The sequence below is a fragment of the Macrosteles quadrilineatus genome, unplaced genomic scaffold (assembly GCF_028750875.1).
Source record: "Macrosteles quadrilineatus isolate MER2022 unplaced genomic scaffold, UCM_ALF_1.0 Scaffold_6__1_contigs__length_79288215, whole genome shotgun sequence".
NCBI classification, from domain to species: domain Eukaryota; kingdom Metazoa; phylum Arthropoda; class Insecta; order Hemiptera; family Cicadellidae; genus Macrosteles; species Macrosteles quadrilineatus.
The window spans coordinates 65,378,395-65,450,483 of NW_026542599.1; the positions used below are offsets into that span (position 1 = coordinate 65,378,395).

Genomic DNA, 72,089 nt, shown 5'->3' on the forward strand with positions numbered 1-72,089 from the left:
CAGAGAGGTTTTATATGCCTACGTGAACTCATCAGATTTGGCCTAGTAATTGATTGGAGAAAATTTAAGGTGTATTTTCCTAACAACTATGGATTGTTTTTATTCATTATAAATATACTGTGATGGATTTGCCATGGTAGCATTCGAATAAACTACAACCACAGAGGTTAATTATTAATCAAGATGGTAGATATCTGTACCTAGAGACAAGCTTCATGAATATTACATGAGCTGTCTGACAAACAACAAGTAGCTGTTATAGGTAACTGTTACAGTACTAGTTCCTGATTTGTAACCTGTTATTGTTCGAAAATTACTAGTCTGGAAAAAGAGGTAATGTACATTTTTTTGATCATATATATGATTAGGAATTTTTCAAATAGTAAACAACATAATGTTGATTTTTTCTGGTTTGGTTTGAAAACTCTTAGTATCGTTTAGCATCCTAAATATACCTATATTTTTTGGAAAGGCATTTGTCAAATGAAATTCGATGTATATTATTTCAAGTAGTAGATAAATGTGCAAAAAATGTATATAATACTTTATGACTTTTTGTTACATGTATATTATAGACATATATTTAGAAGTGAGGTTTATGTATATTACATAAGACGGATATTAAGAATCTGTTCCCTTCAACCATAACTACTACTATCGTGCCTGTTAATTTACACTCGGTATTTATTTGTAAAATTCACAAGCTTCTAACAGTCTTTTTTAGTAAGGTTATTTTTGTAAGCTGTATAGCTATTAATTTGCTTTGGGGAGTGGATCCCAAATTTTAACGTTTATGGTACTCGTATTACACTTATAAATACTTGTTGACAATTTGTTCAAAAAATTATATTTTTTCAGCCATTTTTTGCAACTATAATCATAAGCAATACTTACTTGAATAGTTTAAGATTCAAGTTTTTGTGAGATAAGTGACAAATTTATTCAAAGAATATATAATATTATATTAAAAAATATATCACAAAAACAACAGTTTAGATCAATATGAAACGACACAACAAACGGATATGTTTATGATATTATTTTAAATAAGAACTTTTGTAAATATAAATATATTGAACTTTTACCTGAACAGAGAGAACTTTGGGAAACCAAGAGCACGTAAAAGTTACCTTACTAGAATATCAATACAACCACTGCCCTAAAGCTTGGTTCTGCTTTTGAAAAGAATCAAACGTCACATAAATTATTATTTGTTAATAAATAGTCTGCAATAAGTTTTTTTCTTTGTTATAAAATTGTAAAATAAATATTTTTAGTTTATGTTTGCCTAAAAAATAATTGAACTACAAAAATAATTGGACGATCATAAAAGTGCAATGGTTTAGTTTAATATTTTATAACACTAGTTTCTTTTCAGTATCATTTAGGATAACATTAATTTTGTTGCATTTAAGCTTACTATTTATATATACACTTCTTTTAAAATATTATACTATGAGATTTGTTTCATAGTACTATTGACTTACACAGAATAGACTTCCCATATAATGTAAAATTTTGAACCTAAGAAAGCAGATGAAGTTCACGACCATCTTACTTAGTGTTACTAGTTTATTGGGTTTAATATTTATAAAAATCAAAGCAGTATCATAGCAAACAGCTGATTAATTTATCACTTGAAACGGAATATATTGTCATTAGTTGGCAGATCTCAAAAGATTGTACTACGTTTTTTGGATTAAATTTTTACATCATTTAAGATATCTATTCTGTGTATAGTCAAGTTTCGTACTTTTTTACTTAGTGTTTTGTTAGAATGAAACCTATATAAACACAATATTTAACACACCAACGTAGTAATGGAATTTGTTGTCAATTCCCTTGTAAACTCCTTAGTTTTTCTACAATTAATTATATATTATTGCAACAATTATTTTAAAATTAAAATCAATAACAAAACTGTGGAGTCTTAAAAATACACGTTAATTATATATCACATATTATTCTAGACGAATGAGTTTGTTGTTATATATTTTAAGCAATAATATACTTGGATATACATGATTCAAATTAATATTCTCTAGTAAATTAAACAATACCATTAGCTGTGGATTTGAGTTGCAATATTTTTATCAGGGTAAATACATAAAAACATATGTCAACATGTGAAAAAAAAAACAATAAAAAAGAGGAAGTTTGTCGTGGCAGAGAAGGAACGGAATCAAAGATTCAGTCAGACCCGTGCGTTACATTATTCAGTTCATTGTTTAGCTGGATCCTCTTTGAGATCTAGGTAGGCCTAACATTCCATGTTGCATTATATGTTTTAAATGCGTTTCATAGAAAATAACCTGTTTGTGAAATTCTAACAAATGAGATTAATAAAATACAAACCTCATTGGTTACGGATTATTTACAAGATATGTTATGAGTTAATAATACAACTAATAATGTAGATGAAACCCGGACTTTTTTGTTGTAGCTTTTGGTTATTGTTAGGTTAGAAAACCTACCTCTGTTTCTAGTAACAACTATAACATACTACTACCATTGACTAGACAATGCCACTACTAACTGTTGTTGTTTTAACTGTTGATATGGAGACTTTACTGATTTACATATTATGCTGATGTACATGTATCAGTGTGTACAACTAATTAACGTTGTAATTACCTCAACATGGGAATGATTTATAGTCTGGTGGTTAGTTAACAAGACACCTAATTATGTAAGGGATTAGAAATGCATTAGATTGTATCACGAAATACTTGTTACATAGCTATTAAATAATTAAAATTAAATATACATGCAAAATACAATTTTCTAATGTGTTGAATAATGTTTGATGTAGTTTTCTAAAGGCCCAATTTATTTTAACTAATGCTATTTGTGTATGAAATAAAATTATCTGTTAAAATATTTATGGCATGATGTATTTAATGTTTTTTGTATAATAAAGTTTAATTGCATTCAGGTTTAAAACAGTATCCTATTCTTATAACAGAATAACTTAATATAATAACAACCTTATATGTTAGAAAAGCTACTTAATGCATACATAACTGAAGGAATATTAAAAATAACATACAATTATTTAACAATAGATTTGTAACTGCGTTTTATAAACAAGCAATTAATTTACAAACTTAGTGAACAGATCCATGAATCCATTAAAATTTGGAAAACTAAAACTTTGAACTCATTTTCCTTAAATTCTGTTGAAATGCATTTAAAAAAACTAAATTATCTAAACTACTATTTTGCAGCTCAAGATGCTTAAAAGCTAAATAGTATTACAATTAAAAATTAAATATATAGCCTAAAATGAGACAAGTTCTTAAAATTTTTTTGTTATTAGTATTACACCTAATTGATACAAAGATAGTTTATTTATTTTTTTATCCCAACGGTTTCTCCATTTAATACAGTTTGGTACTAAACTAAATTAAGAAAAAATTATAAATATATATATTTTAAATTATATAAAAAAAATAGTTTTGCTTTAAGAAAACATCATGCAAAGAAAAAACATTACATTGGCAAACATAATATATAGGAATATTTTGCATGTTACATAACACGTACGACTGAACATGATATTTATATACAGCATTCTGTTAGGTATGCAGGGAACTTTGCATTTACAGCCAAAGCAACGCTCTTGAAGTATCGGAAATTGCGTCAACGACACACATAACTATTACATTCACTCTGTTCCGATTTACTTCTTTGATTTTATTTTTCAGTGAAATTCTAGATCTCAGAACAAGTAACATTTTCTATCTTTTTACTATATAAATAAAATTAAAAATACTAAGATGAACGTGTTAAAATAACCTCATAAACGTGTTAAAATAACCTCACAAACACGTTAAAATAACGTGTTATTTATATTGCATTTCTTAATTATATAAATGGTCAAATTATTTTTGTGATAAAAGTACATTGTTTTGACAATGTAGTTTGTAGAGTAAGAAAGGACATGTTAAGCGATAAAAAGTATAAAAAAGGTGTATTTCTTTCTCTGGACCCAAGCTTTATATAAAGTAGATTAAATCAACCAATTAACAATTAATTCAACGCTTGTTCAAGGTTATTTATTTTTCTTTTATTAATTTATAATATCATTTCGTGCAAGATTTTGATATCTTTATATTGATTAAAACCCAATATCAAAATTATTTTCCAGATAATTTTTTTATGGTAAAGTACGTTCATGTGAATCAATAACTAAGACCCATTCAAATTAGTTAAACTACTATAAGTATACTAATTATAAAATAAAAACAAATTTATCTCGAAATAAAAATTAGATTGCTGATATTATATTGCGCGTAGCTTGAATATTAATTATTGGGAATTTCACGTATCTTGACCTCAGCATGAAAGGTCATGGCTGTTCAAACCAGGGGGTCAAAACAATGCTTTTTGCCAATCTGACCTAACCTAGACTAACCCTTAACACAAAGCTCCCTATAGTATCATTCCAACAACAGACCAAGCTATTAGATATCTTACTCTGTAATCTACACTGAGATCCTAGGTTCAGCGAGGTCCTTCAACCCGTAGCCAACGCTCCTTTAATTTAACGTTATTTGTGTACGAATGTGTTTTCGTTATTTATGTTTTGGTATCTAAGGTTGACGTATTAGATTGTAAAGCAAAAGTTAATATGCGTATGACTTTTTTAAGTGTTGTCCTCCGGATTACTTAGCAATATTATTCTAAGAGGTTAAATACCTTTTTGTTGCCAACGTAACCTCTTGTTCGTCTGGATGACTACCGGTTTGAAACTAGCCAAAGTTGAATTCTTAGTTAATTTAGAAAGTAAATATTTTTAAAAATATTTGTTAAGTATTTAAACACATAATGGTTTGTTTATGATTGGTTGAAATGAAAAAAAAATAATGTTAGTATCTTGTAATACTGATTATAAAATATTTTTTAAAAGCCATTAATAATTATTAATTATGTTTTAACCAACGTAGTAAAATAGCAAGGGATGTGTAATACCATAGGATTAAACTTGAGTATGAATGATTATCGTAACATGATATAATCCATTAAATTCTCTCAGCAATACTATTAGGGAGCACTCACCCAGGCTTCCTCCCACTTAACAGGATCGGTAGACATGTTAGGCAAATAGTTCGTAGAGATTACAGCAATATTATGCTGATTTCTGGAATAAATGGGTTCAGAATTATGATTATTTAGCAATATAGTATAATATTTGATTACAATGAATGACTTATAATAAATATACATATTGAATTAGCTAATAGAGTTTGGTTAGAAAGACATACCCAAAAATAAATTAAATTTATGTGTGTATTACGTGTATACAGGGTGGCTAAAAAGTAAGTAGCTACCCCCCTTAACTTAATAACTATTTGAGATGTATGAAACAGTTTGTGGGGACCTTCTTAGTTTTGTTAGGCAACCCTAATAATGTATATGATGATGTTACCCTAAGGGTATTTTCTAGTTAATGTTTAGTAAAGATTTAGTCCTCTCCTACCTAAACTACCCTAAAGGGCAAGATTTCAAAACTACCATCATTGTTGTAGCCTCTCAAATCTTGGGAAGGTTGACTCAAACTGATTTGAAATATCTCAAACGGTACTTTTTAGCCATAAGGGGATGCACATAAATACAGAGGAACTGCTGTGGTTTACAATGTATCGTGCAGGTAATGTAGGAGGATACCAGGTAGAAGTGTGGATTACAGGTTGTAGCTGCTGTCAAGCAGTGTTACACTATACATGCGATGTTGGTGTAGAGTTGTAGTAAATACAGAGGAACTGCTGTGGATTACAATGTATCGTGCAGGTAATGTAGGAGGATACCAGGTAGAAGTGTGGATTACAGGTTGTAGCTGCTGTCAAGCAGTGTTACACTATACATGCGATGTTGGTGTAGAGTTGTAGTAAATACAGAGGAACTGCTGTGGATTACAATGTATCGTGCAGGTAATGTAGGAGGATACCAGGTAGAAGTGTGGATTACAGGTTGTAGCTGCTGTCAAGCAGTGTTACACTATACATGCGATGTTGGTGTAGAGTTGTAGTAAATACAGAGGAACTGCTGTGGATTACAATGTATCGTGCAGGTAATGTAGGAGGATACCAGGTAGAAGTGTGGATTACAGGTTGTAGCTGCTGTCAAGCAGTGTTACACTATACATGCGATGTTGGTGTAGAGTTGTAGTAAATACAGAGGAACTGCTGTGGATTACAATGTATCGTGCAGGTAATGTAAGAGGATATCAGGTAGAAGTGTGGATTACAGGTTGTAGCTGCTGTCAAGCAGTGTTACATTAGACATGCGATGTTGGTGTAGAGTTGCAGTAAATACAGAGGAACTGCTGTGGTTTACAATGTATCGTGCAGGTAATGTAAGAGGATACCAGGTAGAAGTGTGGATTACAGGTTGTAGCTGCTGTCAAGCAGTGTTACACTAGACATGATATGTTGGAGTAGAGTTGTAGTAAATACAGAGGATCTGCTGTGGTTTACAATGTATCGTGCAGGTAATGTAAGAGGATACCAGGTAGAAGTGTGGATTACAGGTTGTAGCTGCTGTCAAGCAGTGTTACACTAGACATGATATGTTGGAGTAGAGTAGTAGTAAATACAGAGGATCTGCTGTTGTTTACAATGTATCGTGCAGGTAATGTAAGAGGATACCAGGTAGAAGTGTGGATTACAGGTTGTAGCCGCTGTCAAGCAGTGTTACACTAGACATGCGATGTTGGTGTAGAGTTGTAGTAAATACAGAGGATCTGCTGTTGTTTACAATGTATCGTGCAGGTAATGTAAGAGGATACCAGGTAGAAGTGTGGATTACAGGTTGTAGCTGCTGTCAAGCAGTGTTACATTAGACATGCGATGTTGGTGTAGAGTTGCAGTAAATACAGAGGAACTGCTGTGGTTTACAATGTATCGTGCAGGTAATGTAAGAGGATACCAGGTAGAAGTGTGGATTACAGGTTGTAGCTGCTGTCAAGCAGTGTTACACCAGACATGCGATGTTTGTGTAGAGTTGAAGTAAATACAGAGGAACTGCTGTGGTTTACAATGTATCGTACAGGTAATGTAAGAGGATACCAGGTGGAAGTGTGGATTACAGAATTTAGCTGCTGAACACATGCATTTCACCAGCAAAAACATAAGAAAGTATCTAAATAAAACATAACACGATATATTTTTAATCAAATCTACCAATAATTAAGTTGATTTTAAAAGGCTTTTTAATTGCGATTATATTATATTTCTTCAAAGTGTATTGAAGGTAGGTTTAAACAAATAAAATTTAACTGATACAGAAAAAAGATCAACGATTTTACCTTTGCTTACTTTTGGTGGCTCATTCATAAACTATCATTAGTACTAACATTAGTATTGGTTGATCACATTGTGATAATATAAATTAAAACTTTAATGTAATTCGTTTTTTTACAAGCTAATATTAAACAAAGCCCACGTATGATAAGTATAGGTTAAATAAGTGCTAATTTATTAACATAAGGTGATTTAGGAAACCATTAATAACTCCAAAGACATTGGAGCAATTAATTCACAGGCTAACAAATACGCCGATGTATGTAGTAGAGTGGGCGATGTGGGTTTTGCCAAAGTGCTTTAACAGTCCAGCAGAGAAACTAAAATTACAACACTTTTGCACTTAATAATTATTCGCCGATTAATCAAATTACATACAGAGTTTAATAAACTTTACTATTGGTGTGTATACCTAAAGTCCCTTTAAAAAGTTACCCTGTACTTAGTGTTTTATTACATGTAGAGCACATTTACTTTGTTGACTTCGCAATTTTGTGTGTGCCTCAACATCACATAACAGCCATTTTACTGATTAAAATATCTAAGTAACACAGCGAGTTGAGTTAATTGAAATAAGAGTATGTCAACGGTTTGCTTAGTTATAATTGAAATTAAAAAAACGTGTACTTCAAAAAGGATTACATGTCTTGATGGAGTATTATACCCATAGTACAATTGGTAATTTTCTACTCTATTTTTAATTACAAGCCGTAATTGTAAAACAGGAAAATGAATGTTTACTTGTCAAAATAAACTATTGAATTGGTTTTCACAATTTATACATCTATATTTAGTGAGACAACATTCGTATTTTAGTATATCTCCTAAGGTTGATAAGATAACTGAATATTATTAGGTTAGGTTGGATCTGTACCAGAGATTAAGGGCCTTTAATACATGAGCTCTAGAATCTTAGGTATCTATTAACTACAGAAATTACGATCCCTTCGTAACTCCACAATGACTGTTGTATTTATGTAAACATTAAATATTTAACATTTTCACCTTGACGTGGGGAATAAGTCTTTGTAAACATAACATAATAGATACGTTTTTTCAATGTATTTAGTAGTTTCACTGGCCATTTTGATATATTGGAAGCCATTTGGCTTATGTTACTTAATATAAGGTTTATTAATATTAGGTTAGAAAGAAATGGCAAAAAAACCCCTCTTTACTCTATTAAAGAATTTTTGAAGAAGTCAAAAAGCTATAAATCCTGTTGTCAATCTGTACATATTTAAACATATTACTATTATATTACATATTACATATTATTATTTATACATATTTAAACATTTCATTAAAGTTTTAGTTCTTATTTTCTTTGTGACGATGGACTGCACAGTTCTAATTATTAGTTTAGTTTCGACTCAATCTATCCAGCAACTACTGGTCAACGATGAAGAAAAGAAGTATGTATGAAGTAAGTAACTTATCATTTTGCAAGCTACTAAATACATTTTTGTATGTTTCATTTATGATAAATGAACGAATTAAATAATGTTAGCCTTGTATCCTAGTGGTACTTATTAGTAATAAAGTGTGTACTTTCATTGTCATCATTGTAAGAAACGATTCAGGGTTAATTGTTCAAAAATATTATGTTTAACTAGCAACTTTCAGAAAGGATTTCCATGTTTGGTGAGTTGTGTAATTCATTTTAACCAACATCTTTAAATAATCAACACTACCCCTGGGTTTTAACGCTCTTATACATCTCCACATCGTACATTGAAATAATCTTACATTGATCACACATTGATTGATCTTACATTATCTTACATTGAAATAATCTGCAATTCTTAAAACTTACTATCACAATTAGAAATACTCACGATCATAACAATTTAGTTAGCTGAATATTCCCCAGTTGTGTGATATTATTGTATATTTGCACCCAACAACACAAAGCCATACATTAGCTTGAGAGATTAATTGCTGCATTGTTCCTTTCAATGGTTTATGCGGCGCTAAATCAAGCAGTGCAAAGCTATTAGCAAAGCTATTAGCAAACTCTGCCTGTGAACAATTTATAATATGTTCTATATTGACGCAGTTAAGTAATAAAAAAACTTTTTTCCTAAAAGGTTAATTTTTTCATTGCTTGATTTTGAATGTAAAAGTAAAAAAATAAAAATAAAACGCCACTGTATTAAATTAGACTAATTTTGAATAAAAAATTATATCTGTTAATGAAAAAATAGCCACATTACGATAAGTGATCGTAAAAAACTAAACAGATTAAAATACGATAAAAATGTCAACCTAATTGTTTGATCAGAGATTCAGATGTCGTGGCATTACAAACCTTGTAAATTACTCCTAGAAGCAGTCTCATAAATTCCGCAGGGCGCTGACAGGTCTGCTAATTTATACGGGTCCTTCCTCACGCCAACTACTTGGATACGGACAACCAACTTTACATTAAATATACAAAAATAGTCCCAGAACTCTCTACCAATATTTTAGGGCATTGTTCCTGGATAAGAAACATATTTAAATATCACATTTAAATTGTCAGGAGGTTAATAGTTAGGCCTACTCACACAGCCACAATTTGTTCACTTATAAATTTTTTATAGAAAGTATTTGGATATACGAGATTGAAACTTTATGATAAAAAGATAAAGCTACAAAAAAATTATGACAATTTTCAAAATTCACAAAAATATGGCGGCCATTTATAATTTTGTTTCTTAAATAACTCAAAAACCATTGATTTTACAAATAGTTTACAAGAATTAATATTAACTAAAATATGGCAGGTTTAGTGATACGCGACCGCTGGAGGTTAGTTGCAGTGCTGTCACGTATCACTAAAGCTACCATATCTCTGTTGATATTCGTCCAATCTTAAAATCTAGTTGTCAATCGATTTGTAATAAAATTGCCTAAAAAAGTTATATTTGTAAAGAGCATGTAAAATTAACGGGTTTGAGTTATTTAAGAAACAAAAGGGTGGCTGGGTGAGTAAATATTATATTTAGATATGTTTCTTACCCAGGCCTAAAACCCCCCCCTAAAACACCCTAAAATATTGGTAGAGAGTTCCGGGACACCCTGTATAGCTGCATTTTACCTTTAAACAACTACTTCATGGTGTTTACACGTATGAAAAAGATAACCAAAAAGGTCCACTTTATAAGATGTTCTATTTAGTGTTTAACAGGCTGAATTTGGAATACAATCTTCATCCGTATATTAAGGGGATTATCCTTTACAATGAATAAAATAATGCGCTTTAAAGTATTTTATCTATTTTCTATTGTTGATCTGTTACTCATAACTTGCCAAACTTAAAATTCTTGCTCATTTATTGTACCGTAATTAGCTTTATTTCAACAATAATATTTACTCATAGACCATTGATAGCTTAGAACCAGTGTGTAAGAATGTATTAATCTGATAAGTAAAATCTTTCTCGTTGTATTGCCTAAATGTTTAAGTTTTTTTGCAACCATGATAAAGTTTGGCATTTGAAAAATATTTTTTTTTATTTTTTATGTTATGATTATTTGAAAACACACTATTACGCATAGGGACCTGTTAAAGTGCACAAGGACCTTTAACTATATTACGAGTTTTTATGAGGATATAATCAATTGACATTAAAATGATTTCAGTTTACCGAGCAATGGTGGATAACCCATTTATCTTGTGCTTAGGTAATTCTATGGACAAGATTAAGTGCAGTAATAGAGTTGCAGGAGCTTCCCAGGCTTAATAGCTAGGCTGTATTTACTGCAGTAGTTTGAGGTGGCTTGTACACTAGATATTCCACAATTAGTTACTTTCAAAAATCAAAATAAATTTAGTTTATTATGGAACGGCTACAGATTAAAAAATATATTTACATAAAATTTCAAAATTTGTATTTCAAAATTAAATTTTTGTTTGACTGGTCACTAGGAAAATAATATAACACTGTTGTAAAACAATATACTATGAATTGCTTGTTAAATGTTTACAAAACGGATTCAATTGGTCAAGTATGATATACAGCATGTGTAACTAGATCTAGGATCAATTATATAATTGAGTTTTACCAAATAAAATTATATAACACGTGTAACCTTGTTTCTTTTTTTATAATAATTGATTTTCTTCTTAATAAATGATCAAAAGATAAATTCGTTTACTTACTAATATACACACTATGTGAATGATTTATTAGTGCTGCTGATCATCCAGTTATTATAGTACACACTGAGACATTACACATTTGAAAGTAGCAATAAAAGTGGACACTTTTGTCGTACCAGAGAAGGAATGGAATCAAAGATCCAGTCAGACCCGTGAGTTACATTATTCAGTTCATTCTTCGGTGGAACCTTTTTGAGAGCCTCGAGTTAGGCCTAACATTCCAAGTTGGAATACATCATACTTAACGTTGAAAATTTGATGTAAGCAATGCAAAATTTTATGGAAGTAGCATACCAGATTTTCGGCTGACTTAACCATGTTTAAAGTACTGTATTTATATTCTAATTATTTAATAACGTTATTATAAACATGGAAATTCATATTTATCTATCCTCAATATAGTTATACTGTATAAACGTAAGTATATCATGAAATGTCTGTACGAGTGTTATGTACTCAAATATGAATAGCATTCACGTTGAGTGTGGAATACGTTTCTATTAGTAGTTCAGTTTATAGGATCAACCATGTGAAGTTATGCAAAGTGGATTTTGTAGTTTATAATTTAATCTCTGATTTGGTTTCCCAATGCAACACTATCTATCTGTTCTGTGGTAAACGATACTCGAGAGGTCTGAATCAAACATATTCATGAAATTTACTTCAATCCCTTTATGCATTAAAACTAAAATCTATTACAAGTCAATTTAATTATGTCATATTAAAAATGCATGGATCTGCTATAGTTTGTATGCTTTCTTGTTGTTGCTGAATTTAACTATGTAACCTTGAAAACGCAAATTACTGAAATTGAATCTGTTTGCTCAATGGTTATTAAAAGTTTGTTGAGGGCAACGATTTTTTGTAGTTCCTAAACAATTCATGAGCAACAAATAACATTATTTTTTTGCATATGCATCATTTAAATAGATTGTTTATATTCATGCTAGTTTGTTTCCGTAAAAGAATTGTTTATAAAAAAATATTTGGTTGAAATTAGTAGGCCATAAGAGGACATATGTTACCTAAAATGTTAACAATGATACTGAACACTGAATAAAACTATTGAAAAAAAAAATTCTTTCCATAGGTAAATCATAAAAAATTGTCAAATCTTTTAGTAAGACCTTTTCAGATGGGTTTTCTCCATTACTATCACACAAATCTTGAAAATTTTCAATTAGTCGTAATCTAAAAATACAAATGCTCGTCTAACCAGGTTATTCAACAGACAAAATAACAGCGATCCACCTTAAAGGTTGACATGTCTCGTGACTGTCGCCTTGAACTTCTTACCTCAATACTAAACATGGCAATCCAATAACATCAATCATAATGAACGGCCACAAAACACTAAATACTAAACACATTTATGTGCTACTTACCACAACATAAAAACTACTAAAGGCATTCTGTTTTGTGGCAACGTAAAAAAGTATGTTTATTTATTTTATTATTTTCTTTCTAAATTTATTATAAAAAAATAATAATAACCGGGAAGGATTTAAGTGTCGTGTATAATACAAGCGATAGCTTTAAGTGATTCGCTGATACATCAAAACAATTTATTAGCAATGTAAATTAGCGTGTTGAACAAAATTGTATAGTAAGGGAATATGAATATTATTCACACTCAAAAAAGTAAAATACTTTTATAACATAGTAAAACAAAATACTAAAAATCTATAAAAACATATTAATGCATGTAACTATAAATAAAAATGTGTAGTGTTTTGTTCAAAGAGAACATTATTTCTAAAACATTACTTGAGTAATTAATTTTCCATTAAAAGATAAATAAAATATCTGGAATTTTTATAGCACTTTTGAAGACACAATACTTGCTACTAAATATATTCCGGTATACTAATAGCAATTGCATAGCCTACCGACTTAGTAATGTAACATGTTTGTGCACTGACCCAGTAGAACTAATTGCTTAGCCTAGTTGTGTGTATATTTACTTAAACTGTTACTGTGAAAATTCTTTGTCATGGGAAATAGAAATTAAATTATCTAGTTGTAGAAGGAATAGTAGCATATTAACTTTAAATTAATAAATGTATTAACAATTTACGTGTTTAATTAGTTGTGTTAAACATTTTTTTTCCTCGCAACTTTAAGATTAACCAACACTATTTCCTGGGGTTTAACGTTTTTATATTTAGATTCGAACCATCATCAATTCGTAAAACATATTCTTTAAGATTCATAAGAAATACTCGTGATATTAATTTCATTTTTGAGCTAAATATACAATTGTGTGATATTCTTGTTTTGCTACCCAACAACACAAAGCCATACATTAGCTTGAGAGATTAATTGCTGCATTGTTCCTTTCAATGGTTTATGCAGCGCAAAATCAAGCAGGAAAGCTATTAGCAAACTCTGCCTGTGAACAATTTATGTTCTTTATTGACGCAGTTATCTAATGAACAAACTTTTTTCTCTAAAAAGGTTAATTTTTCATTGCTTGATTTTGAATGTAAAAGTAAGAAATAATCTAATATATCTGTTGATGCAAAAATAGCCACATTACGATGAGTGATCAAAAAAATCTAAACAGATTGAAATACGATAAAAATGTCAACCTCTTTTGAACAGAGATTTAGATGTCGTGGCATTACAACACTTGTAAATTACTCCTAGAAGCAGTCTCATAAATACTGCAGAGCGCTGACAGGTCTGCTAATTTATACGGGTCCTTCCTCACGCCAACTACTTGGATACGGACAACTAGTTTTGCATTATAATCTACAAAAATATTACTAACATGAGCTCCATTATTGCATTTAAAAATGTATACGAAATAATAATAATGCTGTTTGTTGAGGAAACCATCACTACATTTTTCACCAGTGGAGCGAGCTGGTCTAGTGGTTATAGCGCGGGACTCCGGTTCCTGAGGTCCCGGGTTCAAATCCCACCAAATCACCAATGGATTTTATCTAAGTGATAATGCCGTAACCCCTAGGTCTAGCCTGAAGTAATGTGAAACCAATTTCGGGCTCGTGACTAGCGTCCTAGGAAAAAATTAGTTTTCACCAAGTTAGTTTTCTAAAACGTTTATGAGACAGAATTTATATAACTATTGGTTAAGGATTTCAGAGAATAAGTCATCAATCATGTAACTACAAATACCTACTGCATAGTATTTAAACTGTTTTTGTATTTTTAATATTATTTAGCGCATTAATAATGTCCCAAGAAAGCTAGGAAATCCACTACTCCAACCCAAATCGTGAGTAATAACTGAAATTATATGTAACATGCGTGAATAAAATAAACATATGTTATTTTAATAGAAGTCATGTAAATTCTAAAATAAAGTGAAGTGAATGGGAATTAAATGGAGTAAAACAGGCTTGAACATGGCCCTCAATGAGAAGAAAATAATAATTAAAGAACGCATGTTTCCACCACTTATTGATCTAACAAATGAATATACAACAAACAACTAATAACAAAAAAAATAATCAACATCAATATAACAAATCAATTTAATGATCTAACAAAAAATTTTAAACATTTATCTAGACAAATCGTAGTCCTAGTACCTTATTTATACATGCATGCTTGCCTATTAACATATACGATTTTATTTTCATAAAAAGAAAGCTGTAAAAACCTTTCGGCCCAACAGATGAATCAATTTAAATGAATGAATAATAAATATAATATAATATAAAATTCTATATATTTTGTACATAGTATTTCTGTTATATATAATGGTAACGATTATGAGTTTTAGTGATTTAATAATAAAACTCACTACTTCGAGTTACCAATAAGTCGTGTTACTTTTTTACCAATAAGTTACCAAGCTAAATAACATTAGGTCAAACCCGTATGCTCATCTATTGCACCAAAATATGTGTTAGTCACTCATATTGGGGAAAAAATCATTATAATAAAAATACCTGAAAACACAAACTTGCAATTTTATAAATTTTTTCTCTCTAAATTTATGTGCATTTGCAAGCGTTACTAGAATCGGTTTATTATAATAAATTGAGGTATTTTGTATTTCAAGAGACTACAATCATTTGAACATTGCATTAAAATGGTACACATACACATAGTACAAGAGGGCAATAGAACAACCCGTTTATCTTGTGCTTAGGTAATTCTATGGACAAGATTAAGTGCAGTAATACAGTTGCAGGGGCTTCCCTGGCTTAATAGGTAGGCCGTATTTACTGCAGTAGTTTGAGGTGGCTTGTACACTAGATATTCCACAAACAATTAATATCGTTAATGAAACTCAATACATTATATGAGGCTATGTACTGGCATTTATTTTACATGGTGTTTCACTCGTATATTAAGAAAATAAAATTTAACGCTAGGTTTTCATTTTGCATTTTTACATTCGATTTTTAATTCAATTTTAAAGAGAAAATACAAAAAATAAGAAAAAATAAATACACTAGGCAATTTAGATATAATGTTGATATTAAATTAAAAAAATATATCTAAATAAAAATATTTAATTTAAATATCTAAATAAGTTTCAACCAAAGAGTTAAAATTTAAAGGTAAGCTTAATAGCTATACAGTATGTAGAAATACTTATCTACCATTTGCACGCGAATTTTCCGTTATCTTAGTATCAACAATTAAATGCAATCGCACAATAAATTAATTCACATAACCTTTAGACTGAATACAATCTTATTTATCGGTGTAAAGCTAGTTTTCAATGTAAAACTAAAACTGTACTGTTGTAACTATCATAGGTACAATGTATATCAGTTGTGGATATTTATAGCCATGATCTGTGGAAGTCATACTCCCTGATGTGGATTACCGTCCACACAAGTGATTACTACGAATATACGCAGTAGCATCCTGATAGTTAGACCAATTTGTTAATTACAAGGCAAAAATGTGGTTCAGATTCCACTATAAACTGCAGGTCTCTAGTTGTCTTTGGATGTTTGGGCTACTTAGTGACAACACTACAAGATCACGCCACAATATCAAAATCAGAAAAAAATGAAGATTGATGGTATGTCAGTTATTTTAAACTGTTGATTGCTGTTCTGCATTATTAATTACACTTTCAGGAAATGTTTTAACAGTCGCTTCGGTCTATAAAGTTTCATATCAAGTCATTGGTTGCACACAACTTATCTATTTCCAACTAATAAAAACAAGATATCATTACGAACCCGTTAGCAATTAAATTATCTCCACCTAAACATGCCGATTAAATCACAAGCCTAAATTCCAGCTAGTGTCTTCAACAGCTCCATCAATTTTTAAAATCATCCCAATTCCATTCAATCCGTGAAAATGTCACATCCCATTACGACTGTCAGTGAATAATGTTCGATTAATTCCATTCGGTATTCGCGTCCGGTTGTTTACATTGTATAATTGCATGATAATGGTTGATAAGTTACGACCTGGTAATGTAGGAGTGGGGGTAGGGGTTGGTGTGGTGGGGGAAACGCGGCAACACCGCCAATCCCTCAGTCGTTGCCGGGCGGTTCCAGTGCCATGATGTAGAGTGCGCTAGTGTCGCGTGTGTGTGACCTTTGGATATATGTGGCCAGGAAACTAGGTTTGTTATTATTATGTAGCTGGCAATCATGTTATTTGAATGTAGGGTTGTTTTAGTTAAGTTGTGTTTGTACAAGGTTTTTTTATTGGTGGACATCAAGAGAAAAATATAAAAATATGTATTTAATTCCAACGGTTATTAGGGAAATATAAATATTTATTAGTAATTTGATGGTTTATTTAAGAAAATGTGCGTTGAAATCCGCACATGCATTGTTTTTGTGGATTAAAAAAACACTCCATAACAATCATAATTAATTATCAAGTATTTACTAAACTGTACTAAATGCAATGTAAATTTACTTAATACGATTTCGATTTAGTAGTTCTTACAAATAATAATTTTATTTTAAATAATTAATAATATTTATTATTTTTGCTGTCAAAAAACTTGTTTGTGACCAACAAATGCTATATGCATATCTAAAGTAACGATCAAACATTATAGTTCAGTGTTTTACATCACTGTTAGAAAATAAGTATATTAGAAGATAATATAAAACTAATATATGACACTTTTAACCACTAAAGCATTCGATACTAGGCTTTCCACGCGATAAAATATAGCGTTTCCAATAGTTGACCCAATGCAAATTTTCGTTTTTTCATAAGATTTTGGTTATGCTTGCATCTTAAAAAAATATACTGTATCGGTTTCAAATTCCTTTTTTTAATATATATTCTTGTGTAGGCCTACTGGAAATAAACTTGTTCAATAACCTAACAATGTTAAACAAATGTATATTTTTTAGAAAAAGTAACACAATATTACCAAATCTTACTTCTGCTTTGACAATATATCCAAGCAGTATTAATATTTTATTCCCTTCAGTATATTTTATAAATTTGTAACATTCAACTTAAATTGTGTTAATTTTATAGGTTATTCACGGTCAAATAAGCATTTACATAGCTTTAAGGAATGTGCGAATGCGCTATATCAGCTATACGATTTCGCTTGGATTTGTTCTTAAATTACATTTACCTATATTAAATACTTATTCCAATATTTATTGTTATAAATTATGCTAGAAATTTACCTTTTCTGCAATCCTAAAGTGTATTTTATAAAGGTATTTAAGTAAAATAAAAGATTAGTTACGCACAAAAATTTTAGGGACATAATTATATTTTTGATGTTAATTATAAAATAAAATATGACTTATATTCTTCAAAAAAGTAATCAAAATTTAAATTATTAGTTCACGACTGCATTATAACTTACAACGCTTGACGGAATGCAGTGTTTCAACGTTTAGATTTGACATGACGGTTAACATTACGATTCTGGAATTGATTTCTTTACGATGTTTGAATTCCTTAGAGTTTAACATCGTCGTTATCATTTCTACATTCATCGTATAGGAGAAATAATAACATTTTATCATGTACGTTTACAGCCTGTGTTTCATAAAAATCTTTTTAAAACTGCATATTTATGAAAACAATTACTGTATTACCTTCATTGGTTTGATTGGTAATGATTTAGGCCAATGTTTGCCAATCCTAAAAATCCTTTGATAAAATATAAGTTTGACAGATAGTACAAAAAAAACAATTTTAACGTTTTCATTTTTGGAAATATGTTTTTTAAAAAGATAAAACGAGATCATAAATGGTTTGAAAACATATAAAAATATATAATATATATTGATCTATTAACACAAAATTCATAAACTTAATATTTTTAATTCTTTTTTTATTGTATTTAAATTGGTTTATCTAAAAAAATGTCTTCTTATTATTGTTATCAATAAAATAGCGTCCAAGTTACGATCACATACTTGTCTTTTCTTTAACTACCATATTAATTTTTTATTATTTGCTATGATATTAAACGAAATATCTAAGGAAATTACTATAAAATGCAAAATCTCTTAGGTGATAATAAACAGAATTATATCTTGTTTTAAAACCAAACTATTCATTGATAGAACATTATTTCGTAATTTATATTGAATTCTTTTTATTTAAATTTTTAATGAAGAAAATGTTATACTTTGTACGAGTAAAAGCGTATGTTCAAGTGACAAACATTTGAGTGAAACCCTTTTTACAAAGGCACCACCCACACGTAAATGGTTCAAACGTATTCTGCTCTTTTACTGATACTTCTAACCAGCAGACGGAATTTAATCATATTCATTTTACCATATCTGCATTCCCATCATTCCTAGCTCTTATTGATACAATCAATACTTTTAAGGCGTGGTTAAAAAGCTAATATAATTTCAGGTGTTTATAATTTCAATTTTGTCTTGACGCTAAGCTCTAGCCCGTAATATTTTTTCACACAACTTTGGGGTGGACTTTGTGATATTATCACTTAGTTAAAGTCCATTGGTAATTTGGCAGGATTTGAACCCACGACCTCAAGGAACTATGTCCCATGCTCTACCACTAGACCAGCTCACACCAAGCCTTTTATGAATGATAAGTGCATTATCAACAGAACAGAAAGGGAATATTTTATATTTTACTAGAACAGCATTCTATAATAGTATATTTCATCACTAGGAGTGAAAGTGGCTCTTTTTACATTCACGCAATTGCGTACAAAAAACCCCTTCGCTCCGTGTAATGAAAGATTATTTTCATCACAGAGCTCTGTGGAAGCAACCTACTAATCGTTAAAAATAGACCATATAACTTCAAATATCGAGGTATTTGTAGTGAGATTATGAGTGTTTCAAATTGTAAAAAAATATAATGTGCCGTAAACAAATTTTAACGGACCGAAACATTTACCATATGTTTTTTATGTTTCCTATTTGAAGTTTCCTGTAAACGATGATTTTGCGAACGATTTATATAACAAAAACGGCTGTTTCCGGGCATTGGTTTTTTGAATATGTTTTTTAAATATGTTGAAAATAACATCAACTGCCAACGCAGTGTCACTCTTGTAATTAAACTCTTGCAACCTTATTTTTGTATCGCATTTAGTCACACTGGAAGGTAGCTGCTTAAAATGCAACTCAGAGGAAGAAGCGTTCGTAGAACTCATGCTTTGGTATGTTTGCATTTATAATGCACATCAGTGTGTACGGTAGTATAGGCCTAATATTTACCTTTGGTGTTAGCAGATGTTTGAAGCTGAAATCACTAACGGGTGGGAGTTTGGTTCAATTGGAACTTAATTAATGAACTATTAATTGAAATCAATGATGAGTTTATGATCTTAGTCTCGCTGTTTGAACCTAAAATGACAAACATTATTTACTAATTAGGCTAATATTTTAAAGTATTTTTCGTTACACTACTATGAAATGACCTTTTTTCACTACATGTTTATCACCTATGAAAATTCAAAATAACATTGTTTACTACGGAAAAAGAATATTTACTATGGGAAAGTAATGTTTACTATCTTTTTTGGATTTTGTCGACGCACTTTTTTTGTCAATAGCTTTAATTATATACAACCAAAACTGTATTTACTAAAGTAAATGTGAACTTACAATTGTTGGGGCGACTTAAAACATTCTATGTGTTTTGGCATGTTCCTAACTCTAATAAAGGAATCCAATGTCTGTGTTGGTTAAGAAAACAATTAGTCTTTGAAGTCTAGCGAAAAGTAAGGTTCAAAACACGAGTGAAATTGGGTCTATACCTATGTTTCACCATTTAGAGTATTCGATAGATCTCGAAACTACTCACTTCATACATGGTTTCAAATATATAATGGCTCACTTCCTACTCTTCTATGCAATATACTGTTACACTGAGCAGGATATTATTTCGTGTAGCAAAATGTATTTAAGAAGCATTACATTCCTTTGAAACAATTTGAAGATTTCTGTACAAAGCTAAATATTTTTTTTCGTAGCTTAATAGTTTGTTCAGCGCTATTTATTTATATTTAAACGAATTAATTTGGTGACATGGGTCTTAAAGTAAAAACTACTCCCACTTTCAATGCATATGGATTAAATGATGTTTCAGGGTTTATTTTATATGTAATTCACATTTATGCCAACTTAACTGAACAAAAGCTTTAAGAGTCTCAAAAGAGTAAGCTCTAGATTCGAATTGAATGTCCAAATTAAAAGACAAGAAGTTAAATATGTTTATAAAGACTTGTAGAAGGGATTTTACAGAAAATGTTTTATAGTTTGTTGGCTGTTAGGACAACGAAAATTCTGTTCTCGCAGAAAATGTGGATGAGAAAATTAGTTTTCTTGACTTAGTGCCCAAACCTATCTTATAAAACGCATGAACATCAAACAGTTACTGGACATAATTTTCTGGTAAATAACAATTCATGAAAGCTCGCTTGAAACAGCATAAATTTCTTTGCATCATTCCAAATCTCAATATACTGTACAATATTTTCTCCTAGTTAGTGTTGAGAAGTATGTTTCTTTTGTGATCGTGAAAAAAACTACCAGATTGCCCTTGGTTAATTCACTGGCAAAAGATATTATTTTTACTTTTCCTTAAACCCTATGGTAGGTGAAAATAGTTCCTCCCCCAGTATAATCGTTCCACATGACTGATTCTGTACTTTCCCTAAGAGAACATTCCAATGTTTTCAAGAAAATAATAAATCAGTCCAGTTTGTAAAGAAAGAGTTAAAAGATGCAGAAGCTGGTAAAACTGTTATATCAATAATATTAATAATTATTATTATCTTATCTCAGTAATTTTAGTTTAGGACAATGGGTGTAATCACGTAGACATGTAAAGAACTTCTATTTTCTTTTGCAGTGTAGAAAAATGTTTGGCTTTTCTACAGGTTTATTATATCAACTTGAATGACAGTAAGTCCAATTTAAAGTTAAAATCGTATTCGATTATGCATTTCTTAATGGAATGGACAACTAAACATTTGGGAGTCTTAGATGGTTTTCCTTTAAATGACAATGGTTTGCTACATTTTAATGAGGAAAAGCCATACTTTTTACACACTACTACCATGTTTATATAAAAAGGAACGTGGTGATGGATTAAATAAAATAAACAACAAAATAAATACGGCTATTGTGCTAGGTACTAACATTTCATCCTAAGGTAGTTAGGCAAGGATTGTTTCAAAAGGGATAACACCATTTTTGAAAGTTGAACTATACCACTCACTGAATGGGGCAGGTTAAATTATCACTTAATGTAATTTAAATTAAAGAGGGAAAGACTGACGATCAGTTTTGTGAAAGTGGGACAACAACAAACAATAGACAACATTGTCGATAATTGTGTTACCAATTCCCCAGAGCATTTGCTGGTCTCCACAACACAAATGAGGCAGAACTACATCCTCTTTTTTCTAGCTCTGTACTGTTGAACAACTTAATAGTCAAACCCACAGATACGCTGCATTCCTAATTTACTCTGATCTCCATAGGTTTTCTAATAAAAAATATGAAAGGATGAATGTACCCTTTCATAGTAAAAACTTTTGTCTTAACTGTTTTGTTTCAAACAGTGCTGGCAAGGCTTTCCAAATATACAAAAAAAAAAAAAAAAAAAAAAACACAGAAGAATATATTACTTTGTGTGCATGCAATAATCGATAGGTTCGTTGCAGTTAATTTTTCATGGTTTAGATCGTTTCCTATATAATTTTCGGTTATAAGAGACTAAAGCTATGCAGTTGTCCTATACCAAAACCATACTTATGTAAAATATTGACGAAACATTCTAAAATAGATTTATAAAGTTGAATTGTAAACCAATTTAACAAAAATTGAGAACCATGCCACATTTCTAAACTAACAAAGGATCATTCTAAAACAAATCTACTATTTTCAATTGTAAAAACTTAATTATATATAGATTTTACTATTGATTTATTCAAATCCAACTGTAAACAAATAGGTCAGGAAAAGATCAAATTGATGGTTACTTTGTCTTTATTCGTATATTCCACCACGTTTTAAAGTAATGCCCATTAAACGCCAAGGTTAAGCTCTAAAAGAAAATGAATGTGGAAAAGTCCACTTAAGCACATTTTATCCAAATAAATGTGATTGTCTAAGTAAGACGTTAAAACAAAGGGAAGAGGCGGATATAAAGAAGGCAATAAATCCAGGAGAGCCTTTGAGAAAGACTGATCTCAGAGGAGGCTTGGTCGCCAACATTGCCTGTGTGGCTCCCGGTGGTGCTTAACGTTATCTTCAAATCTACCGTCCACTTAACGTTATCCTCAAACTTACCTTCCACTTAAGGTTATCTTCAGATCTACCTTCAGCTTAACGCTATCTTCAAAAATATATTTAGCTTAATTTTATTCTAAAATCTACCTTCAGCGAGCTCTACCATGTTTCGAAATCTACCTCCAGCTTAACGTTATCTTCAGAAATAAATTGAGCTTAACGTTATTCTAAAATCTATTTTCAGTGAGCGCTACGTTGTTTCCAAATCCATCTTCAGCTTAACGTTATCTTCAAATCTACCTTCTACTTAACTTTATCTTCAAATCTACCTTTAGCTTAACGTTAACTTCAAATCTACCTTTCGCTTAACGTTATCTTAAAATCTAACTTTAACTTAATGTTATCTTCAAATCTACCTTCAGCTCAACGTTATCTTCAAATCTACCTTCAGCTCATCTTCAAAATTAATTGAGCTTAAATTATGCTAAAATCTACTTCGAGCGAGCGCTAAGTTGTTTCCAAATCTACCCCTAGCTTAACGTTATCTTCAAATCTATCTTCAGCTCAACGTTATCCTAAAATCTACCTTCAGCTCATCTTCAAAAATAAATTGAGCTTAAAGTTATGCTAAAATCTACCTTCAGCAAGTGCTACGTTGTTTCCAAATCTACCTCGAGCTTAACATTATTTTAAAATCTACCTTCAGCTCAACGTTATCTTCAAATCTACCTTCAGCTCAATGTTATCTTCAAATCTACCTTCAGCTTAATATTATCTTCAAATCTACCTGTAGCCAAATTTTATCTTCAAATCAACCTCCAACTAAACGTTATCTTTAAATCTACCTTCAGCTTAATGTCATCTTCAAATCTACCTGCAGCTTAATGTTATCTTCAAATCTACCTTCAGCTTAATGTTATCTTAAAATCTACCTGCAGCTTAATGTTATCTTAAAATCTACCTTCAGCACAACGTTGTCTTTAAGGTCTGCCCTCAGCAGACCTTATAACCTTATTTTTTTTAAATTTGTTTCATTGCAGATTTCTTGTTTATTATTTTAATAAAAACAAATACTATTTTTTATTATATGTCTAGATAAACATGCTAGTGGCTGCATACCTACTTTAATCAATGGAATATGAAATAAAAAGTTTGCATGAATTTGGGATTTGAGGATGAAAAGAAAGAATAATAATTGGTAGCAAAATAGCCATAACGACAACTTCCATTTAAAGTTCATTCAAAATAAAAGTTATAAGTACTTAGTCAATTTAGTTTAATGCAATTAACGAGATTACTATGAATTGTATAAAATTGTTGAATATAGATGGTAAAATTATGTTGACGTTGAAAACTGCCTTGAAATGCACTTTCAAATGTTACACCTATAAGTAATGAGATAGAATATCTAGCAGTATTTCCTTCTAAGATAAACACTATTTGTTTTCAAATGCTAAACCATCTCTGACCCTCGAGGTTCAAGCAAATTAATTGAACATTTCTTCAGAGCACCAAACAAATGTTTTGTTTGCACTGTGAGCTTGTTGCTGTTGTACCTTCCTCAAATAACCCTCAACCTCTTTTGTTCCCTAATACAAAAATACCTCCCTTTTTTCCATATTTGTTATATGTTTTATTTTCTTAGATATTTCTTATTTTCTATGTTTTAAAACTCACTCGAATTCCTCAAATTATTTGGCAACATTTTGAAATTTTTTAAATCGAAAACAATACTCAAATTATTATAGATTTTTTCTATTGACATATACTTTAGTTTAAAATTGATTCATTGAAACACACTACAACTTGAGAAAGTTCAGATCTAAGTTATCGAGTACATGCGAATAAAAATTTCTGAAGCTTTTACGTAAGAATTGATCTTCTCAGAAATTAAAAGCTCAGTCCCAATATCAGGCATATTGGTAGAATAGAACACACAGGCACGAGTGGCATTCCTTCGATAATCACACGACATTCCTTTCACAAAAGCATACATTTCATATCATAACAAAGCAGTTATTGACATTGCTTCAAGATTAATATATCAAATTTAGGTAAGAAATGGTGCTCTATTTTTCATCCTACCGACAAAAGGAGGCGCCGACGATCCGAGTGTTATTTGAAACAAAAGGAATCATCCCGTGTTTCACAAGGAATTCAATTGAAACCATCTGATATGTTGGCGACCTAGAGCGTTCTAGTCAGAACAAAATATTGTTTTGAAAATTTCTTAGTAATCTTTGTTTTTCGCTTATGCTGTCCATACCAAATTCCGTTTGTCAACCGATTTATATTTCTTATTATAATGAGATGAATCAGAGAAATCATGCTTACAATTTAGAATAGAAATAATGGCAGTACAATTTGTTTTTGTTGTGAACATAAATCTGTTTTCGCCTCACTCAACTGTTCAAATGTACTTTCCAAGCAAGAATTTAGTCCGGAAAACAGCTGTTTGCCACCTGATTAATCAAATGGAATTTCATTACCTACTACTGTACTTTATTAATTTTACCTAACATCACCTGATTATAATTTTTGTGATGAGTGGTAATAAACGAAAACATAACCTGTTTTTTGAGTTATGAGTAGTGGTTGTTATGTCCTTTAGTCATTGGGAATATAACGGACTGGATACAGTTGTTTTAATTGTTAGGTTAGTTGAGAGTAGTATGGTGAAAACATCATACGTTCCTCGTTAAAAATGTGTCACATATTCGAATGGTAATCCCGCATACTCGTCCGGTAAACCAATGTTTCTACTAATAACATAATATACCATTACATCAGAATAATATCCCCGTGTTTATTACTCTCTTTAAGCTAACTTTATAGTGGTAAGTCCTTTTGATTGTTTCGTTTTACAGCTGTAATGTGAAAACTCCTTTATGTAGTTTTACAACAAATTCATTTAGTTTATTATCGTGTACAATTTTATTATTTACAATTATATTTTGCAATACCACTATTCTCATTAATAAATCAAAGTTTAAAGTTGAAGTTTTTAAATTCTCATTTAAAATTTAAATTTACCAGTAAAAGGTTTGTATCAAAAGTTATAGTTGTTTTAAAACCAAACATACAAACAAACGTGGGCAGAAAAAATAGTAAGTCAATAGTTTGAGTGGGTTAAAAATTAGTTTGAAAAAGTATTCTTCTTCAAATATTGGATAAATGTATTCTATAATTAATTGAGAGAAACACAAAACCTTGATAATTCATTCCCTTGGACGGTTCAAATATTTTACAACAAGAAAACTCGTTGCTGGCCCTGAGGTTAGAAGTAAATTAATAGAAGATCTCTTTGGAACACAAAACTGAATAAATTAAAGTTATAACACAGCCGGGGCTTGTTTCTGCTATGTCTTTCTCAAAATTCATCTTTCCTTCTTGATCCTAAAATACCATTTATTGGATATTTGGCTAATATGATTTAGATATTAGACATTTTACGTCCTGATATAACTGGCTAAACTAAGTTGTTAACTCTACATTTAAACTAGTTTTAGTTTAATATTGTAAAATTTATTATTTACCGAAATTTTAACCACAAATACCTGTGATACAATAACTATGCAAAAATAAAAAGTAGATTATTTATTTCTTTAAACAGTATATCCATATACACAATATCAGTAATTTATAGATTGTATAATCATGAAATGATTATTAGGTATCAGTTTTGTCTAAAATATATTGTACATACATTATTATTGTGTCAGTATATAGCTACATGGTTAAAGTGCTAGTTTGGCAATCTAAAGGCCACTGGTTCGATCCTGAGAAAAGGTTTGCAGTTTTTCGATGTTTTAATCAGGACCCAGCTGTCTTTGATCATTGGGTTCTAAATGGGCCTGACTAATGAAATAGCTGGTGTTAGTAAGTGACAAACCTACACAAGGCATCTTACTTCATTCTACACTCATCCTTCACTCTTAATTTGGTTTAAAATCCCCTTGGTGGATGGTTATCTAAATTGGTAACACTATTAATATCTAGAAGTCTGAGGTCTAATAACTACTTATATATATTAATTGGTAATCGCAATCAAAAGTAGCCTATATATGTACGAACAAGAAAATATGGTTAGAGTTTAGGTCATAAGCAATTTCGTCTTTTACACTTTACTTCTCTTCAGAATTTTAAAATGGTTTATGTTTTTGATTTATAGAAAACATTAAGGGATTTTTTAATATATTCCGCATTCTGTGTCAAAACATCTATATACAAAAATATTTGAGACGAGACAATATAAATGCAGTTCAATCGGTCCAATTTTGTAAATATTTAACATTTTACATTGGAAGTGCTTTCGATAACGAACAAAACGTTGAGCAGATTAATCAGAATGCAACATTTAACGTTGGATTTTCACACTAATTGCAAAACTCTTTTTAGAAATAACCCGAACGATGAAATTTTTAAAACGGATATTAGTTCAATATCTGATGTTTTGAAACACGAGTCATTTAAGTAACAAGGCAAGCAATGGATTATTTTTTTTTAACTCTAGTATGTTTTTTTCAAAATGGGTTTTAACTTAGTTAAAGAGTTATTCAATGAGCATAAAACGGTTAGAGTAATGTTTTTTTTTATAAATATTATGAATATAAAATCAAGTAATCCTTGACTAAGACTTTATACCTGTATCTGTGTTAATTTCTGTATATTTAGGAAGTTATTCTGTTAATTACTGGTAGAAATTTTTAGATTTTTTCTTTACCTTTAACAAACGCTGTAAAATAACTTGTGAATAAAATAGAACAAGTTCACTACATCAATTAAACGTTATCGTAACATTTTGAAGTATTCTTTATAAATTTAAGTAGCCCGTAAAATAGAGTCTCAGATGAATAAATATGCGTTCTAAGGAACAAAGTACATAATATGAGATGATAGTATTTACTTTATTGAATTAAAAACACCCACCTATAATTATTTTACCCCATTATTATCCCCCCACTCATAAACTCCTATCCGATATGGCTAGTTCGCTAACTCGTTCAAAAAAACGTAGGTTTACACGTTTGAACGAAATATAATTAAAATCGGATCATTTTTTGCTCGATTTATCGCGCTAACGGACACATTTATAGATATATAGATCAATTCTAACGAAGGGTGTTTTTAGCGTCTGGGGACATACAAAAATATATTTCGGTCCCGAGTCCAGTTCTTACCATGAGAATTACGGTAATAGCTTATTCCCTATATGGTAAATTCACAAACAGATATTATTCAAAGCGGTCTTGAAGATACAGTCTTGCTTTCGACTCAAAGTCTTTGAGATTCCATTACTTGCCATTAGGAGAGATAGGGTTATGTTCCTTCAAATTGATGCATTTAACCAAATAGTAATTAATTCATCTTGATGACCAAAAGAATTATTGACAAATTTTACAAACAAAAAGTAATTTTTAACTATAAGTTTCCAAAATGCATTATCATTTTCGGGTACTCGTTATTGAGTTACGATTGAATTCAAATTTGTAAGTATTTTGACGCAAGACTAAAAATTAAATTTTTCTGTATTTTTGTAAAAGATTAGCAATTATTTAGTTGCAAAATATAAACATTCCTGTAGGATAAACGTGTTTTGTCAAGACTTTAATTATTAAAAGTTAATTAAATATTCTAGATTGAATTTTCCTCGTCGCAATGACCCGAGACAATTTTTTAATAACAATAAGCTCCATTGAAGAAGGTTATTTAAAAGCGCCCTTAAAAAAGAAAAGGGTTCAAAAAGTAAGGAATATTTATAACAAAGGCTCAAGCTGAATCCGATGAGAGGATTGCATTGTTTTATAAATCCAAACTTTCTTGGTCGTCTCAGAAACGCTGTAAGCAGCTTGAAATGATAAAACAGTCTTGGAACATGATGTAAATGATACATTAAACATTGACGAATACTCCATTTATATTACGTAATCAAACAACTGGTTTACAAAAAAAGTTAGCTTTTATGTGGTTTCAATAGTATCTATTAATTCAGTTAAATTAATATTTATTTTTTTTAATTCCCAGATTACATCAGTGTTTAAGGTTATCTTTGGACTTTGTTGTGTTAAAGAATAAATTGAAAAAAAGTTAGGAGTTGTATGGAATGTTTCAGTTATACAGTCAAAAATCATTATATGTTTTTTTTTCTTTTTCGTAGGAGTTTAAGTAATATTATAAGAATTTTGTGCAAAGCCTGAAAAGAAACATAAAATAAAATACTCAATTGGCTTTAAAAAACCAAGTTTTTCACTATTTTATTACAATCGTGATTACACAAGGTTCTACACATTTTTTACTCAACTCTTTTCACTTCAACATTGATAAAAATACTAAGATGTAATAGTTTACAAACTTTTGTTGTCTTTACACACTGCAAATTACTACTACAGACACCTAGCTTGGGTCTACGATAAAAACCTCTTCGGGACGGCGTGACTTACGTTGAAAAAAATTATTTAGAATGCAATGATTTTTCTAATAAAATATTCACATCAATGGCTGTTTTATGACAAAAAAATATCACCAGAGTACCTTAAAGAAAGTATAAGGTTTTATTTTTTGTGATTTTCCAAACTGATTTTATTTTAACTGATTTTTAATTTATTCTTTAACACAACAAAGTCCAAAGACAACTTTTAACACTCATAAGTATAAAGTATAAGCTGTTCAAATACTACTCAGAATGAATATGACTGTAAGTTTTTCAGGGACTTTTTGTCGTGTAGTAAATTATTATTCTAATATAGAATGGTCTTGTATTTTTTAAATTAACGTTTTTATAGTGATTATAATATTTAGGAAATAGCTAATATTTTTAACTGTTTTAAATTGTTAAATCCCTTTTTTTGTATAATTTTTTCATTTTACCCATAATATCTTATTAATTATAATGTTTTGTAAAATTTATGTTTTGTTCAATGTTTTGTTCACATAGTATAAGTTATACTATAAAAATGTTAAGCATATTAAACTTTACCCTCCCCACCACCGACTCTTGGTCGTGTGTTGGAAGAGCGTGTTCCCTCGATTGTTCTGTCGAGTCTAAAGCTTTTGGGATTTATTGCTCTTCTTCTTCTTTATCAACGCCAAAGCAATTTCAACTCTTAACATTTTCTTAACTTAATAATTTTCTTCAACTTAAACATTATTTCAAATCTATGATCTCATAGCACCAGTTGTTCGTAAAGCCAACTACATCTACCATTATATTTTATAAATGTTAAATCTTTGCATAGAAAATATATATTACGCACATTAAGTGACGGAATTTTAAGTTATATAAATGAATGTTTCATTAAATCAGTTTTGTGGTTTTTATTACTTTGAAAGTTAAATGAAGTCTTTAATACGTTAAGACGTCGATGTAATAATCACAGATTTTCTTTTTTTAAGCAAAATGTCAGCTAAATAAATTAAATAACATCACACACAAAGCTTAATCCTAGTTAAAATTAAAATAAATATTTAAACAGATGGATCATAAAAAATACGAATTGTAATTTGTAATATTTCTTTTTAGGGTAAACTGATTTATCTTTCAGATAACCCGTTTTATCAACTGTATTTTTCAAATATAATTTTTCCTTAAATCAGCTTGATACTCAAACAATTAATTGTGAAATGATTTGAGAGGGGATTTTCACAAAAGGTGGAAAAACTAGAATCAAGGTTGAATCTGATGTGTTTGAAGAGGAGGATTTCACTTGATTCAAATTGATAAAAAGCAAGTTGAAAAGTCAAAGGCTTTTCTTAATGGGGTTTAATTGTTTCCTTTGATGAACGAACTTTTGATGAGATCTGAATTAAACGTGTAATGCGACACCTATTTGAATCAGTTTGTGATCAAACATCGGTGAAAGGGTTGTAAAGTAAGGGGGTTTGCCAGTTTAATGAAGAAATGTAAAATTTAAATTAAACCTAAAAGTCCAATTCATAAACTTTCTAACATACCTTTTAAAAATCCAAAATTTATCCACGCAATCAAATAAATCTTTTGAATAAGTTTGCTGAGTTTGCAGCGATGGAGTTAGTTTTCCATATAACAAGACATATTTTATTATTTTTTTATAGTATAAATTAGTCATACAAATATCACCAAACCATATTTCATACGAGTGTCTATAGCAGTTGCAGGTTACTTTCCATTAATTCACTGCCACTATATTCTTGTATTGCAATTTCGTTATTTTTACAGTTAACCTAGTCTATAAATATACCAATTATAAATAAACTATTCTGAAACAAATTAACAACTTGCTGATTATGAAAAGTTTCTGGTATTAAATTAGCGGAATCGCAATAAAAAAGTAGGGGTAGTAAATTAACGGAAAGCACCTATACAAAAGTATTTAAAAATAAAAAGAATACATCAGCAACGATTTGACAACCACTGTCAAAACCATGTCCGGGATGCTAACCATAATGTAATTATAGGATAGTAACGCGCTCCTGTCCAATGAATCAGTATTTACCGTTGAATCAATGGTACTTAGATTATTTTTGGGGCGAAATCTACAAATTATTTTGATTTTTTTTGTGGAGCCGTTACTCAGTTTTATTTTAAATTTTTGTGTATTTTTCGTGTACGTAAAGTTTCGAATTTGTTACTGTAGATTTATACTAGAGTTTTATTTTATGTTTTTATTACAATGATTAATGAATTACCTATTATACAATTTAATACTACATAACTGACTAATAAGCTAATACAACTATTTAATTTCCCTATACAAACTTATTTCTGTACACTAAACTAAACAACACAAATAGACTAACTTCTTATCCTAATGTAAATTTTTAAACTTGTTTTTCGTGTCTAGTTCATGTAGATCGACACTGATTGATAGTATAGACGACATTTTGTTTCTATTATTTTACGGTTATTTTTATGATTTATGCTTTACTATTTGGTTGTATTACTAGGAGACCAGTTATTGTTTAAGATTAGATAGTTTTATTTGGTTAAATGAGGCTTTAAATGACTGAAATATAACAAGAAACTAATTGTAAACAAAACACAATCTGTACATTGCGACGTACAGAACTAACAAGAAAATTTCCTTCAGCTGTTCCATAAGAATGAAAAATTTACTGTGATAAAAATATACAGTATAACTAACTTATACACTAACACAGCCCTTTAGTTTCCCTATACAAACATATCTCTTTAAACTGTTGTTTGGGGAGCGAGCTGGTGTAGTGGTTAGAGCACGGGACTTCAGCCCCTGAGGGCCCGGGTTCGATCCCCACCAAGTCACCAATGGATTTTATACAAGTGATAATGCCGCAACCCCTAGGTCTAGCCTGAAGAAATGTGAAAAAACAATCCCAGGCTCGTGCCTAGCGTCCTAGGAAAAAAACTGTTGAGGAAATTTATAACAGCTGTGACGGTGAAGATGATAACGGGGATCCAGTTCCGTATGTTGTAACAGTGATTTTCTACACGCTGTAGCCGTCGGTGCAGTAATGTAGAGTTCCCACACCAGGGGCTGTCAGAATTAATTAACTACCAATCTGCGTGTGAGTTAATACGATGTTAGCAGACGACGCTCCGGGCTGGCGTTTCTTGTGAAAAATCTCTTTCCAACAAAGATGATTACACTTGATTAAAAATTTGCTCTGTTTCCAACAAAATTGAAAATAACTCAACAATTAATAATTATATTATTAGAATAGCCATGTATAGCAGGTTATATAGTACGTTTAATATTTACATTGAATTAATTTGGTTATGACAATGGTCTTATTAAACATTGTATTTTATCCGTCCACACACGTCTTGGTCCTGTACAATAATATTCAATAAATATACCATCACAAAGTTAATGTTGTTATAAGTGTTTCAATAAAAATAGATGTAGTAAAATGTAGGAAACGAAAAATTCCTCCGATGTAAATTACAGTTTTCTGTCGTATATGACAACTCCTTAACTAAGCACAAAGGCGAGACGGCTATAGGAAGGTATTGAATATTTTATATCAGTATACTGTATACATTAAATGATCAAATGACTTTCGTCTGCATGTCCATATAAGTCCTCAACAGTTTTTTTAAGACAAGCTTGAAATTATACCTAAAACAATATACAAGTAGTGTTTTGAGCATTGAAACCTATAATACACAAATAGTTCAATCTGTAGCGTAGAATTGAATATTAAACACATTCGATTTGATAAACACATAAAAACAAACGCGGTGCTAATAACTATTATGATTGTATTTGAATGCAAACACTGGTTGTAATTATACAATAAAATTATGTTGGTTCCACAATATTATCACTAGTGCTGAATTCTCCATCAATATCGTCTCATTTTAATTCAATTAACCCATTTATCCATTCATGCTACACTCACGCTACGTTTAACTAATTTGCTTATACATGTTAGAAATCATCAACTTAGACTAGTATATTATTTTTTAGCTGATTCAGTACATTAAATTCATCGACCTTATAAAATATGCATGGAAATAAACTATCATTTAGATTATTATTTATTAGGTAAGTTTATGTACGTTAACTATCCACAAATAGTTATATTGTTGATATACCTTGACATTAAAGCAATTTACTTATTCTTACTTTTTATTATTTATAGTGAAAGTAAGAACATTTTCCTTTGTAATAAAACAAAGATAAAACCCAGCACAAGGACTAAAAGCGAGAACCTCCTCAAGCAGCAAATGCAGGTTTTGTCTTAGGTAAACTGTGCGTTGACACTACCAGCGCCTTGGGAATTGTAGAGATAAAAGGGATGACGGTAACATTCTTATTTGAAATAATTCTTTTAAAAAGGTACATGGTACGCAACAATTATTATTCATGTGCAGCATGGTGTTAAATAAAATATAACAAGTTAATCATACTACTAAAATAACAGGTCATAAGGTATAATATTCGAATCGTATATTTATTTTGGATTCGTAAGAATGATGATACCATAAAAAAGTTATAATTATTTTATCCATGGATATATAACATAAGCATATTTGAGCTAAGATGGTATCCAGAAAAAACCGTGGATAAGACAATTACTTATAAGAATACATATAAATATCACATATATAAAAATTCTCTTCAACTCTGTTCATTCTCGAAGTCATCGAATATTTTCTCGCGTTTGTCATAATCTTGTACTGTACCAAGATTCAACGTATAGCTATATTTAAAATTGCCTGATAATTATTTGTATTCTTAGCGGTCAATTTTATTATTTTTTTCATAATTTATTTAGGTTAGGACTTAATGTAGCCTATCGTGTACCGAACCATTTAAAAAAGTATGTTTAGTAACTCAATATGTAGCCTGCAACACATTGTAACTATTTATGTGCATTGCCTTTGTGTTTCGGTGACACATGGTGTAGTCTGTGAAGCAATGTATTTATTCATTGTGTTTGTGTTTCAGTGACTCACCGTGTACCCTGTGATGCCATGTATTCATTGCTATTCATTGCTTTTATGTTTCAGTGACTCATGGTGTACCCTGTGAAGCAATGTATCTATTCATTGCCTTTGTGTTTCAATGACTCACGGTGTAGCTTTTGAAGCAATGTATCTATTCATTGCCTTTGTGTTTCAGTGACTCAAGGTGTACTCTGTGAAGCAATGTATCTATTCATTGCCTTTGTGTTTCAGTGACTCATGGTGTACTCTGTGAAGCAATGTATCTATTCATTGCCTTTGTGTTACAGTGACTCACGGTGTAGCCTGTGATGCCATGTATCTAGGCAGTGTTTCGGCTGTGCCGGACAAGACCGAGGACTCTAGCATGACTCATTGTCCAGTCTCAAGGACAATATCGTTCCTAGGAGTCGCTATCCTCGTCCATCTCATTGTCATCACCTCATTGGCTGATAGAGGTACAGTGGATATTGTACTATATATTATCTCGAATATAATAGTCAAGCCTTTGACGACGTTCCACTGATTTCAATTTATTTACTATCAACAATTCAAGTGGACTTTTTAAAATGAGGCTTTCCTTTTTCAGAATGATTTATTTATTTTTTAAATAAGTAATTTCTTAAAATTACCTTTGACCTCTCAAGATTCAAGTACAACATACATCAACAAAAGTATTAATGCATGTCTACCAAAAGAGTTAGTGCCCAAAAATGTGTCTATTTAGTTTAAGTAATTTATGTCACCCTGTGATTATACTACATACTACAATTGGTGATAAGTAGCAGAACCCCAAAGTATCATCGATTTTGCTATGGAACTGGGACTGGATGGGGTATTCCAGAATACTTAAGAACCAAAAAGTGAGATTAAAGAAATTTCCATGATCCTACACTTTCTGTGACAATATAAGTATCATATCTTTGTCATACTACACAAACGAAATGCTTCTCCACTATAAAAAAAATCTATGTCATGAATGTGAACGGATTGAGGATACTGACCTCATGTGTATGATACAAATGGAATAGCGTGATGTTACTTTCAATAAAACAGTGGAATTGAGGAATACATGTGTGACAGTAATGTCCCATGTCACAGTTTCGCGAATAGAAGTCGATAGTTGTCTCAGTGCAAGCCAAGCCATGCGACAAAATAACATGCAACAGTTGTCACTGCAGAAACGTTTGTAGTTCTGCGTACTTGGTTCAGTTGCTGTGAAAAACTGTAGTCTCACAAACTGTGTATGTTTTTGGCCAAATCACTATATTTGTTTTTTTTATGGAAACATGGGTTCCAATAATAGATCCAATGAAATATTCGTATCATTGGCTACGTTACCATTTCTTTATGTATAGAGGTTAAAAGTATGTGTTGTTGCAAAAACCTTAGCTAATAGTGTGAATTCGGCCCCAATTTTTCCAAAGTAAATGATAAATTATAACTGAATTTGGATTATGTGGTCAATATGGAAGAGTAGCTGTAGTCCACAACTAATCACTTTGCGAACTATATTTACAAGACTAGTTGAAAATTTTACTTACTCCTTTACATCATAGTAAACTATCCAGTCATCATTTTGAAAATCAGTTAATTAATTTAGACAGTTATACCTTAAATGCTATGTAGACTGCATGTGTATGTAAATGTTTAGGATATGCTTATTATGAATAATATAAGAAATAAAGGTGAGTTTAGAACAAAATAGGAAGATTTAAATCTGCCACACTAGCCAGAATGTTTTATTAGAAGCCAAAAACTGAAGACTTTTATGCATGATTGAACCAAAGACCTGCTTGGCGAAAACTTAACTGTTTCGACTCCCCTCCCCCTAATTCAATAGTCCTAAATCACACACAACTCTCAACACACTCATACTGTACGTTCCTGAATTCTTTGTACCATATTCCAGGGCCCTCAGAAGAAAGCCAGGATGAGCTGCCTCGAAGCAAGCGGAGTGTGGAGTCCAAGCACCATCGGAACGTGGAAAACACAGTAGGGCAAGAGAGTGCTACCCGCAGTGCAGTGTTCGCTACAGAGAACTCTACTGTTGTGACCGCTCAGATGGCAAGCACAGCAACGCTGCCCTGCACCGTCAGAAAGTTTGGCACGGGCGTTGTAAGTGATTGTAGAATTTACAGAAAAAAATATATGACAAGTCTAAAATCTAGTGTAGTTTACATTTCATTATAATATAATTAGGATCATTTCAATTTGCAATTTTCGTAGGGTTAAACTAGTATAATTGACTTAAAGTAAAATATATATTCGATCCATATGAATCTGAATCAGGGAATTTGTATTCAAATATTCAAATTAGAACATAGATGAACTCGTATGTTTTCTTGCTACTTTAGTATTATACCGACCACGCATATATTGGTTACCCCTAGGTTAGGTTAGGTTGGTTGATTAGGCTAGGTTATCTTCAGGTTATCTTATCCTAGCCTAATCTAACCCAATTTCAGTGTAGTCGGTATAATACCAAAGTACCGATTTCTCTTTTGAGGAAATTTTGATAATCTTTCACCTATAAAGTATGCTTATAAAGTACAGGAAATGTTTCCTTAAGCTTAGCTTTGGTAAAAAATGAATATCCAATAAAAAATGTCTTTTAGAAATTAAAGCAATGCACTCTGTCGGTGATTCTATTCCACTACGTTGAACTTTAGAGAAAAATCGGCTACGACATTAGCATTGAAATGGAATGTCTACTACATAGACAAAGGTAATATCTTAGGTTGTAACACTAATCTACATAATGTTGCTGAAAGAATATTGTAAAGATTTCCCAGTGGAAGAGTTGAATATAAATTTATCTTGTCGTACAGCGAAAAGGCTACAAAATATAAAACAAATTTTGATCAAGAAAAAAATTATAAATCCCAGTTTACCAACCCAACGGTCAGTAATCTACGTATCCGCAAATTTCGAGCTACATATTTTAGTTATATATATTTTGAATGATTTTATCAGACTATAGATCAATTAAAGCATAGTTATAAAAATGGGTTAAACAAAACTAGTATCATTAAAAAACAAAGCGCGTTTTCATAAGTTATAATATTTAAGAGAAGTAATTTTTACATTATTGAAACACAATTTTAGGTTTTCTTTTTTTGTGTGTATACGACATGTTAATAAATAATATTTTCAAAAACTACTAACTAAAATAGCATCGCTACCATTATTTTCCTGTACATCAACAATGAAAATAGAAAAAAAGATACACTTACGTTCAATGTTTTTACAATATAACACTCCGATGTTTACATAACAATGTAATTTCACCGGGTTTAAACTAAATTTAACTCATTGATATTGTTTGTTTTTGTTCGTATTCGATGTGAAAAATTCACTGAATAATAATTTATCTTAAAATGTTGACGTTTACTAAACCTTAAACTATTTCATTTGTTATTTTTATTTTAAATAATGCTAAATTGGATACAAAATATATTTCAGGATTTGCCTTGTGCCATAATCAATATCTTTATGCAGTTGCCACATGTTTGGGTTCTGCCTATCCATTTTTCGTACTCTTGGATATTTCAAGTGAAATTTCGATCCTGATCTTAACTCGGCTGTTTAATTCCAGTTAAGTTTGAGTCTGCTGTCGTTGAATATAACTTTTCTTATAAAAAATCCATTCACTACGATTTACTTAAATTATTGCCTAAGATGAAAAACTAGTTGATAAAATAACGTTTTAGTTCGTCACATCAAAACTCATTCTACTCGTACATGACGAAATCACCTTTTAAAATGTCCCATAATAAAAAAAGATCAACGAAGTTTTTTTTAGTTATATTTAACAGCTCTAATCTTCCACCCGACCTTAAAACATTGATGTTGCACCAATGCACCAATGCAGAATGCAGTAATATCGATATCTCTGCCAATGTTTTGATAACTTCCAACAACAGAGTAAGCCCTCACTTTGAATGCATTGCTTTTGTACCATTAACCTATATCTGTATACTGAATACAATAAGTGTTTGCACTGTAATACCCCTCTTTGCAATCGTTCTAGTTCTGCTTAAGAGATTTTTACGAACCAAAATATCTATATACTTAATACAAATAAGGGGTTTCACTGGAACATATACTTTTTAACTGTACGATTGAGATGTATTTTTATGATCTTGCAAATCGACGACTAGCAACTAAAATTAAATTTCCTTCAGGACGTATCCTCTAGCGCTTGCTTTATTACAATTAGCTGCAGATCCAGGGCTGTGGACCAAATTTCTTAAAAAAAATTCAAATTCGTATTGTATTTTTTGCTGATCATACGGGTAAATAATGGTTTACTACAGTAAGATTGTGAACAAGAAAAGAAACAGTTTGTGAAAACTGGTTTTAAATTAGGTTCCATTTTATTTTCAATCTTAACTGTGACTGAAAGCAAACCACTCTTCATAATACAAGTTGGATGTAAAGTAATCAAACTAAATTGTTATAAATTATTAAAATAATAACTAGTTTTTTGACATGAGTGTTTCAAAACATAATGCTCGAAAGGTAGAAGGGTATTTGCCTCAGAAACAATTTTTATCTCAATTTAAATAATCAATTCCGCGCAACTCCATCGTATCATAGATAAAAAAAAATTAAATATGGACCGTCGGCCTTGCTGCGCCTTCTATGGGTAAAATAATTTCTGGCGCACACCACTGGGAGCGCCGTGTAACACCGTAGCACTTACGCCGCAACTACATGGCGCTCCCAGCGGTGTGCACCAGAACCTATGGTAACCGCAACAGCTGACGGTCTATATTTAATTATTTTTGTCAATGATCGTATACATTGAACGTGAAAATGTGTATTAGAAAGTTATGATACATTAATCATATGTTTTACAACATCACATGACTGTTCCAGGTGTCCTGGATTAGACGGAAGGACTTCCAGCTGTTGACTGTAGGACTAGCCACATACAGCAGTGATGATAGGTTTATGGTAGAACATGCCAGGCATCTCCAGGTATGTTCAACAATATTTTTGGTTATCCTAAATGTCCTAAAATTTGGATGTGTTAGGCCTAAACGCCCTACTCTTATGTTCTTCGGAGCTATACTTGGCCCAGAACCTTTTTACACACAATTTTATGCTAGGTCAATAAGATCGTACCGTACCTTATACAGGATGAAAAATATGTATTGGATTATAAAAAAAAGATCACATGTAAGAGAATATATTCCTACAAATTAAATTGTACACAGATAATATCATATTAGTTATTTAACACGTTAGCATAAATTACTCCCCATAATATTGCATAATTACTGTAGCGGACAATGCAATAAGCTAAGAGCCTCCGTTCAGACATTGGTATTAATGTTATTGATAATGGGTCTGTTATTGATAATCGAGTTTGATTCTGTTATATCTCATTAATTATTTGTTACAAGACCATTTGTTTGCGTAGATTTTTATAAAAAAATATATCATTATCAAAAATATTATTACCACAATTGCATATTGTCGGAAAAACCTCAACTCTCCATAATTATGTGTTAGCAATACCACTTATAAATCTAATTAATTTTTATTAACGTCGATTGAAAATTATAATAAAGTCATATACAACTATGAATATTATGAAATATGAATATTAAATCCATTTCAATATAAAATAATATATATTTAGTCAAGTGTAAAACAAAACAGTTATGATAATTACTTCATTCGGCTTTTTAAAATTCTAATTAGTGATTTGCCGGTACAAGAACGCAATTGAATACCAAACAACATTTTAGTCAATGATTACACTTCAGTCCTATTTGGTTTTTTAGGAGAGTAGCAAACTGCTATGGCAAAACATATCAACAATAAACAACAGTTAAAGGTTAATGGATACAAGTATGTGGGGAAAGTGTTCATAGCATATTTATAAAAATTGAAATGATTGAAATTTATTATACTTTTGAAACCGGATGCAATATAAATAAACAATAGAAAACATTTAACAAAATGTCATATTATTGATATCATTACATACGTATCCTTCCCTTTGCACTCCATTATTCCATTTTATATTGTTAATTATGAACTTTGCCACCTAAAATTTCAGTACCCGGAACAGTTTGGACCCTAAAGTTTAACGTTACATCCTGACCTACTAGTAAAATTAAAAAAAAAATCGGCTAAGAAAATTTAGGGGTTTTTAAGCAGCCCAATGATCAAGCAGGACAGAAGGAGCTACTAAATATAGGCCCACCCTGTACCTTTCACCACACTATTTTCTTCTCTTCCTTAAGGAACCGTTTCAGGTGTTTAGTAAATGCATCATTCTTGTTTCCAGAACTGGGGTCTCCAAATACACAAGGTGCAGAAATCCGATGCTGGAATGTACGAATGTCAGGTTTCTACCCATCCTCCAACAAGTATATTCGTTGAGCTGAAAGTCATAGGTAAGAGGCACTACATTTTATCACACAGTAAAACTAACTATGTAGGCCTACACAATTTGTTTAGACATTTTAATAATTTAAGAAATATTTGTTATCAAAAATATTTGTATAAAATACGATAAAAATGCTGAATATGAATTGGATGGCGCTTTTAAGATCTTATGATAAGCATTATACAGTAGTAATTTTGAAAGTATAGAGTTAAATGATAATCAAACTTTAATGAAAGTATTGCAATTCAAAATTTTTAGACGACTGCAATCTTCTTAATTTTTTTTATTATTATTTTAGAGATATGGCTAGTGTTCTTTGGCATTTTAAAATAGCATTTGGAGTCGTAAATAGCATTAGACTATATTTTTAGGTAACTATTTCTATAATTTAGTAATTATATAAGTTATTCGCAACAAAAATGTATATATAACAAACCTACTCAAACAACAAGTTCTCAAACAAAGTAAAGTTCCTACTTTACGATAACCGCACTCAACTATTGTTGGTTTCTATTGTCTAATAATCAAACACAAACATAGCTGTCAGTATCTTCAGACATAGGAAAATTTGAGCTTCACCTAAAGATATAATGCTGCATTGCATTTTGAAATGTTGACCATTGTTTTTATCAATCCGACGATGCAGTCATGACCCGAAATGCTATATCACAGGTAAGGTACATAACTTCCAGTTCTGGTGTGTTGGACTAAAAATATACTTGAGACGAGCAAGGAAGAACCAGAGAAGGAAGCAATGTCCGGAAATTACCATGGCACAGGGTCGTCTTCCACCGTGAGCGTTGTAGTACATGGTTGTAAGGGATGGTGGTGATATTTGCCCCATACACCAGCACTAGAGCTAGACACTACTAAAGTGTACTATAAAGTGTATCTTCTATACCTTACCTCTCTTTGCAAGGAAAAACTCAAACGGCAATTAATTCCTATCACAGAGCACAGGGTCTTCTTCCATTGTGAGCGTTGTAGTACATGGTTGCAAGGGGCGGTGTTGAACTTTGCCCTAAACACCAGCACTAGAGCTAGACACTACTAAAGTGTAACATGGAGTGTATTCTCTATTCCTTATCTCTCTTTGCAAGGAAGAACTCAAACGGCAATTCCTATCACAGAGCACAGGGTCGTCTCCCACCGTGAGCGTTGTAGTACATGGTCGCAAGGGGCGGGGTTGAACTTTGTCCTAGTCACCAGCACTAGAGCTAGACACTACTAAAGTGTACCATCAAGTGTATCCTCTATTCCATACTTTTCTTTGCAAGGAAGGATTTAAACGGCAATTTATATCACAGAGCACAGGGTCGTCTCCCACCGTGAGCGTTGTAGTACATGGTCGCAAGGGGCGGGGTTGAACTTTGTCCTAGTCACCAGCACTAGAGCTAGACACTACTAAAGTGTACCATCAAGTGTATCCTCTATTCCATACTTTTCTTTGCAAGGAAGGATTTAAACGGAAATTTATATCACAGAGCACAGGGTCTTCTTCCATTGTGAGCGTTGTAGTACATGGTGACAAGGGGCGGTGTTGAACTTTGCCCTAGACACCAGCACTAGAGCTAGACACTACAAAAGTGTACCATGGAGTGTATCATCTATTCCTTACTTCTCAAGGAAGAACTCAAGAGGAAATTCCTATCACAGAGCACAGGGTCTTCCACTAAAGTGAACGTTCTGTGTTGGACTTTGCTCTTGACACTATCACTAGTGCTAGACATTACTTGAATGTACCATTAAACGTTTCCTCTGTACCTCACTCATTTGTGCCAATATGCACACCCCTACTTCAAACTTACCTTCTCCTCTGTGCCAATATTCACACCCCTACTTCAAACCTACCTTCTCTAACGTCCAATAACATTACAGAGGCAATCGCAGACATTCTCGGCTCGCCAGATCTCCACATCAAGAGCGGGAGTCAGCTGCGGCTGGTTTGTACTCTAAGACACAGCACAGAGGCCCCCGTCTATGTGTTCTGGTACCACGGGGACAGGATGATCAACTACGACAAGGAGAGAGGGGTCAGCGTGAGGAGCGATCGCAAGAGTAGTGTGTTGGCGATCAGCACAGCTGACAAGACTGACAGTGGCAACTACACGTGTGTACCCTCCAATGCTAAACCTGCCACCATCAACGTGCACGTGCTCAACGGCACGGTGGACGGTGAGTTGGCATCCTTGAAAGGCTAGTGCATTTTTGTTTTGGAAATTTAAAGTCATCAGAACAGCTCAAGGCTGAACAGAGTAGTTTACCTACTAATTGCAATCCATTTAATAGCAGTCGCTACTAGTTTCGACTCCTTTGTGGAGCCATCGTCAGGGACAAGGACTTCTTTCTTCACATGAAAAGTGTCATATTGAACACATAAACTCTTCATGTGATAAAGAAGTCCTTGTACCACCTGATGGCACATAGGAGTCAAAACTAGTTGCTACTGCAATGAAATGGATTGCTTGATAGCAGGTGCTTACACCTTTTTAAATATTATTTGGCAATCCAAAGGATAATTTCTACGATGAATATGACAAAGTAGGTCTTTACTTGAGACACTATTCATCTTTCTGAACACAAAAAACATCTCCTTAAACTGTTATTGACACTCAAACACTACCCTCATTGTCTATCAAAACACAAAATCAGCTATAAATTTATCTAGTTCACAATTATTTCACGATTTTTTACTGAAATTGACAAAACATTTGAAATTCCAGGTGAGAAGCCAGCTGCGATGCAGCACGGCGGTAGAAACTACGCGTCACAGCTGACTACAACCACGTTACTACTGATGACGTCAGCAGCCTCTCTCATCAGATGATCTTGCTGAACAAGACAGTAAAAGGATTGGTGCTAGTTGTACAACGTAGAGCCAACGGTGTCCAGCTGGAGAATGTAACCAAAGTTTGAAAAAGTGTGTAACATTCTCCACTGGCACGCCTGGAACTTTATGGACAAGTCTTTTCATATCCTACATGTTTTCTCGTCTGTTTTACTAATGCAGACTATTAGGTTGTTAAGGCAACAATGTGATAAAGTATACTGAAGGTGTGAGGCGAGCCGATATTTTTCTCGATTGTATATAGTGTTGTTGAATTGTTGATGGGTTCCGCAATAATGCGTTAATGTTGCTGTGGTTTACTAAGAATTGATAGTGAAGTAATGTATTACTTTTTTGGTTTTATTTGTTAGTTTATAAAAACGTATAATTGACCCTAAGTGTTGGTTTTTTGTAAAACGTGAGATGAATAAAAGTTTCAAAAGTTTTTGGATTACACACGTAAATAATTAAGTTTTACTTTTTTATCCTACAGTAAAACTATTATAAATATAAATAAATCAGGTTTACATTTACCCTAACTTATTTAAAAGTTTTAAGTGGTACACAATTAATGTGTTTCATCCTTTTTTAAATTCTATATACATAATTATGGTCTGTATCGAAATAAAATACACATATTTTGTTAATATATAAGTGCCATAAACAAAAACATCTGCAATATTTCTTTGAAAATGAGATTTACTAAGAAATAAAAATATTTGAGTACTGACCAGGATTAACGAATGAATAAGATTCTTAGTTCAGAGAGGTCTAAACTGATAACCAAGATAGAAAATTTCCAAAATTAATTGAAGAAACCATTTGAGAATACCTAGCCCTACTTTACTAACATCGAACTAAATGTAAATTGAATCTTAATTTTACATTCGTTGATATGCTTTAAATGAAAATTTTAATTTTGTGCTTGCAATAGTAATTAATAATTTACTATACTTATATTTTCCTAATACGTATTACACAAGTTGAGTATTTTAAACTTTAACCTGTATAAATTTGATCGTATACTTTGTCTTACATGTACAATTCTAACGTATTCATCAGTTTTATACGTTAGATTTATTAGTAACACAGAACATTGTAAATATGTTATTCAGTTATTTGAAATACGTACTAAATATCTCAATTGTAATTAAGACAAGTTGTTTACATTGGTGGACAGTATTATGATAATTGTAATTATAATAAATATAGGTCTTTTAAAGTAATCATGTTTTACTATCCTGTTTATATAAATTGAAATAATTACATTTTATTCAAGTTATACTTTTATACGAATTGTGTACAAGTATAAATTTTTTAATCAGTTTATTTTTTTTATATTACTAATAGAGATAGTAGTTATATAGACTTAACATATTTTACCAAATTTCCAAATATGAGCGAAGGAAGATTGAGAAAATAAGTAAGATGTCTTTTGTAGCTTTTTTACTAAATCTGTTACATTAGACAGGACCAATTTATTTGCCCACAGGTGGGTCTAGGTTCAAAATATAAAAAATCTACTTAACTCATGATTTTGTGGAAAAGCTATTATTGAAGCAGAGCTACACGAAATATAGCCCTTCTACTGTTATTTGCAGTAATAACCAATGTACCAGTGAGATGCGACGAGGATATAGTCTGTGTGGTGGAACCTGTCTCGTGGCCCTCCACTAACCTGAGGGCGAGTGTCGCTTTTGTTCCGCGGTATAAGGATAATTTCATTCACATCACTTTTGTTCCTGGGGTCAGCTGGTAGATTTAGGAGCCGGTCAAAACATTGCTTTTGTTCTGCGTACATCTCTCTTGTTCCGCGAGAGAGGGGGGTGCACTCCCCCTCCCCCAAATCCCCTATTTAGCTATCTTTCTTTCATAGGTAAGGTTAAATTATTTAAATTATTGATATTTTTGTCACGGAGAAAATGATAATTCAACGAGTCATAAAGCCCGCATAAAAGAGATAATTAGGAGGAGTGCAAAAGAGAGGAATTAGGGTGGGAGAGTACAGCCCCCTCTTTCGCGGAACAAGTGAGATGTCTGCGGAACAGAAGCGATGTTTTGGCCGTTCCTGAAATCTACCTGCTGTCTCCTGGAACAAAAGTGATGTGAAGAAATTTGCCTTTAACTATGGAACAAAAGTAATACAGCCACCTGAGGACTGTGAAGTGTTTAAGACCCCGGGTATTCCCAAATAGACTGAGCACGTCCTCTAGGTTATACTCCTGACAATTACTAACGTTTTTCAAGAATTTTATATTTTTAATTTGACGATTCCTTAAAACGGTGTTTTAAGGACCAACTTATACTCTAGAGTCAAGCATGATAAATAAATAACAAATAGGAGAAGATGCCACAGTAATCGTTTTGGCATAAAATTATTGTTCATTCCCAGGCTCTAGCATTGCTAGACCTATGAAGGAAAACACTCACACACACAGAGTAACAATTCAACGCAGACAGAGGATTGTTTAATATTTCCGTCGTGACCGGAAGTGGACGGATCAAAGCCAAGTCTCGTCCACCGGAAACAATAAACAGTCCGTTGTCATGACAACGTGCCTGTGACAATGTAGCCTGTGTACCACGTGACTAGAAGTGTTGAGCCCATTGTGTTGTGAAGCGAATAATGAAACATGTTTTGTATTTCTGATAGTGTCGACCACACTATGTAACTAATGGATTGAAAATGGGGTTTTTGAAGTATCCACAGCAAACATGATGAAGTTAAGTTTTTGTTCTAGTAGCGTCCTAGGCTCTGTCCTGGGAACGTTTTACATTACTAGGCTAAACATAGGGGTTGTGGCATAATAGGTAAGTACAATCCATTGTCGATTTGGCGGGATTTGAACTTGGAACCCCATGTACCGATGTCCTACTACTACTAGACCATCTCGCTTCCAGGGCCTCTTCACACTGGGCCACCATGGTGGCGACACCGGTGGCGACACTGGTGGCCGGTGAAAATGTGCATGGACCACCAGCTCAGCCACCAGTGCAGCTGCAGCCACAAAGCTTACAGTTGGATGTCGAAGAGGCAGGTGCTTAGCATATCTATTTTTTTTTAAGTGGGGTCGACGAAGAAGTTCAATAGCTACTTTTGAAGAACTTTGATCCCATTTTTTTATTTAATCCACCATACCTTTTAGATTGAAGAGGGTGAAAATAATCTATATGGAAATAATTATATCAACCTAAAAGTGATTATTAACCAGGATTACTTACTCGTTTTAAGAATTTTTGCTGTATGTCGTTTTAATACAAGGTATATAATCACATAATTAGTGCTTAACTACTATGGTGTCAACAACAAATTATAAATGATCAACTGCAACTGTTTCCAAACCTCCATAAACTCAATAAAAACATTTCCCCGCTCAATGCACCTTTTATTTATGTCCCTACTGCATGTTTGGCTTTTTAACTCAATAGTAATGATAAATATACGAGTGGGGAAAATTATATATCTAAACATGAACTTTAAAGAAGACACGAACTCAACGCAAGAAGCTTGAAAGATATTAAATAACTATTTCCCCATTTAACCTCTGTAGGTGTGGTGGTTTGTTGGTTATTGTGTTCTATGTTACACGCAATGTAAACACAATATTGAACACGATACACAATATTTATTAGATACAAGAGCACAATACACGTTCTGATCGTCTGTTGGTCTATCATTGCCGATGCTCTTTGTACCAGGACTGCCACAAAGGTCAACTGCCTAATTGGATGATACTGTACATAATTAAATCAATTTTAACCACATGTTGGTGATGATGGAACAAAATTATGTATTGTTTATCCATAAATTGAAACTTCAGTAGGAATATTCTCACAAAAGGAAGTTATCGTGATATAAAAACCATTAGGTGGTTGAATAAACCAGACTTGACAAATGTCGCCAACTTGGGTTGGTAAGTTCGTCAACAAATTGCACTTATGAACATAAACGTATCCAAACCATAATTAAACCCCTTCTAACCACACCACGTGTGTTTTGTCCAAAATATTTTAAAATATCTTCCTAATTTGATAAAAGAATTAAATCTCGAGATGATGAAAACCAAAATTAACTGGCACATGGGGCTCTAAACAATATTAGGACGTTTATGGAGATCATATGGGTCAAAGACGATTGAAGCAGAAAAACAAAGACATTAGGTGAAGTCGAAGGAGAGATAAGACTACGGCTATAAATCTAGGAAAGCCTTTGAGAAAGACGAAACGATTCTGAGAGAGAAACGAAAACCTACAACCTTGGCCTTCAAACTGTGAAACCCTTGTCTTTGTTTACATTGCCTCTCAATTTAATACTCATTGTTATAGTATCCATGACAACAGCATCCATTCAAAGGCCATTAATAAAACTAAAAATAAATAAAATAAAAATAATAATAATAATTCTAATATACACGGGTAATCAAATCAAGTCCTTCAAGAGCTACTTTGTGCTTTACAATGTAGTAATTGAGAAACAACAATACCATCTAGTATTCTCTCAGTGGAGGTAAACACTATTTGTTTCAAAACGTAAAACTATCTCTGACCCTCGAGGTTCAAGCAAATTAATTGAAGATTTCCATAGAGCACAAAACAAATGGCTTGTACTGTGAGCTTGTTGTTGTAATAACTTCGTTGAACAACAATTTAACCATCTTCGCCTATACCAATTTCATCCTTTCCATCCTTTTTCAGTAATTAAGTAGTATTTTTTAAATAATTCTTGTTAATTCTATCCAATTTTATCCACTGACAGCCTTTTGTAGGTTGTAAATCGTGAGAAATGCTTTTATATAAAATTAGTTTCCTTTTATTATTTTTTTATTTTCAAAATTAAATATTTAGTTGTTCTGAGGATTACATGAAAGAGTTTCATACAATTACTATTTTGTTCCTATTTACAATAGATCCAGTAAAAAAAAATACTGGAAATCTTATAAAGATATTATTGGGTGCACAAATAGTTTACATGTATTATATTACGAAATGTTGCCTTGTTATTTCATAACCAAGACGTAATCATTTCCGAATTTAATTCACAGGTTGAGTTTGTAAACACACAGATTTTATTTTTATTTAATATACATAGGACTACTAAGGCTAGACTTATTAACCAATATGTGTTGCAGTAAAATATATTTTAGTACTTTAAAGATAGTTAAAAATTATTTATAAAATATATCCTTCTTTTAAATTCATAAATTATGTTATATACGATTCACTACGTAATATACGAATATACGAAATATAATTTTAAGAGAAAAAGAAAACCTTTATAACTCATTTCCCTGAAGAATATTTTTTTTCATAAACCAAAATACGCAGCGCTGGCCCTGGGGGTGAAAGGAAATTAATTGAAGATCTCTTTGGAACGCAAAACCGAATAAATTAAAGGCTATAATACACCCGAGACTTGTTTCCGCAATAACTTACCCAAACATTAATCCTCCTCCTTATTTCAAAAAAAATGCCTTATATATAATATTTAGCTAAATCAAACGTTTAATTTGATAAACTGAGTTATAGGTAACTTATTAACTAAAGACGTCGTATATGGTTTGAATATGCTACAAACCATATTTGGTTTGTATGGGAATTGCAAGACAACGACCATATGTATTGTAAAATTAAAAAAATGTAGACTATTATTAGTTTTAAGACCTTAAAAGTAGATACTATGCAATGTGAACTCAATTTACCGAAACGTACGAGCTGTTTTTTACTATCTATGAATGTAATTAACTTATTAGCCTATTTGTCTCATCGTAAGTATATATATTAAACAAGTAAATACACGTTTAGAAGCTAACTACATAGAAATTGTGTTAACACAAACACAAAAGTATCTCAAACCGATAATCATAAAAGTTACAGGAGAACAAAGCTGATAAATAAGCATATTTTTTTAACTTAATAAACTATTGAAATTCAATTCAGTTCCGGTTGCATTGTAAATAACAAAATAATGTACATTATATTTCCTTAAAAAAAAAACTAACAAAGACTAATCTGTATGCAAAAAGGTTTAGAATTTTATCACACTAATTACAAAACTTGTTCAAAAACGATTCCAACAATGAAATCATAAAAATTATAATTGGTTCATTGATCAAAAAATGTTTTGAAACACGAATAAATTACAGGTGTCAATGCATAGAACGGATGATTTTAAAACTACTGATGTGCGAGTTTAATCTAATGGATTTTCTATACAAAAGGGGTTTTATCGGGCATAGAATGAAGTGATAATTTAATTTAAATATTTGTGTATTTATTATATTGGACATGTCATTAATATGTGTAAATAAACATATCCGTATAATATATGTACGTAACAGTATCCTTAAGTCCTAAATGTATGGATATTTTCCTGTGGTGTATTAGTACTTATATTGATACCTGGGCGAAAAATGTAGAAAATCGTTTTTAACATTTTCTTAAAATGCTCTTAAACATTTATATTATTAGGAAAATCCACATATTTCACCAAATTATAAAATAGTAGTTGGAATTAAAGACTTATTTTATTGCGTTTGACTATAAAACATAGTCTGTTGCTCTATTCACACTATTCAAATTTATACGCTACGGGGGAAAAATACAAAAAAATAAGAAAAATCATTGTATTTTTCGTTTACAGGAAAAAGGCTATCTTATAATATCTACTTATACTACTACTAACAAAAATAATGCATAAAATGAAATCACATTTTAAAGTGTACATAAAATTAGAAAAATCTTGCTCATAAAAATAAAAAATAAAAAAAACTTATAAAGGACAGTACTTTCAACTTAGTAATTGTTATCTCATATTATCTAAAAGATAGTCCGAAATTTTTTCCTTTTCAAACAAAAGTCTAAATCATATTAATAATATCTACATCACAAGTAATATTTTTTACTATAACAAAATGTGATTTACCTCAATTATTTGGAAATGAAACATAACTCATACGGTATAAACTATAAACTATGCTTGTTGAACATGTTAAACTTTACCTTCCCCACCACTCTTGGTCGTGTGTTGGAAGAGCGTGTTCCCCCGATTTCTCTGTCGAGTCTAAAGCTTTTGGGATTTATTGCTCTTCTTCTTCTTTATCAACGCCAAAGCAATTTCAAACTACACTCTTTGCATTTCCTTAACTCGTGGAAATTCCTTCTTCATCCATGTGAATGGCTCCATTTCCTTAATGTTAAGTCGCAATTTTCTTGCAAAGACATTCTCAATTACTTTTAACTACCCTTTTTAATGAATAATGAATATTTGGAAGTACATATAGTTATTTAATATAGGACAGTATAATTACTAAACTAAAAGCTATGACATTTTAATCATGCAACTAAATTTACATAGTATAATTAGCTAATGTAACTTGTAATTTTAGAAAATAGCCCCTTTAAAAATATAATAACTTAGTCCATTTTAGGCATACTTCATATCGTACTTCCAGTTTAAATAAATTTAACATATTTACATCTTGACAGACTGCACTTAAAATTTATATTTACAGCGATTAATAGATATTAATTGATAGTCAACATTTTAGCGAATTTCCCATATAGAAAATAAGCTATTACTGTACCGTAGCACTCATGATAAAACCTGGACCCAGGACCGATTTACTTTTTTGTTTTGAGGTCCCTAGAGGCCAAAAACACCATCCGTTTGAATTCATATATTTATATACATGTGTACGTTAGCACGATAACTCGAGCAAAAATGATCTGATTTTGATGTGGGTTTTATAGCCACGTAGTGAAAATATAAAATATTTTACATTATCATCCAAGTTTTTGTGTGAATTCTTGACATATTATGGAGTAAGCAATTGTTGTAGGTCTGTCTCGGGGTAAGAACTGTAACTGGAACCGATTTACTTTTCTCATGTTGATGTCCTCAGAGGCCAAATCCACAATCCTTTTCGATTAATAATATACTCGAATGTCTTTCTGTGTGTCTGTGTGTGTGTGTGATTTAGATTATTTTTATTACCTTTTTTCATGTCTGAATGTATTTGAAATTGATTTTTTGTAGTAATACCTGCTTTACTATGAAACTTTGTCAACATTATTTATTTCTCGTTAATTGTGTTTCTCAAAACCTTTAGTTACAGAGGTTGTTTACACACTATACCCTTCGGTGCATTAATGTACAGTTTCCATACTAGGGGCTGCCAGAATTAATTAACTAGCAATCTGTGTGTGAGTTAATGCGATGTTAGCAGACGACGCTCCGGGCTTGTATTTCGTGGAAAAAGTAATTCTTACCTCCAACAACGAGTTTAAACCTTTGGTTAAAAATTTACTATGGCATTTACAATTTAAAAAAGGTATTGTAAATTGAAATTGCTTTTGAATATCATCACATACACGTGTATCAGTTATAAATTACATTGAAATCCTATATATTTATTTATGTGAGGTTGATGGTTACACTCAATGAGGAATTTTCCAGTTCAATTATGTATCAGTTTCGTACATTAAGAGTATCCAGCCAAATAAGAAAGTAACTGAAATAATATAGGAATAATCGTACCGATATGATTTAGTGATTGTCCTAATAAAATGTAATCAATAAAACATGTAACTATTTTTGCATATCTACTATCTGGGTATAAACACTATCTTGGTATACTTCTACCCGGTTATACCTACTATCATGGTATGGCTACTATCCGGTTATACCCACGATCTTGGTACAGCTACTATATGGATATACCTACTATATTAGTGTAGCTACTATCTGGGTATACCCACTATCGTGGTATGACTACTATCTGGTTATACCCACGATCTTGGTACAGCTACAGATAGTAGCTGTACCAAGATCGTATAGGTATACCCAGATGGGTATACCTACTATCTTAGTGTAGCTACTATATGGGTATACCCACTATCTTGGTATAGCTAAAACCTTGGCATACCTACTATCATGGTATGGGCATTATCCGATTATACCCACGATCTTGGTACAGCTACATTCCGGGTATACCCACTATCATGGTATGGCTACTATCTTAGCACACATCTTAGCATCTTATCGTGGTATGGCTACTATCCGGTTGTACCCACGTTCTTGGTACAGCTACTATCTAGGTATACCTACTATCTTAGTGTAGCTACTATCTGAGTATACCCACTATCTTAGTATAGCTACTATCTGGGTGTAGCTATATCTAACGCTGTATCTGTATAAGAAAGCATTATTAAAAGATCTAAACATGCTCCTAAATGGCAAACATAGTTGCGTGAGTAATTGGGTAAATTGAACCTGGTTAGTTATTATTTCTAACCATAACCACAGCAGGATCAGATTTGGAGGTTAACCATATACAAATCTCGTATCTCTGTAAGCAATTGTTAGTGTGGTTAACGTTAAGCTTAAAACATATTTTTGAATTATCTTGGTCTTGTGTGAATAAATGCTAGTTGTCTAAACTTGCTGATATTAGGACAGCTGTGTTCAGTTTTGAAACTCAAAAAGATATCACTTCTGTTATTGTTTAAAATTTCATATGATATTTTAACAACGACGTTATACGTAGTAAGAATTACATCCATAACTGAGCAGATATGTACTGTATATTTACTAGCAAATCACATATTGTAAATTACTTATTGTAGATATAAGAAAATCAAATGGTTTTTATTTCATCTATTTGTGTAATTTCTTCAACCGAAATTCTTTTAAAAGGTAGGATTTCAAATAAATTTGTAACTGTAGTAATTTTGTATACAATTATTGCTTTAGACATTGCAACTGTTATCACAATATATTAAAGTCATGCATTCCATTGCGTTGAATAGACTATTCATGATTTACATTTAATAAACACATAATGAAAACAAATACTGTGTTTAAAACTATAATTATTACATTTAATGTGAACACGTGCTACTGGCATAACACTTTGCACATGATAATGTTTTAATGTTATTCATATTGCTTAATCCTTCTTTCATATTGGCCCCTTTTAATTTACTTAAACTATTTATAGACCGACAAACCCATACTCCACTCTAGATAGGTTTAAACATTAGTAGGTCAAGATAGACACTCATTTGTTTTTATTAGTATTAATTTTACCTATCCAACAAAATTAAGATGACTAGAATATTATCATTATTTCTCTATTGCTAAAAGATATTTTTTTCACACACTAACAGACCTAAACATGTGATTATATGGATAATATCGTGTTAAATACAATTTAAAACACATTCGGTAACCGTTGATAGAAGTTTAAATGAATTACACACATTTACAATTGAGTGTTTTACTTTCCATTGTTAAAGAGACAATACATTTATTTGTAACGAAACAAAGAAAACCCAGGACAAGGACTAAAAGCGAGAACCTCCTCAAGCAGCAAATGCAGGTTTTGTCTTAGGTAAACTGTGCGTTGACACTACCAGCACCTTGGTAATCGTGAAGATAGATTGAATGTGGGTAAAATTCTTATTTGGAAAAACAGTTTTGATACGGTACATAATAATTATTATTATTCGTGTACAACATAGACAACAATTAGTTAACAATTAAAAGTGAATAAAGCTATTAAGACACAACTGCCAAACAAGTTAAATGTTTTAAATAATGTAATGATAGTCCGGTTATTTGTTATTCGTATGAGTGATAACTAGCGATAAAAAATGTATTTTTAGAAATGTTTCATCCTTAGGAATCTAATATCGAAGTCTGTCTTTATATAATACCGAATTTCGAAAACCATAATTGAACAATCAATTGCAATTTTTTACAATAAATTTCTGACAGGAAAACTATTGATAAGAACACATTTAAATATCTCAACAGACTAAATACACTACATTAATTATCTGAGTCAATGTGTAGTTGCTCAAATGTGTTTTTTGTGTGGATTCCAAATTCAGAATTGTATCAGGCAAGACTGAGCTGCCTAATCATTTAGTGTATTACCAATGTCAAAGTGTTGTATTTTATTTAACTATTTTTTTTTACAGTAATTCAGATTAGGATTTTTTTTCGTGTACCGAAAAAGATTAGCAGCAAGGGTTTTAGCAAGTCAAAGTGTAGCCTGCAAAACTATGTAACTATTTACAATCCTCTTCAATACCAAAATGCCATTAATTCATAAATTGTGTCCGTTTCAATATCTAATAGTGCAGCTTGTAAGTGCGTCTGACTATAAATTGTCTGTTTCCTTCAATATATCCATACAAAAAAGCACAAATATAGACCGTCAGCCGTGCTGTGGTTACCATAGGTTCCGGCACACACCGCGGGGAGCGTCATGTAGTTACGGCGTACGCGCTACGTAACTACATGGTGCTCCCAGCGGTGTGTGCTGGAACCTATGGTAACCGCAGCACGGCTGACGGTCTATATTTAATTCTTTACGTCAATGATATATCTCAATACATCCTGTAATGGTATGGTATCTATTTATTGTCTGGATGTTTCAATATCTTTCAATTGAGCCTATAATAGTATGTATCTATTCAATGTCACTGTGTTTCATCAACTCACAATGCGGCATGTAAAGGCATGTATCTATTTATTATCTGTGTGTATAAGAGAGAATATGATGTGTATCAGCACTATACCACAATAGCGTGTTTTAACTTTCGATAAAACAGTAGAACGGAGGAATACATGTGACAGGAATGTCCCATGTCACAGTGTCGCGAATGGAAGTCGATAGTTGTCTCAGTGCAAGCCAAGCCATGCGACAACATGACATGCAACAGTTGTCACTGTAGAAACGTTTGTAGTTCTGCATACTCGGTTCAGTAGCTCAGAACAACTGTAGATTCACAAACTGTGTTGGTTTTTGGGCCTTTTAACTATTCTCAAAATATTTTCCTACCTTAAAATGCACGTTCGAAATATTAACCTACCTTTAACCACGGTACTACTTCTGCGTTTCATGTATATCATTTAGTATTCTTTTGCCTTAATTTAACACTATTATAGTCAAAGCAAATAGAACTGGTGGGTCAAAGCAAGGCCACAGTGGTCAAAGTCATGTTTTGAAATAGGACAACTGGTATTATTGAGCCGCCAGTTCTTTAGCTTAAGTTTACATCTGGGACCAATTCATTAAGAATTATAACTTAAGAATAATAGCAATTGCAACTAAAAATATGATACAGGTGGTATTACTAAAGAAGAGAAGCTGTAGTCCACAACTAAGCATGTTTTACGGGAAATATCCACTTAAAAAAATGTTACATGTTGGCCAAAAATAATCGTAAGTATGGGTCAATCAGCCATTTTTTTACTTAGAAAATTTTCTTAGACAATCCCCCAATATGTGACTTATCTTAAGCTACGTTTTTAATGCTTATTTGTATGGCAATAGCTACTCACATAGAATCAGATTTTCGTTCCTTTTTGTATTATTTTACTTTTAACCCATTAAAACCCGACCTACGATCGCTACTCGAAATCCAATTTTCATCCATTTGAATGGTGTATTTGTTTCTACTAACAATATTAAATGTATTGACGCATTTTACTAAACACATTCTTACAAACTTAATTGCATTAGAGACAATCATATTATTCCAGGTTTTAACGTATTAAACACATTAGCATAAATTACAGACTCCCCATACTATTGCATAATTACTGCAGCGGACAATGCAATAAGCTAAGAGCTTCCGTTCGGACATTGATATTAATTTTATCGATAACAACCTGACTTGTGGTAGCTTTTGTATTCTATTATTATGTTTGAATGTTGCAATATTTATTTAATAACCTGTTACATAACTCATTTGTATGTAAAACATTTTTTCCAAAGAAATGTCCTTTTCACATTTCCAATATTTTTTTTTGGACATCGTATGCCTATGATAGCATTATTACTATATACTCAAATAAATGTAATATTACAACATTTAAATGATATATTGTACATTTTTATCTACACAAGAAGAGGATTACTAGAATTATGCTAAAAGGACTGAATTTATGGTCCAATTCCTAATCTGCGACTGATACGACTGTAGTCGCGCGGCTGTAAAAATTGACTGCTTCAATGCAAAGTAAATGCAACCCATTCCTATGAAGCGTCTACAGCCCAGAGAGCAAAGAATGGAATTTCTATTCTGTGCTTTCTGCTACAGCCGCACGACTAGAGTCGTTACGGCTCGACTGATCCGTGAGCAGTCTAGTTGCTCTAAGCAATTTATAGTTTATAGATACGGAGTTTGAGGTGTGTACCTTCATGGATGATTCAAATTTGATTGAACTCGTTCGTTCCCACCCATCCGTTTTCAACTCCAAGCACCCCCAACTTAAAGAAGATGTCTCTGAATACCATGAAACCCCTCTTTCCGCCGTACTATGAACAATGGATTGGGTTGTTCCTTGTTTTTTAACATGCACATTAATATTTCCTTTTCCTCCTCTTCTCCAAGTAATATATTTGCTGCCAACTGTGCTTATTCTATGATGGTCAAGAGTGAAATTGCACTAGTCGTGGGTGCAATTTTATATAACAAATCTTATAGGAATTAAGACGAGCGTCTCGAGTCGTACGGCTCTAAACGTCGTCGCATAGGAATTGGACCTTTATCATCAATTTTACTTAATGGGTATTTTATATCATTCATTATTACTTTTGATGTATTTAAAAATTACAGTTTTTTTCCTACTTGTTAAACTCAGCTCCATCTGTTGCCATCCATATGTATTGTTCGTTTCACTCTAATTTGTATATCTCGTTATGTCTTTTGTAATTGTTTTGTTAGGTGCTTTATTATATTAACTATTTTGTGCTATCTTGCTATCTCTTAGATATATGAACTGTGGCTATTTATCTTTAGTTTTGTACTAGCAGAATACCCGTCCTTTGTACGGGTTGGCTTATAAGTATAAAGTGCTTTTTTACAATAAATTTAAAGGTTTTCACAAGTTGTAATTAGACTCATCAATTTGTACTAAGTCGTTGGAAAGAAAAGTTGTAAATATGTCCAGTCTGAAAGGCAATATGTTTTTAACATGTAAGATGAAGTAAAGTAAATTTTCTAAAATGTTCAATATACACTTGTTTAACCAGTACAAAATTAATCCCTGATCATCCAAGATTACAGATATTCAACTATTTAAAAAATCAAGAAGCAATTTAGGTTACAGTTTAACAAAGTGGTCGAGCAATGGATTAGTTTGACTACCACGAACTCTATAGTGATGAGTAAGTAGCATGAGGTAATTGATTGTAAATTAAATTTCAATTTAGTAATCAAAGATTTAAATAAGTAAAAAAAATTATTGGATATTTTAAGTGATAAAATATTGAAACAGAAAATTCACAAAAAGATGTCTGTCTGGTGGTTTATAGTAAAACATTGTGTTCTACTATAATTTTCAAACCGACGACAAAAGAAGAATGTCCCAGAACTGAATATGATATTTGAAACAAAAGGATCACCGTGTAATCGACAAGCAATTCAATCGAAGCCATCTGATATGACGCAGACCTACAGCATTGTGATCAGCAAAAAGAAAAATATTGGCTCTCAGGGCTTTTGATGAATTTACTTTTGAACTTTTGCACTTTGTACACAATACCGTTTGATGTCACAATACATTTTTACGATCACAGACATGTTTTTACGTATGCCACGCTTTTCTATGAGTTAAAATTTATGGTACTAGTCTCTCTGTTAAGAAAACTGTTTAACTCATTGAAATTGTAATATTAAAATTACAATAAGTGTCAGAAGCTTAAGAGTAATTGGAGCCTAGACGTTCTCTCTCATAAAACAATTGAAAAACAACAAAGCAAATTTCTGATCCCACAGTATAGTAGATATTTATATAATAATCACTTTTGTATTTGAAAAAAAAAATATATTTGAGGTCTTAAATACCTCTTCAGCGGCTGTTTCAAAATAACAAAATTAACATTGCTCTTATGGCGGGCAAATCCAAGATGGTTGTTGGCTTAAATGGACTCCCTTGGAAATACATTCAAAACAAAAATTCCTAATCTCACAGTATACTAGATATTTACATTATAATCACTTTGGTGTTTGAAAAACTATTTATGATGATAATTAACTCTTCAGCAGATATTTTAAAATATCCAAGATGGCCGCTAGCCTCCAAGGACTCGAAATAAAACCTAACACGAGTTTCATAATAGTATGATTTATCAAAATGGTTAATGATTATTCATTTTACCATCTATTCGTCACTAAATGTAATAAATGGTGAACACAAAGCAATGAATAATCTCCACCCCCATACAACCTAAAGCAATAATGTTCAATAAGGTTAAGATACAGCAAGCGTGCCACAAGGCTGTAACGGTTTTGCGACGACGTGTACAAATCACGTTGCAGTTTTATACCAACTAATTGTAATATAACGTGGATTTCATGTTTGGAAAGCACGCTAGTAACCTTATTTTACAGCTCTTTTTATTCACTTTAATGCTAGTGTTTTACTACGTTGTAAAAATATCGGTGGCAGGTGAAACATGAGTTGCACCGGGATATTATACTGCAGCCTATACTGTGTAATTATCCATTGAACAATGTCGAAAGGTTATGATTGGGAAAGAGTGTGCAAATATGCATTATGACACGGAGAAAGATGACCAGTATAATATAGAATCCGAAAACATTATGATAATTTGATGGAAGAGGTTGGTAAAGAAACAGGAATGCCACAGTACATCAGTATTTATTTCTTTCTTTATTTATTTATTTAGGTATTTTATTATTTATTTATTCATTCTTATTTATTTATTTACTCATTTAATAATTTATTAACTCATTTATTTATTTATTTATTTATTTATTTATTTATTTATTTATTTATTTATTTATTTATTTATTTATACTTACATCTGTACATGCCGGTTAAAAAAACAAATATTAAAAAAAATATTAAAGACACGACTTCAATCGTACCAATCGACAAAGGGTTACTACACTATGTCCTTTATACACGGTGACAATAATTAAGTCTTAGGACGACTAAGTTTAAAACGAGAAAAGAGAAAATCACAACAAATTTGTCATATCATTACTGGTAATAGTAAGCTACTTTTATGTGTACATTGTGATCGGATATCACCTATGAGGGATGGCCCATAGGTAGTAAGTTTAAAATCTTAAAGGTGAGCATAGGTTGATATGTACATAAAGTTAAAGGTCTTGTTGAACTAAACACAATGAAGTTTAAACAAACCAAATTGATGTTAAATGACATGTTAATCCTCGCAATGCAAAATGTTTATTCAAGTCTTCTTTATGAATGGTGATACTAAACATTCCACTCAAACTAGAAAATGTAAAGATTATTAAAGTGTATTGACAACTGGAATTGGCTTAAAAGTTGACTGATATAAAGGTTCATCAATCAGCCTTACAAAAGACATCAATCAACTTTCAATATAGGTTAGAATTACTACCTGAGAGATCTGTTGTCATTTACGGATGTGCAAACAGAATGAATTTAGATGGAATTTAATTAACAGGTTCGGTGTGTTGCTAGCTTAGTGGTTAGCGTCTCGGACTTCGGTGCGGGAGGGACGTGTTCAATTCCCGGCACATTTACTAAACTTTAATGGTTTGGACAGCTTCCCTTTAAACGCACTTAATACAACATTGACTTAAATAAAAATTCCACCGGCGAAAAAATATTATTTATACTCCTTACTATAAAAAAAATATTTATGAATATGAACACACGTTTAACAAGTGAATAAAATAAATCCATATACTATTCAAAACTGTACTGCAGGAGTCCGTAAAGCGAATTACTCACATTTTCGCCATTCTTTTGTTTTAGCGAATTTCCCTATAGGGAAGTAGCTATTACCGTAGGTCTCATGGTAAGACTTAGGGCCGGGACCGATTTACTTTTTCATTTTAATGTCCCCAGAGGCCAAAAACACCATTCGTTCAAATTTTTATATATGTATATATATATATATATATATATATATATATATATAGATTTATATATATATATATGTGTCCGTGAACACGATAACTTGAGTAATTTTTATCCGATTTTGATGAAATTTGGTTTGAAGGTGTAAGGCGGGATAAACTTGAATGAGTTCGCGATCCAGCATGATCGGACCATGGGAACAGGGTTTTATAAGGGGTTTTATGGGGTAAAAATTGGTTTTTCTCACTTCTTACCCTCAAAACACAAAATTTCCCAATTTTTCTCTAAACCTTCTTAAAGAGCTTAAAAAAACAAACAATTCAGTATATCAAAGTGTTTTTGTACGGTTATTGGTTACGGAGAAAACCAAAAAAAATGGTAAATTTAAAATTCCCATGTTATTCTTATGGAGAATATTGGAAAATGTTGTAGTTTGCTTGTTTATGGATATATTTGATCAAACTTGGCAAATTTATTTATTTTATAGTAAGCTATCAATATTTTACTAAAAACACACTACTTTATTAGTTTCCTTGTAGCAGCAAACCTAGGTACTCGTTAAACCTAATGTTATTTAAATAGATCAATTGAAAATCAATTCGGCCAAATGGAAATTCGCTTAGACGGCAGGTTTGCTGCGGCGGGGGTATTTTTTTCTCACAACGTAGTAGATGGACACAATTACAAACATAAATACAAAATAACAAACTATTTTTCTACTAAGATGATCTCAATGAATTCAAACAACATTTCAATAGTTGGTGTTGTATTTTTAGATTTAAATATATTTTGAATGAGGCACACAAAGGTGGGATGATAGTCCAGCAATTTATTATTCAAACAATTTGCATCTCAAACCCCTCTTGGTTGTTTATCACCTCTGAACAAAACCGGGTCGGAATTGATTATAAATGTAATGCAATCATAGAAAACGTTGCTTACAACGTACCAGTAGTGATGTTTCAATGGTTTTTTATAATGTTTGAATTGAAAACGTGTTATGATTTCTAATTCTAGTGCTTTTACTTTCATGGAAAATTCTGGGTAATGCAAACTGTATAATACGGTGCTTTACTAATGTTACATTGTAATATTATAAGATTTCATTTGATTTAAAATATAATTTGTTGACACCTTAGTTACCGTAGGTTTACTAAATTTTAAGTAGTGTATATTTTTAAATGTAACAAGTTAAACGTAAGTGGTTGACATTTGAAATTTTTCTTAATGTAATCCACCTTTAATATGTCTACAAAAATAAATAAAACTGCTTAAGTGCAAAAACATTAGTAAATACATTGCAGGCATTTCTAAGATTGGTACCAACGGCAGTTTTCACGTTAGGTAAAGCAAGTACGGTTCATTTATCACAGAGTTCAATCGACAAGGCATCACAGCCGCCTTCAAAAGATTTCTTATGACTCGCTTTTCACGACAAGACTTAAAGAAATCATCCCCCGATGAATTGTATTAATTATTTCAGCTCCTTTAAGAGATCTTTGCGATTTGCTTGTGTTGTGGGGGGGGGGGGGGTGTTGTTGAACCTAAAAGCTATTTGGAATCTCAGCCCATCTTCAAATTCTTCGCCATTTCTTCCTAGTTCTTACTGGTTGCCCTTAAAACTGCCAAAATTTTCTTTGCTGCTATATAACCTTATAGAAATACACTTTCAATTTACCAAAAAACTCACACAATATTCATTTATCCCCTTAAGCTTTTATTAGTAATATGAAAATGAGTTTATACGCATTATCAAGTATTTAAGTAACTCGAAGTCTGATACAAGACAAATATAAATAACATGGCAAGTGTTTGGAGATCTGATGCTATTTCTGGTGTGTATTAATATCCCAACAGCTGAGCATTAAGCAAGCCCATTTATATTTGTTCTGAAACTATTTATACCATTTAGTGTTTGTAGGGAGAATAGAAATGGTTAATGTTTGGCCACTTTTACTATTTTTGCCATATAAAGTCTTATAGATTCGTTTGGTTTATATCTGTTTACAATATCAATGACACGATTTTCACAGCTTTCAAAATGAAATGTACAGTAGGCCTACAGACACTAAAACTTAAAACCTAATTGAGTCGGTTACGATTTAACAATATAAGGAAATATTAATTGGCTGGTCTATAATAATTTTATCCTCCAATATATCCGCCTACAAGGTCGCGGCGTTGGTGTGTGGCTACGTCGCACCAGCCGGCCTATTGCCATTCTGCTAAAGTAATAACAAACGTGTTAACATAAATTGTTCAGACGCTCTATTACAAATTAATAAACAGCTGTTTCAGTAGGTCGGAATTGCGGCGTTGCCACTTTGGCTGTCAGCGCCTTGTATTGAATTAGACTAGCGGTCGACCATTGGTCGAAAACTCGACCAAAAATATGTAATGTACCTACGCTGTAAATAGTACATGCGTTTGAGATTTTCTCCATTTGTATTTCAGGACACATTTGTTAAAAGTGTGCATATCTTTGAGCCTATTTAAATTTATGAAGGGATTCTGCACATCCACAGGAAAATATCTTTCCAACGGTATGCATAGATTTTACCAGTGAAACATACGGGATAGGAAAAAGGTTTTAAAGAAACATGCCTGCCAATTAATGTATAGATTATGCTGTAAATATCACCCATTAAATTTAATACAAACTTAGATTTTAGATCCGTGGTAAATTTTCGTGTTAAATAATAATCAGGCGTAAATCAGAATGCAAACCCTCCTTCAACACAGCAATGTATATTATCAACTAGAATTTCAATTTTAATTGTCTAGTACATTGATAAAACAATAAACAAATGACGTATATCAAAAAAAGTTAAACGGATAAAAATTAATTTAATATACATTGAAATAATGAAAAAACCCGATTAATATGGTTGGAATTTCCAACAAGCAATTGAGCGAAAACTGTAGGTTATACCATTGACTGTATAGTCAATGGTTATACGTCCGTAGTGCAAAGTTAAATCATTTTAGCGGTAGTATGTAAATGCTGGGAAGGTCATTAACATGGTAGGTGGTCGACAATAATGAAGTTTTGCCAACAATTGTGCTACTGACTAGCTACTCCCTACCCTACCTTCTGTTATACATGTTACAACACACTGTAGTCCTGATACAGTATATTTACACATAGAAGAATGTGAATATGTAAATGCTGGGAAGGTCATTAACATGGTAGGTGGTCGACAATAATGAAGTTCTACCATCAACTGTGCTACTGACTAGCTACTCCCTATTAACCTTTACTTATACATGTAACAACACTATGTAGTCCTGATACAGTATATTTACACAGAGTAGGATGTGTCAAGTTGTGGATGGTATGTAAATGCAGAGAAGGTCTTTATCCAGGTAGGTAGTCAACGATAATTAAGTTATACCGTGCTACCGGTTCACTAGACTCTGCCCTGTTATATATGTATAATTTCCTGACAATATGAATTTAGTGAATTTAGTGCAATTTAGTGAGTCGGTGGCTCAGTCGGTAGCGTCGCGGACTTCAGGCCCAAGGCAGCAATGTCGTGGGTTCGGATCCTGGTCACTGCCACTAAAATTAATCAGTACAGTTCACCATTGTACTGTACCGGCTCACTCCTTGCTTTGCTGTAAACTATCCACGCACATGCGCTTAGTCTATGTGGACGGGCAAAATGCAAGGTTAAAAGAGGCCGCCAACCTCTTAAAAATATATATATATATATATATCCAAGTAAAATACTAATTTAGTACCTAAAAGGCATTTTATGGTATTTTAAACTATTAGCCTTAACACCTTGGGGTTTTGAAGTGTACTTATAAATCTCTGTAAAGTATAGTATACACGTCTCAGCCTTTGCACTGTATTTTTGTAATGATAAAAAAATTCGATACACCGCAGTTTTGTATGTTATAAATTAGAACTACGAACAAAAGGAAGATTAAAAACAATTCAACAGTCCAAGAATCAATCTGCCAACTAATGTTTTGAGTAAAAACCTGTACAGGCTATATTTATAACAGGTTTAACTTACGTAGAGATGTGAAACACAGTTGTCGAGGTAAACGTCTTGTCCAGCCTCCCCAAACTTCACAACTTATTGCTTCCGACACCCGGAGATTTGAAGTGTTCTCGGGTGGTCCTTGCACCCAGAGTGTACGTGAGATGCTTGAAGTAGCATGGGTAGGCTCAACTGTAGTCAGTGACTATACTCTGTACGAGGGAACCTGTCTTCCCACCTTCCATCTACCTGGAGATTTGAAGTGTTTTTGGGTGGTCCTTGTACCCTGAGTGTACGTGAGAAGCATGGGGAGACTCTCCTGTAGTCAGTGACTATACTCTGTATGATGGAACATGTCTTAAAATAAAAAAGTTAAAACTTTACCCCCTGTAAATTGTCAATATAGATTTTAATTTCAGTTGTAATAACATTTAGTCAAGTAATATCTGAAATCCAAACAAAATGAGCAAATATTCAAATACCTTTCATTTAGCACCAAACGCGTGAAAATTTGTCCAGTAGTATGGTCAAGCTGTCATGAGCTTTAAAATTTTGCCCCATGTCCCATGTTTAATCCCCATAAGAAAAGCTTATTTTTATATTAATTGGTTCGTAAAAGTCACCTCGTGGTCAAAAACTCGACCAAAAATGTAAAGTAAATTATTTTCAATTTCACACCATACTGTAAATAAAACAAGGGATTATAATTTGCTTGGATTTTCTGTTTATATTTTTTTGTTATTTTGTCACCTGAATCGTAACAAATAAGGCCCATGTTAATTTGTTTATTTTTAAAACTCATTTTTTGTACTTACTTATCAGCCTATTTTAATTTTCAAAGGAAATCTGCACATCTACATGAATATATCTTTCATTTGGTACTAACCGCGTGTAATTTGGTCTAGTAGTATGGTCAGGCTAGCTGTCATAAGTTTTGCAACGGTTTTTTAGCATGAAAGATCTTTGAATAAAAAGTATAATGTTATATTGTTGCTGTTTTGCCAACAGTGATCGTATTAAAATTTAAGAGGGTGTGATAGGTAATATTTTAAAGAAAATAACAGTTGTACGGTAAAGTATGGTATTTCCAAAAATATTCCTTGTTAAATATAGCCAGTGCAGCCTTAAACGCTTGAAAAAAAATAAAGCTAAAATATAAAAATAAACCAGGAATTAAAGTAATTTTCTCAATTTATGAATTGAAATGATTTAATAACTGCAATGATACTTTTTATTAATTTATATTTAGACAAAACGTAATGAGTTTTATCATGATTAGTTTAATATAAATATTATTTTATACAATACAATTAATTATGCAAACATTTAATCAACTAAAAAAAAAAACAAACTTTGGTACCGAAAGTATTAATTCCATTACATATTCAAGCCATGATTGCAGTTTGTTCGGCATAGGAGTATTTATGGGAGGTCAAGTGGCTCACAGAAGTGTTTCAAGTGAAATTATAAATAGAAAACGCTCTCAGCCTTAGCACTAAAGAGTGGGGAGTTTAGTATTACAAATTTAATTCCAATCGTTTTAATGCTTGAATGGGTCATTTTTATAAAAAATGTTTCTGACCAAACGTCAATAGTATAGGATGAAATAAATAAATATGCCAAATTTTATCAACATATATCCATAAACAAGTAAACTACAACAGTTTTCATTTTCTCTATAAGAATAACATGGGAGTTTTAGAATTTAAACTTGAAATTTGTCCTTAACCATTAGGCATGCATCAATGCTTCAATATACTAAATGATTTCTTTTTTTAAGCTGTGAATTTGAACTGATGGTGTTTTGGCCTCTGGGGACCTCATAGCGAAAAGTAAATCGGGCCCGGGTCAAGGTCTTACAATGAGACCTACGGTAATAGCTTATGCCCTATATGGAAATTCGCTAAAATAATCGGGTTCTGATGAAATTTGGTATAAACGTGTAATTATGTATTTATTCGAACGAGTTCACCAACCAGCATGATCGGAGTATGGGAACAGGGGTTTATGCAGGGTTTTATGGGGTAAAAAAATATTTTCTCATTTTTTACCCTCAAAAAAGTTTTTGCAATTTCTTTCCAAAGTACTTTGTAGAGGAGCTAAAAAAACTAATAATTTAGTAAATTTAAGTATTGTTTTATGCCTAATAGTTACGGAAAAATCCCAAAACAGTGGAGATTTTGAATTAACATGTTATTCTTATTGAGAATAAATATACTGTTAATGCTTGCTTGTCTATGGATATATTTTAATGAAATTTGAATTTTTTTTACTTCATACTAAGCTATCAATAATTCAATCAAAAGTTTTTCCCTGTAGCAGCAAATCTAAGTACTCATTAAAATTAATTATATTTAAATAGGAAATAGAACTGAAAATTTTAATGCAATAATTTAGTGGAATGCCAGCCGGATGGATGGAAATTTGCTTAGTCTGCAGGTTTGCTCCGGTGGGGGTATTTACTGTAATGTATACGTAAGTTTACCTTAAAAGTGTTTAAACGTTATATAAAAAAAAAATTACGGAAAAAATAACACCAAAATGACACGGAAAATTGTAGTTGGAAAAGAATGAACCAGGATTGATGTTGATGTATTCTCTATATGAAGCAAAACTGCAATGTTAGACGGTTTAAACATAAGAAATTGGAGGTACATGACCAATTATCGCTAACCCTTTTAACAATTCGTTGTTGTCCTCTATTTACAACTATGCACCTTTTGGAGATGAGTCTTTTTTTCGTCAGTGCGTAAAACGACAAACAAAAAACATTGAATCCTTAACCAAAACGGTTTAAGCATATGCAAACGCTGTGAGACTTTTTTTATACAGACATTGTTATGTATTTAGCTCAAAACTGTATTATTCCTATTCAACGGCGCTAGTTATTAGATGAACAGTGTTATAGTCGTCAAGATGTTGTAAGTTTCAGAGTTTAGACATATCTAATTATTGAGCCACCCGAGGCGGCCACGGTCTAACATAACCTCAAACTTGGGTCATGATTCACCCAGGGCACGATTGTGTTATACAGTTCAATATACGTTCAAAGAAATTCCATGTTCTGGCCAAAAGAATCAAATTTAGTCCATTCCTTCGAAATAACTTAACAGTTTATATAGGCTTGTATGAAGGTTTTGTAAGCAAAATAATACTTTCCTGCATTTAAGTCCTGCACAAAGCCAAAGCGTTAAACAGGGTATATTATTGGTCCATAAATTTAGTCAGTGGTAGTAATACGGCATGCCTACATCTTTGAGTCAATGTATAAAGTTTTAATGGATGTAAATTCGATTTACTTATCGAATTTACAATTTCATAATTCACTCCACATATAAAATTAATTGAAATCAGACAGTGCAAAGGGGAAATTGTCGTTCCTTCAATGAACAATTGAAACAAACACAGGAGTGTGACAAAAACAAGACCGAAAGGCAATGTGAAAAGGAAGTCACAAGGGGTGGACCAAGGGAATGGGGGGAAGGAGTTATGTTAATTTTAGCTAACATGACGTTTACTGCTGTTTATAAAGTACAACGTCCCTTGGAGGAAATTTAGACGACAATTCTACTCTTGTACAAGCTGCATTAAGTTAGATAAAAGGCTGTTAACACTTGTAATTGTTGACCGTACGATTAATAATGTTTTAATTCAGGGGCATTTTGAGATATCTAAGCATGTTATAGAGTAAAACATTTATAGTTTCATAGAAACAAAAAAATAAAAAAAACCATTAATTTGAGTTTCCTGCTAATTCAGATTGGCTAGGAGAACTTGATCTGCTTGATCTCTTATGACAAAAATATATGAATACTATACAATAAATCTGGCCAGTTATTTACATGACATGGTTTTGAATTAATTAGGCTATACTAATCTTATAGTTGTTTTTGTTTTAGTTATATTTGTAAATTTGGGTGAATTGATTTTTATTTATCACCATCACTAAAAATCGAGGAGTATTTTTCTTTTAGACGAACTATGATTCAGCTTAGCCCTACATTTTGATGCCAATTGTCATGAAAATTTTACCAAAGTTACTTCATTTATAGTATTCAGACACATTATGTTTCTAACCCTTAGGGAGCTCAAAATTAAAAAAAAGTAAATTGGTCACTATTACCGTGCCACCAAAGAAGACAGAGTTTTTCCTTAAAGGTGAAATACGCTAAAATTAAACTCATAAATACGTTTTCTACCTACAATTACCGTAGTCCGGATGTAACTGTACCAACTTCAATTACCTGATGAAGTTTCTATAACCGACTGAAGTTAACCCCGTTAACTAAGTTTGGAGAAGACTTGGAAAGTTCTAAGGAAGAAGCATAAAACTAAATTACCGTGTTTGATTGAATTCAAATACAATAACTAAGTTTACATTTGTTCAATTATTTTAAGTTTATGCCAACTTATGTCCAAAACGTTGAAATAAAATATTTTTTAACGACACACAACATAATAAAAAAACATATGTATTAAACACAAAATATTTTTGCAGCTTGTTTACAACTTAGCCAGGGGAATGATTTTATAATTTTAACACTCTACATAAAGTTAGGCACAGCTCCGTTTGAGGATCCTAAAACAGAAATAGTCATTTTAGAACTAGCATTAAATTTGCTGCAGTTTGTACACAGCTTTGCCAACTTGATACCATAACAGTCACACTATATTTTGCAAAATGTTCTCTTACACTAAAACATTGTTCGTAATTGTTGTAAAGTATGTACGAAAAGACTAAACTTATTGCAAAAATGATTAGATTTTTACAGAGATTTCCATATTTGGATTTATTTATATTTTGGACGTACTATTGATTTATTAATAGTAGTGTTAGTAGTAGTTTAATAGTAGTAGATAATAATAAAAATGGGATTATATTAAAATTGTGCTTTGTTTTAAGCGTGGGAAAAAAACGTCAAAGTTATTCTATTTATAAATTAAACACGTACCTAATCGTATTTGTAAACAATAAGGTATTTTAAACTAATATCAACACGTTGTGTGTTTAATTACCGATGGAGATAAAATATTTATTTATGACTGAATTAATATATTCGATGGTTTTCTTAAGGACTTCTTAACACCAAATACAGGGTGTTCCAAAATAACCTGACCGTTTTTTAATGCTAAATAATACACAACTAAAACAACAAAGCAACAACAAAATACAATTTTATGTATTAAATAATGTTATATTGTTCTAACTTTTTCATTTATGAAAAATAATATCACTTAGGGGATGAACTACTCCTAAACGCAGGCTTCCCATAATATTTTAATATTTGCAGTAATCTTCGCCTGAGGAATAGAAGCAATCTCTCCCCGGATACACTTCTTGAGCTCAGGGATGGTTTGAAATTTCAAAACAAACACTCTTTTTAAGTATCACTGTAGGTGTATATAGTAAATGGTATTACTAAGTAGAACGGTTTGTTAATGCAGGACCAGACTTAAGCAGGGTAGGAAGGTCGACAGTAATGAAGTTATACCAACTACTGTGCAACTGGCTCACTTGACCTAAAGCTCCATAGATTATACTTGTTATAACATTTATATATTACGCAGTTCTCACACACAGTTCCCAAGTAAAATTCAAATGAATACTTTAAAACAAGGTCTAAAATATCGAAATAACTAACTGAATTTTGCTCGAGTTCCGGTTACAATTAAAATTTAATTGGTTTATTGTTTGTACAAGGAATAGTAAGCGTAAAGTGTAGGGAACAGTAATTTATTTTTAGGTTAAATAGTACATTCGTGATTTACAATCAATGAAATAAAAAATTACAGGGAACGTAATACATTTAACGTACAAGTAAATTTAACTTCGCATTGGTTGATTGTTATATCGTAAACAAATTATTCAAGGATGCGACAAAGGTTGCGTCCTCAATTGTATTGATGAAGCCAAATAGTACCTTGTGGATCGGATGACATTTTGTAGGCTTCGTCGATGTGTGAAGGCGAACTATAAACAATGAAAAACAATGTATATTCTTTATGATGGTATTTTATACCAAACGCATGTACATCTTACTTCATACATGTTCATACTTGTTACGTGTATCGATTATGAACATATCACACCCCCAACACAGCAAACCTGCAGACGAAAAGACTTAGCTCGACCAGTCTCATGAATTGATTCTTACTGAAATATTCCCTTTTAATGTAAGACTTATTCACTATCTTAATAAAATCAGGAATGAGTATTTATGAATGCTGCTATAGGGAGGGAAATTTAAGTGTTTTTAAGTGAAATTTTGATATTTTAGAATTAAATTTTTACTTCTCAAATTCGATTAGTATATATTCATAAACAAGCAAACTAAATAATTTACTTAGTCTGTAAAATAATAAAATGGAATATTTAGATTAGTTTTTGAGTGTAAAAAATGGGAATACCTAATTTTTACTGTATAAGCCCCCATAAAAACCTGAATTCCATAGTTCGAGCAAGCTGTTTCAGGACCTGGTTGAAACACACGCCGTTTTATTTGGCAAATTTAATCAAAATCTGGCCATTTTCGCTCAAGTCATCTTGCTAACGAACACATATACCTTGGAATCTACGTTAATAGTTTATTTCCCTATATGGGAAATCCACTAAAAACTTAACAATTTACCCGTAAGCAGTTTTTTTTTTTTATTCAAAAGATTGAGGAGATTTAACTATGTAGTTGACAAGCTAGTTGCAGACTCACAAATACTTACAGAGGCGTGAACAACAGTCAAAAAGGTGACGTCTGGTTAGACACACCCCACAGCTCGTGGCTTATTACTTCCGACACCCGTAAAAGTGTTCTTGGGTGGTCCTTGCACTGAGTCTACTTGAGCGGTCTGTAGTAGTGTAGGGGAGACGCTGCGAAAGTCAGCGACTTAACTTGTTTCTTAGCTACTTCAGGGGTGTTTGTGGTTTTTTAACACATGTATAAATATGTTTTACGTTTTTTCAAAGGGACGTTATACGTTACAGAAATGCTGAAAAAGGGACAGAAGTAGGCTTGGGATGAGAGAAGTATTTGGGAAATAAGTTGTAATATTTTAATTTTCTCCATGGAAGGTACTTCCTATTAAATGCAGACCCTACTTAGCACAAACGTACGTAAAGTACCTAAACCTAAATATATCAATATTATTTTTCATTTTAATAGGTAATTCTAAAACTTTTTATGGACTGAATTCAAGTCGATTTTGTGTAATAATTGTGTCAGGAAATTATTTAACTACATATTCGACGTATACTGCAGTAAAATTTAATGAAAAAAATACAATATTTATTTAAATACACATATCAGGGTTATTTTTATGCAGTTCTATAACTGATCTTCACAAATTAACCAGCCGTTTTGTAAATTACGACCATCATTGAAATATAAAAATCAGCCACGTATTAAAAAATTGATTTTGTTTCATAAAAACCATCACTGTCTCACTCTTAGTA

General features: G+C 31.8%; 1 protein-coding gene across 1 annotated transcript; it reads left to right on the forward strand.

Annotated features, from left to right (window-relative positions):
- The first annotated feature begins 16,936 nt into the window (after positions 1-16,936).
- On the forward strand, positions 16,937-44,204 carry LOC128996913 (junctional adhesion molecule B-like). The gene is made up of 7 exons (XM_054422444.1): positions 16,937-17,019; positions 34,808-34,975; positions 36,430-36,635; positions 39,402-39,503; positions 40,825-40,933; positions 42,805-43,101; positions 43,650-44,204. The coding sequence occupies exons 2-7, from the start codon at positions 34,834-34,836 to the stop codon at positions 43,751-43,753; spliced, it is 960 nt and encodes a 319-aa protein (XP_054278419.1). The 5' UTR covers positions 16,937-17,019; positions 34,808-34,833; the 3' UTR covers positions 43,754-44,204.
- The last annotated feature ends 27,885 nt before the right edge of the window (positions 44,205-72,089 follow it).

Excerpts from the sequence above, each read along its gene's own strand:
- LOC128996913 (XM_054422444.1), top strand. The coding sequence starts at position 34,834 with ATGTATCTAGGCAGTGTTTCGGCTGTGCCGGACAAGACCGAGGACTCT. Across the intron at positions 34,976-36,429 it reads CACCTCATTGGCTGATAGAG|GGCCCTCAGAAGAAAGCCAG; the intron begins GTACAGTGGATA and ends ACCATATTCCAG. Across the intron at positions 40,934-42,804 it reads CGTTGAGCTGAAAGTCATAG|AGGCAATCGCAGACATTCTC; the intron begins GTAAGAGGCACT and ends ATAACATTACAG.